Raw genomic sequence first — 65112 nt, forward strand, 5'->3', positions numbered from 1 at the left:
ATTGGATGTTCCTGCATGGGTGACTGTGGCTCAGGAGGTAGAGCAGGTCGTCCAATGATCCATGGGTCGGCGGTTCGAATCCCAGCTCCTCCTGTCTACATGTCGAAGTGTCCTTGGGCAAGACACTGAACCCCAAATTGCTCCCGATGTGCTGGTTGGTACCTTGCATGGCTTCCGCCGCAATCGGTGTATGAATGAATGTATGGGTGAATGTAATGCACTATGTGAAGCGCCTTGGATAAAGGCGCTATATAAATGCACCATTTACCATTTATGAATACTGTTATGGAACGCAAACCTGTACGCTGCCTGCTGTGTGTTGTTTTTTGTCCAGACAGATATCTTCTCTGGAGCGTTGTTCATCCAGATATCTTTAGGCTGGGACCTGTACTTGTCTACTGGCATACTGCTGCTGGTCACTGCTGCTTACACTGTGGCAGGTACAATGCCGTGCTCAAGACAATGTGTTGCAATGCACACATCCGGTTCTTTGCTGGTGCTGGTTGACACGAAATTACAGTTTAAAAGAGCTAAAGTCAAGTAAAAAGAGCATTGCTCACCAGTGTTTTGTTTTTAAAACACAGACATGACACTAGGGTACACAACGTTTCTGTCAGTTGGCCTTCATCGTTTAGGTACATACAATACCAACCATGCACATAGACACTGCCTCTGCATTAAGCAATGTCTCAATGTTTTATGTAATGACATTGCATTAGTACCAGGCTTATCTGTTGTTTTGCGATAATAGTGGTGGATAGTATACTTATTACCTTTACATTTTCGACCTCTAAACACAAATCACAACGTTTGATTATTGACGATATTGTGCATTGTGCAATAGCTTTTGTATTGCATTTTGGCACTTTAACAGCTATTTATTTAATTGTATTGCGTATCATTTTTATTGGTACAATGCAGAGGAGCCGAAACCCAATAATTGCTCTACCTTGTGTTTTTCTTGTGTCTGTCTGTGCATGTGTGTGTTTGTGTATGTGCATGTGTGCGTGCGTGCGTGCGTGCGTGCGTGCGTGCGTGCGTGTGTGCGTAGGTGGTCTGACAGCAGTGATCTACACTGACGCCCTGCAGACTGTTATAATGGTGGTAGGAGCCTTCACACTCATGTTCATAGGTAGGTAACTCAATGCCATTGATACATTTTGGGGTTTTAAGCATTATGTTATACTTTAGCTATTGAAAAATAGCAGATCTACAAGCTCATGATCGCGAAAATGTGCATGGCGCAAATCTTTGAATATATATTCTTTCACTCAAATCTTTGCTTCTTGGGTGTCCCTGGAACAACATATGTTGAGATGGGGGTCGGTGGCCAATTACATGGTTTCTGGGGTCCTTGACATGAAATAGTTTGAGAACCACTGATATAGAAACATGGGTTTTTCTGAAAACTGTCAGGATTTAGGAGCCTTTTTTTAATCAGCCTCAGGTCTAAATGGGTGACATTCTTCCTCGGGGAAAGAGCTGATCCAGTAGTATTAACATATGGTACTAAATTAAATATGTTCATGTACATTTTCTGTTATAAGACGACTAACTACTCTACTGTATACACACAAATGTAGGATAATGTGTGTGTGTGTGTGTGTGTGTGCGTGCGTGTGTGTGTGCGTGTACGTGTGTGCGTGCGTGTGTGTGTGTGAGTGTGTGTGTGTGTGTGTGTGTGTGTGTGTGTGTGTGTGTGTGTGTGTGTGTGTGTGTGTGTGTGTGTGTGTGTGTGTGTGTGTGTGTGTGTGTGTGTGTGTGTGTGTGTGTGTGTCTTCTTCCCAGCATTTGCCGAGGTGGGTTGGTACGAGGGTCTCCTGGACCGCTATCCCTCGGCCGTTCCCTCGGTAACGGTTCCAAACACAACCTGTCACGTGCCGCGTGCCGACGCCTTCCATCTGCTAAGACACCCCGTCACGGGAGACTTACCCTGGCCCGGTTTGATATTTGGTCTCACTGTGCTGTCCACATGGGTCTGGTGCATGGATCAGGTATTCACCATCACCATCATCATCATCATTATAATCACCATACTGATCATTATCATCATCATTATCATCATCATCATTATTCACGAGGACCACACACTTTATATAAAATGTTGAAGTGGAGATGACTTGAGTAGAGTGAAATGTCTGTGGATTTTTCTGAAACAAAAACTTTGCAGATAGAAAGAGGATAATTCAAGCTTTCCGTACAGCTACAATGTTGGTGAGTTTAACGTTGTTTAATACAATAAGATAGGACTTTTCTGTTTGGATTTTTTGTTTTTGCTACTTAGTAGGCGTTGCTGCATAACTTCCGGGTACGATGATGTCACTCCACAGCCGGCTGCAGATTTTTGAGGGGGCAAAGGTTTTATGTCATATTGCGTTGTTAAATCAAACAGACAGTGCCAGTTGTAGGACTCAGGTGGCCCTATGCAAGATTATTTTTGGTGGCCCCCCCACCAGGGTCGTAGCCAGGCTTCATAAATTACTGAGGGAATCGCTGCCCCGCCGGGGGGGGGGGGGGTGTCCGGGGGGGCTATACCCCCTGGGCTGCGATGAAAATGCTGGTGCACTTCTTTGAGATACAAATTAAGAGGCTAGATCTATAAAGAACTACACACATCATATTAGATTATTATCATCTTTACTGTACTATTATTGCCATTTGTCAACTTCAGCAGGGGAGAACACCAGTACAAAACAAAACATTGGATAGGGCAGGGGTTTGCAACTTTGATGATAGAGAGGGCCACTGTATTTCACACTCACTCCAGAGTATGGAGTGAATACATGGAGTACAATGCATCTAGTAAAAAATAGCTGATCTACAAGCTCAAAACACGATGCAGTGCGATGCATTTTGAGCTTGATGATCTGCTTTTTTGCTATTTTTTAATTGGAATCCTGAATTATTCTTAACTCTTTTCTAATTGGAATCCTGAAAAGTAACATTTTTATTTAATTTCAAATACATTTATATATTCTTATGTTAACTTTATGATTATGAACTTTATGAATACATAAAGTACTAGTCATTAAGCGGTCTGGAGTTTTCTCTGGGGTTTGGAAGCCGTTTGAGCTGCAATGAAAACAGGCAAAACAGTGAAAACAGTGACATCTGCTGGCAAATCCCATTGACATATATGGGATTTGCAGGCTGTGACATCACAAACAGCAGGAAAATCAGAGCACTTGTTTGAGCCAGAAAACCCCAGACCACAGAAAATCTACTACAAAAATTAAGAAAAATTACACAAAACGTATTTTTTATGTCCCAATCCCTTTAATATAATAATGTCTCTGACACTCCTCTTGTATATCTGCCGGCCTCTGTCTCCAGGTTATTGTCCAGAGGTCTCTGTCAGCCAGGTCTCTCTCTCATGCCAAAGGAGGAAGTGTTTTGGGTGCATATCTCAAACTGTTGCCAATGTTCTTCATCGTCATGCCAGGCATGATTAGCCGTGCACTGTTTCCAGGTGAGGAATAAGTACAGTATATTTTTTAGAAGTGTGACTGGAATGGTCTTTTAGGATGTATTCACACTGAGGGACTTGAATCCGGTCCAGTTCAGTTGGTTTGATTTAGTGTAAACACAGTGTAAGGTACCGGGGATCAACATCCGTACCTAGGTCCACTTGGAAAAGGTGGTATACTCTTTAATACTATTGGTGCAATACTATCTATTCTAATACTATCTAAAGGCTAATTATACACTTCATCATGCTGTTGAAATATAAACTTGGAATGGAAATATATAAATGTATCACGCTTTAAAACATTTGTGTGTGTGTGTGTGTGTGTGTGTGTGTGTGTGTGTGTGTGTGTGTGTGTGTGTGTGTGTGTGTGTGTGTGTGTGTGTGTGTGTGTGTGTGTGTGTGTGTGTGTGTGTGTGTGTGTGTGGTGCGTGCGTGCGTGCGTAGATGAGGTAGGTTGTGTGGACCCAGCAATCTGTCAGAGTGTTTGTGGGGCATCAGTAGGCTGCTCCAACATCGCCTACCCTAAACTAGTGGTGGAGTTAATGCCTGTGGGTAAGACACACTCTCTCTCTCACTCACACACACACACACACACACACGCAATTAATTGTCACATTTGAAAAACCATGCTTTAGATGCTGTAATCCTGCTTCGTTGCCGTTGCTAAGTAACAACCCTGTTACTTAGTAACATGATGGCATTTTAAAGTATTCTACATTATTTGAGTGTGAGCAAAGTGGAATGTGAACAGTGGTTCCGGGTGGGTTCCATAATTATCTGTACTCTGACATGGAAAAGTCAATTCTTCTTCACTTCACTCTGGATTTCTCTTTTTCTCCATTATGCTTATTTTATTGGCTCTTTTCCACTGCAAGAACTATCCAAACTGTGCCGTGCTGTCTAGTGTATTTCATAGGTTCTGGATTAGTTTGGCTCGGTTTCAGATAAGGTTCTCAGAATCAAATTTGGGTCAAGCTCAGGAGGTTTTACCACTAGTAACGCAGAACTCAGAATGTATATACTTTCAGATCTTTTCTAAAATAGAAAAAATAGAAGATCTACAAGCTCACATGCACCGTGAGGCGACATGTTGAGAGCAATATAGATCTTCTACTTTCACTTGTTCCTTTTGATGACGTACCTTCACCTTCAGGGCTGGTTCTGGTTATAATGTATATAATAATATAATAAACGTAAATAAATAAATACAATAAACTATCACAGAACGTCACGAGTTCCGAGGATCTTGGTTTTCCCTTCACTGTGGAAAAGAGCCATAGTGTTGTTGTTAGGCCTGTCACACTTATTACATGATCCTCTAAATCGCAATTGTTTGAGATAATCACAATTGTTTTTTTTGCATAATCGCCATAATCATTTCCATGTTGGATTTTCAAAAAAATAGTGGAAACAGCAGATCTACGAGCTCAAAACCCATCACAATGTCATGCATGTTGAGCTTGTAGATCTGCTGTATTCACCATTCATATAAAGTTATTAAATTATGTTATTGTGTGTCATATATCTGCCCCGTGCACCTTTTGTTTACAAAGCCTTAAAGCCAAACGGAAATGTAATGTTTGTATTCATATGTTTGGTTCCAAGTTCAACGCCAAAAACACAATTAAATCATCAATCGTAATTATTTGTGTGACAATCAGTCGTCAAGTGAAATGTGTAACGGTGACAGCGCTAGTTGTTGTTCTCTCCCCAGGGCTGCGAGGTCTGATGATAGTGAAATGTGTAACGGTGACAGCGCTAGTTGTTGTTCTCTCCCCAGGGCTGCGAGGTCTGATGATAGTGAAATGTGTAACGGTGACAGCGATAGTTGTTGTTCTCTCCCTAGGGCTGCGAGGTCTGATGATAGTGAAATGTGTAACGGTGACAGCGATAGTTGTTGTTCTCTCCGCAGGGCTGCGAGGTCTGATGATAGTGAAATGTGTAACGGTGACAGCGCTAGTTGTTGTTCTCTCCGCAGGGCTGCGAGGTCTGATGATAGCGGTGATGCTAGCTGCTCTGATGTCCTCTTTGACCTCTATCTTTAACAGCAGCTCTACTCTGTTTACACTGGACCTTTACAAAAGAGCAAGACCCAGAGCTACTGAGAGAGAGCTCATGGTGGTGGGAAGGTAAATGCACACACGCACATGCAGCGTTGATTTCGCCGACTAAAACCTCAAACCCTCACCCTAAACCTAACCTCCCACGGGGCAGCACAACTAAACCTAACCTTAACCCATGTCTAACCAATGACTAGTCTAAACTAAGTATGCACCACGTTTCGCTATATACTCATTTGGGGGACACCCAAATACATTTGGGGGTAAAAATCTCTGGAGCTTAAGTTCCAGATTAATAAGTACATATACAGTAGATCATCATGAGTACATCTTATCTCATGGTTAGAAAATTGGCAATAATAATAATAATCATGTGTGTTTTCAGGATATTCATCTTGGTGTTGGTGTGCATTAGTCTATTGTGGATTCCAATCATCCAATCATCCAACAGTGGGCAACTCTTTGATTACATCCAGTCAGTGACCAGCTTTCTAGCCCCACCCATCACGTCCGTATTTCTACTGGCAATCTTCTGGCCACGTGCCAACGAGCAGGTCTCACACACATGTATTGTACATATCTACGGTCATTTATCCTAAAATGTACAACTTGGTATGATCCACCATATCTGTGTGTGTGTGTGTGTGTGTGTGTGTGTGTGTGTGTGTGTGTGTGTGTGTGTGTGTGTGTGTGTGTGTGTGTGTGTGTGTGTGTGTGTGTGTGTGTGTGTGTGTGTTGTGTGCGTGTTTGTGTGCGTGTGCGTGTGTGTGAGCGTGCGTGCGGTGGTGGAAAGTACATTTACTTAAGTACTGTAGTACAATTTTGAGTTATTTCTACTTTACTTGAGTATGTAAGTAAGTAGCCTTGCCGAGCCATGAGGCCCAGGGGCAGGAGCCTATCTCCTGTTTCTGTAGCGTGAGGCAGCTTGATGTACAAGTACACCCCCTGGACATGACGCTAGTATGTCGCAGGGACTTACCCCCAATCCAACCCTTGATGCTGAGTGTCAAGCAGGGAGGCACTGGGTCCCATTTTTTAGAGTCTTTGGTATGACCCGGCCGGGGATTGAACCCCGACCTCCCAGTATCAGGACACTCTAACCACAAGGCCACTGAGCTGGTATGAGTATGTACAATATCCAAAACTTTTACTTTACCTCCACTACATCCCAGGGCAAAAACCTTTACTCCATGCACTACATTTCTTTGAAAACATATAGTTGCGACCGAAGGTCGCAGTTAACTATAGAATCTTGTGTTTTTTTATCACTCAACATCCCCATACATGTCTCGTGACATCACTATGACATCATCAGGGATGATAGTAAATCAGGGATCATATCATAGTAAATTAAGCCCATATATGGAGATCCCTGATGCCATCAATATTAGTATGGATATATGTCAGAAGTTACCTGTTCTGACATTCCATATGTTGATCCTTCTCCATCCATCCTTCCTCTTCGATGTCTCCCTTTTGACTGATACCTGTCCATTTAAACTCTAGACGGGCCTGCCCCAGAGTTATTTGTGCAGCCGCGCCCGGCAGCCGGCGAAAACTAGAGTTCTCAATAGGCTCGAAAATTAAGGCCTGGCCCTACCTGGGCCCTCATCAAGCCCTGTATATTCAATACACTGCCCCCGCTCCCACCCTTAGATCTCCATATATGGAGCTGACCTGTTCTGACATTCCATATCTTGATCTGACCTCATCACACCCTGTACACTCAAGATACGCTCCATATATGGTCAGTGCACGCGATCTTGCCCCCAGGCGTCTTACTGGTAGCACTACTTTTGTACGTTTTACTCAAGTACTTTTAGAATTTTGGACTTTTACTTGTAGCGGAGTATAGTTCTACATTGCAGTATTGATGCTTTTACTTACGTATAAGTCAAGCAGTATGTACTTATTCCACCATTGTGAGTGTGTGCATATATATAATGGTGTTTCTCATCCACTCTTAGGGTGCGTTTTGGGGACTAATGGTGGGGCTAGCGGTGGGAGGAGCCAGAATGGTTCTAGAATTCATCTACACAGTTCCTTCCTGTGGCCAGCCTGACCAGCGGCCAGCCATAATAGCCGATGTTCACTACCTGTACTTTGCTCTCATCCTATTGGCTGTCACTTGCCTCGTCATTGTTGCCGTCAGCTTGGCCACGCCCCCGATACCTAAAGATCATGTGAGCATTAAAGCACATTAATCACGCACGCACGCACGCACGCACGCACGCACTCAATGACATAAGTTAGGCAAGGCAAGGCAGTTTTATTTGTATATAGCACATTTCAACGACACGGCAATTCAATTTGATTTACACTACACAGAACATCAAGCAAAGGCAACACAATACAATGACATTAGGATGCATAAAACAAAAGAAGTAAAAATGTTACAGTGACAGTGCAGTGCAGAAGAGGAAAGAACAGAGAAGAAAATCAAATGCATCCGAAAAAAGAAAGGTCTTTAGTTAGTGTTTTAAACTAGACAACTAGATTTCCACTCAAATTCAGAATTTGAATCTTCTAAATTGCTCAATTTAAATATTTTCTCATCTGAACATTCTATCTATCTCCATCCATCTCTTCCACAGCTGTACAGGTTAACCTGGTGGTCAAGGCATAGCCGGGAGCCTCGCATTGACCTCCCCGATCCCTGGACGGACAGTGACCCCGCTGCGACCTCTTCTAAGAGCGGCTCTGTCTCGGACGCCGACACCGTAGCGGTGTCGTGGTGGCGCAGAGCGGCTCTGTGGCTCTGCGGTCTGAGCAGCTCCACCTCTGGTTCCGTCCCTGTCCTGAGCCCTGAGGAGCAGGCACTGCAGGCCATCAAACTGACCTCCCTCCACGAGAGGGCAGTGTGGAGGAACGTCTGTGACACTAATGCGATAATATTATTGGCTGTTAATGTGTTTCTATGGGGATACTTCTCCTGATATTTGGGCTTCGGGTATGGCAGAATGTCAATGAGTTTGCTTTGGCAGAAATTATAATAGCCACCTACAAAATTCTTGTCTTATAGATATATATAGATATATATATTCCATAAATACTGATCAATTATAACTCATTAGTCATTACCTAGCCTGCACATATACTTTTAGCCAAGTTCTAATTACATCTGATTACATAATAACATTAAAGTGTGCTTGACAATATGGTGGGATTCAACCAACAGCAATACAGTATGTGTATATGTGAATCAACCTATAATACTGTAATCAGTTTTGACCGCATGTATACTTCTTTGATTATTATAGCTACAGTATTTGGATGTACTAAATGTCACTAAAATAATTGAGAATTGGTAGTGTGAACTAAATATATTTAGTTGGTGTGCCACTCAATTATTTACTTAGCAATTATTCTATCTGTTAATTTAATTATTTTTTTACTTTATAAACGTAAGCTATATTTTATACTTCATTGCACAATATGGTATTGTGCCAAAATAGTGAAAATAGCACATCTACAAGCTTGCAATTTTTTACTTTTCCCAGGAGCTGAACAAAATAGGATCACTTACGATTCAATTATTTGGTTAAATGATCAATTATCACACATTATCTATTAACTGTTAATGCACAGGCTACTTACTTATAGGCAACAATGTATTAGTTAAGCACTATGGCAGCGGTGGCCGAACGGATAGCGGAGCGGGCTTGATACCGGAAGGTCGCCAGTTCGAATCAGCGGTCCGACACGTTAAAATTACCACCGCTGAAGTGCCCTTGAACAAGGCATTGAACCACTACGATGAAATGTGTTCTATGAGCAGGGCCTGGCTGGAAACAAGTTCTTGAGCTTAGCCCAGATACCCTGGGTAAATATAGTAATCATTTCATTTCATTTCTATGTTGATGTGGTTCTTTTTAAGCCAATGTGGGAGCATTCTCTCTACAATATTAAACTAAGCATTCACAGTCAGCTGTGTTTATAATTATGCATTGTATTCATTTTTTTGTAACTGAAATCTAATTCGATTATAGCCTATGATATGAATGTTGTTTTGGAGTAGGGAGTTATTTATTTATTGTCACCTTTAAAAAAAAAAAGAAAAAAAGAAAGAAAATAACCCGTGTGGGATCAGCATCTAGCATTAACTTGTACTTTTTATGCAAGCTGTTAGCATAATCACCAGAGATCATAAAAATATGATGAATCATCAGTTTACCACACACTGACTACACCTAGTTATAAACATCACCAGCAGTGACTCAGCAGAGCCACATAATGACGTTCATTTTCCACCGGCACAACAAAACTACGGGACAAAAAAAAAAGAAAATCACAGGGGGGTAAAGAAGGGAGGCCCCCGAGTCGCGTGTGCACGCGCACGCGCTCGCTCGCCGTTGCCCCTGGTGACGCGTCCCCGTGCAGTTTGATCCCGCCCCCCCGGCCCACCTTGACTGGCTGTTTACGACCCATGCAGCGTCTCTGCGTGGTAAACACAACCGCCAGTCAACGTAGCTGTCTGACGCTATTTAGCTTAGCTTGGTTTATTATCGGATCAGTTGAGCTGCCCGTCAGATTAAACCTGGATAGAATCCTAAGTGAACTACATATTGTGTGGGCTGCATAGTCCGCGGACTGCATGCTGTTTGCGGGGAGCGTATGTGTATGCACATTATTGTTATAGATCCCTCCTTGTCAGTTTGCGAGGCAACAACACCATCACCTTTTTGTGGCTCCCTGTTATCCGAAGAAACTGAATATCTCGGAAGAACTGAAGATCTCCGAAATGTCTTTAGACGAAGACAGCAGGGCCGTGGATATTTTGAAGGGCTTTAAACTGTATCCTTTTAATACTGTGGTGGCTGTTTGCTGTGGTTCTTTAATATCAGCTTGTTGTGTAGTAATAACTGTATTACTAGACCATCTGAAAGGCAGCTCGCTGTGTGGGTATGTATGTATGTATGTGTGCACACACACACACACACACACACACCGCTTTCTGGGCTAACGTCTGCTAGCCAGCATTGACCGTTATCTGACATAGGCTAATGATCCGTTCACGGTTCACGTGTCCTTTTGTTTAGCCGGGTCAGACAACTGACACCAGTCAGATATGGTCCACTATTGGATATGGTTCACTATTTTTGAAAGATTTCATTTGGCGCCACACTTGACGTGTCAGGCCTTGAATAGAGATGCTAACCTAACCGTTACCTGACTAAGTCTGACTATAATGTAATCTCGCGGAGACTACACAGACCCAACAATACAATTCGATCTTTATGGGACGCAGGCTACGCGAGATTACACTGTTTTCATAGCAGAGCATCCAAGTGGAAAGTTGCAGTATCAGGAAGGATACATTGTAGCATCCTTACTAAAATGATTATGCCTCATATTAAGTTGATGTCAAGCATGCTTAGTGAGGCAATGTGTCAACTTTGGAAATGTAATAATTGTCTGATATTAACCATATTGTTATACTGGGTATGTGTGTTATGCATTTGTTTTGCAGTATAAGAGCACGTTGTCTGTGCCTTGAAAATATACTATATATACATTTGTGTGAAGAAGAGCAAATAATGAGAGTTGAGATGAAGAACCATTTAAGTCCATACTAATTATCCATCATTTATAAGTTATGGATAAGGGGTCAGCAGGACAGATGGGGCTTTTGGGGGAGCTGTCAGAATAAATTATGGTTGTTCGTCTCAACTCTTCTGGGTAGGGTAGGCTGGAAACGGTCTGCGTAGCCTACCCGCGGGCCGTGCCATATATATCGTCTTTTTTTTTTTTGTAATTTTTTTTGTGGCTTTCGCCTTTATTTATTTATTTTTCATGGAGGGACAGATAGTAGGCTGACAGGAAATGGGAGAGAGCGATGGGGGGAAGACATGCAGTAAAGGGGGTCGGGAGTCGAACCCTGCCAGACTGGATTACCAGCCAAGGTGCCTGGACCACTGAACCATGGCCAAGGCCTTATCTATCGTCTTGATCCAAGGCTAGGATCCCATTATAGTTGGCCAGCACTGCATGGTTGATGTCTGTAATTGTTTAAAAAGGGACAGACTGTGCTCTGCTCAAGTCACTGATGCCAGATCAGCTAATGAGGATATGCCAGAAGCAGTGCAGTGGTGGAGAAGTAGGCCTACTCACATTTCCTACTTAAAAGTATCAATACTGCAATGTAGAAACAACAATTTTCTTGTGTAAAAGTACAAAAGTATTGGTATTTTTTTGGACTTATGGTATCAACAGTAGAGAGTGCTCCTTATGCAGAATATCCCATTTCATACGTTTTCAAATGTATGAAATATCTTTTGTAAATAGATCTATAAGCTCTATACTACTCATCATGATCTGCAAGCTCTACCACGCACCGTGAGCTTGTAGATCGGCTTAAGTGGGTAATGCATGTTTTGTAATAATAATCTAAATCTACTACAAAGTAACTAGTAACTAAAGTTTTATATTGCATCAGAGCTTTAAATTGTTTTGTTACAGGTTAAAGGCAAAGCTAGCCTAGCTGCAGCCCCTGAATCGCTAGCCACGGCCATTAAGAAATATGTTCAGCTGGGCTGAATAATGAAGTGAAACCAAATCAAAATTCAGGCTAGGTTAAAGCACTAAATTGAGTAAATTCTGATAGTAGGTGTAACGATTAAAAGGGCGACCATCTATAAGGCCTCTAGAAGTCTCCATATATTCCCTTTGGGAACACATGCCAACACAACAGTGATATGTTACCAATACCATGCATTCTGAAGTTTATTTCATACACATTCTGAAGTTTATTTCACACACGGAGCAACATAGATCTACTGTACAGTAGGACAGTAGATCTATGACGTCCCTAGTAGATTGGAAACCATGATAAGAACAGAATGAGCACGAACACTTGCATTTGCATCTTGCATATTGTACGTACAGTCAGTCAGTCCATCACTGTTGTGTTGGCATGTGTTCTCCGCGCCTGCGACTCACAATGGACCTTCACCCACCGCCCAAAGGGTGTAAGGCCTCTATAGACTTTATAGAGGCCTTATAGATGGTCGCCCTTACGTTTTAATCATTACAGTAGGCTACTCATTGCTAGAGTGTTTGTTCAGTATTCAGGGTTATTCCTCTCCATCCAGCCCTTTAATAAACAGAAAAGACAATTTTAGGTGTTTTTTGTTTTTTACCGCAGTGAAATTTGTTCTCCACATTTGAGCCATCTCTTGGAGTGGTGAGCAGCAGCCAACCCAAGCCACACTTGGGAATCATTTGATTAGTTGATTTGACCCCCCAATCCAACCCATTGATACTGAGTGCCAAGCAGGGAGGCATTGGTGATTTGGGTCCCATTTTTACAGTCTTGGGTATGACCCAGCCAGGGATCGAACCCCGACCTCCCAGTTTTAGGGCGGACACTCTAACCACAAGGCCACTGGAGAGTGTACCCATTTATCAGCTAAAATGTTATACTGTTCCAGTTCCAATTTTGTCTGCCCATTTCTTTCTGACATCACTTCCAAATTCTGTCCTGTATCCTCATCCTGTGTGAGTTCTCTTTCCTGATTGGGTAAAATTGGTGTCCCGACCTGAAAATGTGTTTTCGGTTTACCAATGAGCTGGAGAGACAAATGAGACTCTTGTTCCCGAACAAACACTCACTCTATATATCTACGAGTACTGTTACAGTACGTTTTAACAGTACTGTTACAGTACGTTACAGTATGTTACAGTATGTTACAGTATGTTACAGTATGTTACAGTATGTTACAGTACTGTTACAGTACGTTTTAACAGTACTGTTACAGTACGTTTTAACAGTACTGTTACAGTACGTTTTAACAGTACTGCTACAGTACGTTTTAACGGTACTGTTACAGTACGTTTTAACGGTACTGTTACAGTACGTTTTAACAGTACTGTTACAGTACGTTTTAACAGTACTGTTACAGTACTGTTACAGTACTATATGCTGTACTGTTACTGTACTGTTACAGTACTATATACTGTACTGTTACAGTACGTTTTAACAGTACTGTTACAGTACGTTTTAACAGTACTGTTACAGTACTGTTACAGTACGTTTTAACAGTACTGTTACAGTACTGTTAGAGGTACTATATACTGTACTGTTACTGTACTGTTACAGTACTATGTACTGTTACAGTACGTTTTAACAGTACTGTTACAGTACGTTTTGACAGTACTGTTACAGTACTATATACTGTACTGTTACAGTACGTTTTAACAGTACTGTTACAGTACGTTTTAACAGTACTGTTACAGTACGTTTTAACAGCGGGCGACAGCCAGAAGAATTTCCCGGAAGTGCATTATTTGTATATGGGACCCGGCGACTACCGGCGATAGCAGGCGAACAGTGTCGAAAAGTGGGCGGAGAAACGTCGCCCGAAAAGATTTAAAAAAAATCATCTTTTCGGGCGATTGGGCGATGTGTCGGCCGATGCTCGTCCGCTGTTAAAACACAGTGTGAGAATATAGAGCAGATATTTAACACTTATTTGAACAAAAACATATCACTTACTCTACCTTTTATTGTCATACAAATAATTGAGATTAACAGTTTAATTGTGTTTTCCCATTGAACATTGGAACATAAACAAATATTTCTGTTTGTTTTGCATTCGACAGATATTAATAACCTAAATATGCAAATAAATGACTGACAATGACAAATGCCAATAATCAAAATAAATAATGGACTGTGGCCCAAATAGGCCATATTTACTAATTTTATACTCAAAATGTGTGAAAGAATTGTGGAAATACCTGATCTACAAGCTCACATCGCATCGTGAGACGTACATGTTGTGAGCTTGCCTTGTAGATCTATTATTATCAGGGATAATGATGCTGCATCTTTTTAAAATATTGCTGGAAGGTTAATATTAACAGGACCGTACAAAGCATCATATTTGAAAACAAAATTAATCTAAGTAAGGAAACATCTGTTGATCTTAGCTGTGCAGAAGGTGACTTTCTCACACTCACAGTGATAGTCAAATCGGGCTCAGTGATATCCAAGGATGACCTAGAGAGCTGCATTTAGCACTATAACATTTTCTGTTGTACCTTTTTATTCTTTATCTACATGCTTTGTCTTTAAAGTGATCATTTATTAGATTAGATTTTCGGAGGACTGTATGGTTGCAGTGTTAACTTCTGTAGCCCATACATAAGATCTGTTGGGAGAAATCGGGAGCGGAGGGGGAGAGAGATTGCTCAAGTTTTGTCCATCAAAAACCAAGGACTGCAAGTTATGTTTATGTTCTCTTCCATTTCACCTCGTCCTCCTCCCTACTGTCTCCTTACGTAACCAGGCAGGAGACTGAAATAGCCTCGGTAATACCCTCTAGAATAAACAGCACACCTGCACTGCAGCCTATTGCTACCATCATGGCTACAGCTAAGGTTATATACTGTATATTAGTCCTGTACTGTGTCTGTGACATAGTATATTGCCCCTACTGCGCTAGAAACAAGAGAATGACTAGACAACTTAACAACTGTTTTAACACCTGTCTTTCAAAGCCTAAGATTCAAAATGTATATATTTGACAACATTTTGCTGCAACCAATCTGTAGGTTGCCAATCCCCTATTGCAACTTTACTCTCGATTATATCCTAAACACTAAACCTTACTGTCTATCTGTCAAAGCTGTAGTGTTACTTGAAAGAAGAGGAGCGATCCGAGCACTAAAAAAGTAAAAGGGGAGAGGGCAGGTGTAAAATCATGGTACTATATTAATTTACAAAAAAAAGTTAAAAAGCCAACATGTTTCGACCCACTGGTCTTCATCAGGGCATGTATGTAGTGTTACTTTTGTGTGTAGTGCTTTTTCTGCTTGTCTTCCTGCCAGCTTCTTGTTCCTTATCACTCAAATTGTAGGATAACATGTACAACCGACGTGTCTTACACACCCTAACATGTGAGGGTGTGTCTGTATGTGACCTTCCTGCATGAAGCCAGGCCTCATGTGAAGCCCAGTAATTCCTAAATCCATGATTTACTGTGGCAGGGATTTTCTGGCTAAGGCTAACGATGTTCATGATGTTGCTAGAACCTTCTACACATAATACTATGGATAATATGGATGCTGCTAACTATACAGTTGCTGTTGTTTATGTTGGTACTTATCATCTACCCACGTCGCTGGTTGTCACACTACATCCGGAACTGCTAGACCGTATATTCAAGCCAACCAGCCTCTTAAGAGCTCTACAATATTAATCCCTTTTAAAGTCGGCCAGCCATGACCATGAAGGATAGTCATAGTCAGTATTGAATGATGAAGACTGTAAAAGTATTTTTCAGCTTCTCAACATTGATGCTTGATGTGATGTTTTTATTCTAAATCCATATAGATGACGTATATTTATCTGTCAAAAGATTTCGATAAAGCTTGCAAGCGTATGCTTGCTTTATGGTCTGTTGAATATTAGTGTATAAACCGAGTGCCACCATAGAGTTATAAAAGGATAGAGTGAGGACCGGAGCTACAGCCCCGCCCCCGCTATTCATTTCAATGGAAGTTGCTCAGTGGCGTTTTGAAGCACCCGGAAGACTGACGAAAGTACCATTATAACTCAATGGCTCGAGCGAGCGGAAGAGCAACCAGGACCTCAAATTTGAGGCCCGGGATGACGCACATTATGTACATGACGTCACTGAACGTCCGTCGACCTCCATGAACGTGCTGCAGTTCCACTTTTAGCCAGTAGGTAGTGGCAGCTTCAACGTTGGCAGGCCTCACTTTCGGGCTTGAGTGCCACGTGTTGGGGGATGAGGTGCTTCCTTTGTTAGGTGCTGTGTAGCCTTATCTGTCCATCCAGCTGTCCTACACCCAGGATGCAGTTCATGTACAGCCATAGGCTAGCACAGGCCACCTAAATTCTGATAGAAAGGGCTGTGTTTAGGTATTGCATCACAGATGTTTTTTGGTTTCATTTAGGCACGGGTTTGTTGCGGTTAAGATCAGCATATAGTTCTGCAGTAGTGACCTCAAAATCCTGGATTGTTGAGTTTGTATTTATATTTGATTTGATTTCAACCATAGTTTGACTTTGAGTCCTCTGAAACACATTCCGTCTATAGTTTTTGTACCGTAGACAAAGAGTTCCCAAAGGTTTGCCCACTTTACTGAAAAGGCAGACTGTCCGAATGAGTTCTTACACTTGGGAACAGTGCCGTTACCATTGAGGCTTGTGTAGTTGCTCTACCAGAGCTTGGAAGTCTATCAACCAGTCCACAAAACAAAGGTGAAAAAGGTTGCAAACTTTGAACATGAATACTACTAACAGATCCATCTATCTAATCAATAATATAGATTTTACAAGTGTGTGCGTGTGTGCGCGTGTGCGTGCATAGCTCTGTGTTCGAATGTGACTGACACAGGCAACATGCCGTGTCAAAGCCAAAGTAACTGTTTTTGGACACACCGACTTATTTGTGTATCCCAAAGGTCAAATTTGCCTTCGGGATTTTGGGGGATAAATGATTACCTCAAGAACATGGACCATTTTGTCCCCCGTATAGTTACTGTACGTTGGCTTTGTAGGGCAGCATTGTTCACAAGCCTGGTTTCCTGAGTGAAAAAAGCTGTCCCAGTCGGAGCCTGCTGGTTCAAAACCATGCCATGGGTGCTGTAACAGTAGGTTGGTCTGGCTGCCGCTGGAGTGGGTCCTGCAGGCTTTACTGACACACAGTCGGTTGTATACTACAGTGCTTCCCAAACTTGTTCATGTCAAGGAATTAAGGAACCCCACATTGACACTAATTAGCCTGCAGACATTTGAAGAGATACTGCCAGCGACCCCCATGAGAGAAGATATTTACGGCTCTAGCAGTGATTCTCAACCCGTTTAATTTCAAGGACCCCCAGTTTGACATGCATTAGTCTACGGACCCCCATTTAATTGCATTTCTATCGCTGGGACCCCCAATTTATATTGTAACATCAATGTTAATTTAACTCTGAGAGTGTACAAATGGAACCAAATGGTCCATTTGGTTCCATTTGTACACTCTCAGAGTTACAGACCCATAAGGATCCATTCGGTTCAAAAACTATCATTTAGCTGGGGTCCCCCTGGAACTCCCTCAAAGACCCCTGGGGGTCCCCGGACCCAACTTTGGGAACCACTGCTGTAACAGTAGCAGTTGAAACAGTCCCTGGTTAGCCTGGGAAGCATTCAATTTCGTGTTCATGATCCGGTCGGGAGCGGATGGTAACTTTCGTCATGTTGTAGTCAATGATTTGTAGTCATCAGGCAGGAAACCACAAGGCGGAATCAGTATTATGAATGGGTACTTTCTTATTCCGCCTTGTGGTTTCCTGCCTGATGACTACAAATCTGACTACAACATGACATAAATTACCATCCGCTCCAGACCGGTTCACACAGCGATTTTGGAACACAGACCAGGCTTTCCTGGTGACGCGAGGTTAGTCCCTGGTTGGTCTGGCTGGAGTAGGTCCTGCAGGCTTTACTGGCACACAGTCGGTTGTATACTAGATGGGGGGGGGGGGGGGGGGGGGGGGGGAGCTCAGCTCCATTGATGCTCTTTCAAATGGAGAAGCTGGTGTGGTTCCACTGTTACTGTGTAGGGTTGTCACAATTACTACATAATAATCGTCTAATTGCAATTATTTTAGGTATAATCGCAATTATTTTGTCATAATCGTGTCCATGTTGAAAAAACGTCATACATAAGAAAGCAGAAATAGCTGATCTACCAGCTTACAACGTTGTATTTCCGCTATTTCTTTTAAGCAATAAAATTCATGAAAATGCAAGTTCTTGGTATATTTCAGTTATTTTTCAGTAATTTGTCATATCTGCCCTGTGCACCTTTTTATTACGAAGCCTAAAAGCCAAACTGAAATGTAATTTCTATTTTTAATGTTCCAATATCCAATGCCAAGAACACAATTCAATCGTCAATCGCAATTATGTGTGTGACAATTTATCGTCAACTTAAATGTGTAATCGTGACAGCCCTAATACTGTGTTTTTGGTTGACTGCTGTGTCTGAATGTTGGTGACGATGGTAATTGTATTATTGATGATGGTTATTTAAAGTTGGAGTAATGGTCATTGGTCAGGATGATGATGTGAGAAAGAGGGTGTTTTTGGATGGTGATGAAGAGGAATAGTGTTGCGTAGAATGTGATGTATTTTGCCCCCGGTGTGTCCATGGAACTGTATCTTCTTAACTGCCATGTAGCCTTTGGCGACTGAATTTCCCCATTGCATCATTAAGGTCTTATCTTGTCTGTCTGAAGGAAGCCAGGTTCGACTTTTTTTTGCATACAGCTATATTGCTCATCATGTTATGGCATGGGGCAGGCTGTCATAATATAATCCAACAAAAACTTGTCTCCAACACTTAGTGGTTTGGTAATTGCTGTCAGTATTTTGCAATCCTCAGCGTCTCTTTAAAAATGAATACAGACTGAAAGTTGACAAGCTACGTACTACTCACTAGACTAGGGACTCATTAACGTGTGTGTGTGTGTGTGTGTGTGTGTGTGTGTGTGTGTGTGTGTGTGTGTGTGTGTGTGTGTGTGTGTGTGTGTGTGTGTGTGTGTGTGTGTGTGTGTGTGTGTGTGTGTGTGTGTGTGTGTGTGTGTGTGTGTGTGTGTGTGTGTGTGTGTGTGTGTGTGTGTCCACCTGGGACTCCTAGTTGATGTACTGTGAGTCAGTACATGTTCTAAGCCAACCAACCAGATTCAGTTGGACTACGACGTTCTCTTCGTCAAACATTTGTCACTTGTCATACTGCAGTGGCATGTTAGATAGAATGGGATCTGAGGGAGATTATGAGATGCTCTTTCCTCATTGTCAGCAGTACTCGGCACAAATATGACTACATCCCTCTGCCTTATTTATAGATTTTCAGTTGCAGAGAAAAGCAAAGGGTTCATCTGCCAGACGTGTGCATTATTGGCACTGCCCTCACGACTCAATTCCATTACGAATCACCAGGTAACGATTCGATTCTGTGATGCATCATCATCACTCAATACAAGCAGTCCGATATACTAAACAACATATTTTATTTAGAATTATATTATGGTATTATTATCATTTACTATGAAATCGTGCATGTCCAGTCAGTCAGTCAGTTGGTTTGTTGGTTGGCAGGCATGACCATATATGGTCCTTGTGACGGTGACATCACGTGACATCATCAGGGATAGAGATCCCTGATGTCATCAATATTAAGCGCATATATGGTAATGCCCATATATGGAGAATTTGAGATATTGGCCATATATGGAGCTGACCTGTTTTGACATTCCATATGTTGATCCTTCCCCATCCATCCTTCATCTTCGATGTCTCCCTTTTGACTGATACCATTTAAACTCTAGATGGACCTGCCCCAAAGTTATTAGTGCAGCTGTGCCCGGCAGCTGGTGAAAACTAGAGTTCTCAACAGGCCCGAAAATTAAGGTCCGGCCCTACCTAGTCTCGCGTAGCCAGACAACTATTCCACAATCTCTGAATGCTATATAGAGTCTGGACCTATATAGCCCCCATGAGCTGAGTAACGGAAGCTGCCATTTCCGTTCACCAAAATATATTTTTCATTTCCTTTTCTGCTAAGCAACAAGCTATATATGCTTAGATGTTTTCTATTTATATTAGGATAAATGTGCGCGACTGTAAAGCCGAAACGGAAGTGGCGAGGAGGCTCCACTTCCGCTTTATCGCATACTCATGAGACCTCTTCCGTTGGCCCAGACTGTATGATGGAGAGTTTGGAAATCGCGGAGGCAACAGTCTGGTAACACGAGACTAGGCCCTACCTGGACCCTCATCAAACCCTGTACACTCAATACACTGCCCCTGTTGCCACCCTTAGAGCTCCATATATGGAGCTGACCTGTTCTGACATTCAATATGTTGATCTGACCACATCAAAACCTGTACACTCAAGACACGCTCCATATACTGTATGGCCAGTACAGAATTCATTCCATATGTTGATCTGACCCCCCATGCCAAAGCGCCAGTGCTTGCCCAACAGTCTGCTGTCACCTTCTCTCCCTCAGGCGTCTTACTGGTAATTATATTATAAATAATTATATTTAGGGTTCAGTTTCCTGTAGCTCTGTTTGATTCGCGCAGCAGAAGATTCAAACCGGAAACACACATGCCATTCATAACATGTATTTCTTTCTTTTCAAAATCTTTTTATTTCCGTTTTATAACAGTATGGGTGTCAAGTCACAGGTTCATAGAAAAAATAAAAACAAAATATCAGATTTTAGTATCAGTGACTGAGGTAAACAAACGTAGCCTACTGTATGAATCACAGAGATCGTGGGCAGACATAATGAAAAGACTGTTATTGTGCAAAACATGCCCCTTCAAGACAAAAGAAAAACATTTTCTCCCCTTCAAGTCCCATTTTAGTAAAGCCAATTCCCAATTCCCCAGCCTCTCTACAAGTACTCCATCTCTGCTAACCCCCACAATCAGTCATTGGGACATAACATGTATTTCTGATTTAAATCTGCTGCCGAATCCATGGGAAACTGAACTGAACTGTACCCGGTTCACCAGTAATAAATAGTTGGAGTAACATTGCAAACAATTCAAGCTTTCCTGGCTATACCTGAAGGATTTTGCATGAAGCTTCTAGGTTCTAAGTCAAAGTGTGCCTCCAAAATAAATGAATACAAATAAAGTTATAATAAAGAATGGTAACAAATCATAGCTGGGCTCTCTGAGATCGAGCCCACTACTTGGTGACGTTAAGGAGAGACACTGGTAGCTGCCCAGTACAATCAAACACTAGAAGTTCTACCGGTGATCAAGCTGGCGTGTTAAGAATAGGATTGCGTTCTACCGGGTGGCTTGGATTATTCTAGAAGGCAGGGAGTGGAAGAGAGGGGGAGGGGATGGATGTGGAAGTGACAGATGAGAGAGGGAGGATGAGTTTAAATGGAGATCGGACTCAGTTTGACTTGAGAGGATTAGCTGCGTGTGTTCAACCCAGCAGCACGTTTCTAGAAAGAGACAATAGAGAGATGGTGGGGAATGGTGAAGATGGCCCAAGCGCTAGCTGCCACAGGAGCATTTTGGCTTCGTTCTGCAGTCAATTCAATTTGAAGCTTAGTTGAAGTTATTTCTAACCAAGCTCAAGTTCAAGTTCATAGTGTTATAAATAAGTTGACTCAAGTGGTATATGTCTTATCCCTATGGGCGGCAGTGGCTCGGGGTAGAGTGGCCGCTAGAGCGGCCGGATGAGAACCTCACGGTCCCAGTTCCGGGCTCCCCCAAGGTTAGTGTCGAATTGTCCTTGAGCAAGACTCTGAACCCCTAATTGCTCCTGATGTGCAGGTTGGTGCCTTGCATGGTTTCCTCCGCCATCGGTGTATGAATGGGTGTGAATGGGTGAATTTAATGGACAATCTATGTAAAGCGCCTTGGATAAAAGCGCTATATAAATGCACCTTTATCCACTTGATGCATTTCCCCCAGAAATCTCTCTATGGTAAAATAAGGCAACATACTGTATAAAAATGATGGCAATGGCTCATCACAAGTTATCTGAACAAACATGTTTTATTCATTTTAGAAAATAGAGGAATGGAAGCGCTGCAGGGATCTGTTAGTGGCTCTTAGACGGGTGCTCTTAGATGGGTGCTCTTTGGTGATACAGGTAAGACAATATAGACAAAAGGTATCCTTCCTCCAAGTAGTACTGCTTGTCAGGGTGTAAATTGCAGACTTGAAAAGAAAAGAGTCCAAGGCACTCCGTCTTTGGTGAAGAATTAAATAATTTATTTTATGTTTTATTCATTATTTCACTTCTAGTTTGTAACAAGTAAAACAGTGATGGTTGAGGCTAAAATGTGTTTAGCCTTTTGTTTGTCAAAAAGCTTTAGGTGGTAATGGTATTCATTAATGCAGAGGGCCCAATGGGGCCCCTCTTCCTTTCTGCTGGTGGTCATCAAATAGTAATGCCTTTGACAAAATGTCAAGTCGGCATCCTAGGGCTTGGAGGGTGTTTGTTGTGCGGATAATAAGCCATGATGGGAAGTCTGGGCCCGGGGGGGCGAGAGCATCACATTTACCTCACTTGTAGATGTGGCTGTCTTTTTCAGGTGTGTGTGACACTAAGTAGTGTCTGAGTGTGACAGGGCTGCTTCTGTAAGTGGAGAACAATGTTGCTAGGTTTTGCAAGAGAAACAAGCAACCAACTGTCTATGAAAACAAGCCCAAAAGAAGCGAGCCCTTTGCCCTTTACCTTTGCATGTACATACATGTACATACATTGGCTATTTGAAAATAGCCAATAGATAATTTCAAGCTCACAACGCATCGTGATGCACTGAACACTGAACAGTCTGTAGTGTCTCTCAGCTCCTTTTTTATATTTTCAGTATTAGTTTGCTTGCTGTGAAGCAAACAAAGTCATGTTCTCTTCATTTTGTATTATGTATTTGGTCTTCTAACTTTCATACTTAGACTGGAGCCAGGTGTTATTTAAAACAAATTATATATTGTAAACTATTTACATTGTGACAATGAGCAGCTTTGTGATATTCCATACCTATTATTACGATACAATGCCAGATCAACTCCAGACTTGAAATGTGATTTTTATTGTGAGCAATGTGAGCTTGTAGATCTGGTATTTCTTTTCTTGAATCACAAGTCTCTAGAGAGAACCTCAAAAGTGTTTTCACTGTGTGCCACAAACGTGAAACATTTGAACTGATATAAACAGATATTTTGCTCGAAGGCCATGCATGCATGTTTTAATGCCATTTGTAATGTATGTACATTTACACATCTTAGATTTTTCTTTATAAAATTTAAAATATATCGGCTTAAACGGGAAAACTCCTTACAATGTATCTTCTGCAGCGCCCATTCACCCTCCACCTGTAGTCAAGTATGTGATTGAAGGTTCTATTGTTTATATTTGCGTTATGTGTTATGTCATGGCAGTCAGGACCAGATGGCTGACAGGACAGCTATAGCAACTAGCGTGCATCATCTAGGTTTATTAGTTTGTTGTTGGCTTAATTTGGGTAACCCTGCTTTTATCTTACTTTTTGAACATCAGACATACCTGGATAAAACATTGATTTGAAAACATTCAAGAATTATTATTATTACTTTATTTTTTTGCTTTTGTGAAATAGAAACTGACAAAAAAACAGAAGAGGGTCTTTATTAAAGTAATTAAACCAAAATGTTTCGACCCAAACGGTCTTCATCAGGGCTCTCTGCCTATAAACTGTTGGTTTGTAGTCCAGGTAATAAAATAGGCTACAATACAGGCGACGACTTTCAACATTGATGTTTTTATTTTGTGTAGGTCTAACCCTATAGTTATCCCATTTAGCATGTAATCTGAGGCTGGATAGAGATAATAATCTGACAGTTCTATCAATGAACATACAAGTGTAATAAGGATCCCACAGCATTAAAGGTATATTCAGTGATTTCACTTAATTCAAATATCACTTATTTTTTCTTATTTTTTTGATAATCCTCCCTACTATAAAGTGTGCTGACCATATAAGGAGTTCCTCCCTGTCCCCAGTTAACCCCATGGGGTAAAAAAAACCCTAGTTTCGGTTTGGGCTTTGGGTGGCAAAGCCTTCATCCAATCAGGATGAGAGGGGCCTTCCTCCAATCATGATCGAGTGGGGCGGGCCTTGGTGCACGTGCTGTTGGTCTGTTGTACTTCCCCCACTGTAGAGCGTGTGCATGTGCACATCTTGTTACCGGGTGGACCGGGTTTTTTTCCCAAATCACTGAATGCTCCTTTAAGTTGTGTTAGACTGCATACTAAGATGCTATACTGTATATAGGTTATAGTTAGCTGTCTTTACCTCTACAATGGAATTCCAATGGAGACAAAACATGCTGCTAGGTTGTCCTGTGCTAGGTCCTGTGTTTAGAAAGTCCTTATGTCTGCAGTGAAATAAGGTTTTGTCTTTGTGGTCTGCTGGTGGTTAGCTTTTTTTTGTATTGCTGTTCAGCTTTAGGCCTCATTTTTTTTCTTCATTTCCTTAACCTCAATTCTCTCTCAGTAACTGGATGAATCTTAGAGATGCGGAGAATGGCAAGGTGCTTTGGCAGGGAACCGAGGACCTTTCTCTACCAGGAGTAGAACACGAAGGTACACACACACACACACACACACACACACACACACACAAATACACTCCTACATTTGCGCACACAGTTTGACATATCTTGAAAATGCTACCAATTAAGGCCTCCAAACCCAGCGTACGCTCCATATATTATTATTATTGTTCATAAATCTTATTTCATATATTTATTTGTACTATAAGTAAAAGTGTGCGACATTTGATTTAAATTGAAGATACACAGGCCTTTTGGAGAGCGTGACATTGCTGTGTGATTAATCTTGCATTTGACATTGAAAACTAGAGCTCAGACACTGCTTCCTATTGTGGTTCTCATCCCCAATGCTGAATAATCTTCCATTTGACATTGAAAACTACAGCTCATTGCTCCCTCTAGTGGTCAACAGTAGCAAGTGTATGTAATTTGTGTTTTGGATGATGTCACACAGTAGATGTGGGTGACTGAGCCCCCTGTTCCGACCTCCATTCTACTGTTCACCTACCTTTTGACTACCGGCAAAACTGCTTTGGCAAATCAAAGACCAATAGTTAACAATGGGAGTGGCATCACTTTTAATGGGTCTGTTTTTACACTTGCAGTAAAGTTCATATGTTTGTTCTTTCCTATAACCTACCTACATACATGTTACTACTTCTATCTTCTTATTTCTTGCTCCCTTTTCTTTTCTTTTGGCTTCCTCTGAAGCTTATCGTTTCTTCTTCTTGTCGTTGCCCTTTGTGACCGCCTGTATCTTTATCCCAACTCCAGCCCGTGTTCCTAAGAAGATTCTGAAGTGTAAAGCAGTGTCCAGAGAGCTAAACTTCTCATCTTCAGAGAAGCTAGAAAAGTTCAGACTGGAGCAGAAGGTCTTCTTTAAAGGACAGTGTCTAGAAGGTACCGAAAGCTCACCCGAAGAACTGTACAGTACAGCACACAGTACAATCCTCAGTATTTATTTATAGATATTTAACTCGTATTACATTTGTAATACTCCCAGAGTTAAATTAACACTGAGGACTTTACAGGGTATAAATGCTATGCATCTAAAGTAGTACGGTAGTGTGTAGGAATTATACTGTGTTGTCTCCATTGGGTTTACTTTGTATCAAAGCTTCTCAGTGAGTTCTAAAACAGCAGTGCCTTGTGTTTGCTTCCAAATGTGATTAGTTCTTGTAGATGTTAATTCTGTCTAAAACTTGTCACACTTTGGATATTATAACCCGAGGCTAACCAGAATAATTCATGGCCACATATTCCATAACCTAAATTCTTTCTCCCTCTTTCTCTGTCTAGAATGGTTCTTTGAGTTTGGCTTTGTCATTCCTAACTCCACCAATACATGGCAGTCTCTGATAGAAGCAGCTCCAGAATCTCAAATGATGCCAGCCAACGTTCTAACGTAAGTCCACCATAATGCTACTGTTATTCATGCTAGGATTTCTATATATGAGGAAGTATGTTTTGATACATTTCATAGTGATATTGTGTTGGAAGTATGTTTTGATACATTTCATAGTGATATTGTGTTGGTCTCGCTGTGACAGCCCCTGAGGTTTCCTTTATACTTAATGCATTTATTCCTCTGTTTCAGTGGAAACGTTATCATAGAGACCAAGTTTTTCGACGACGACCTCCACGTGAGCACCTCCAGGGTACGACTGTTCTACGTCTGACCTTCGACCATCCCTCAAGCCACGGTCTATAAATTACCAAGTCAAGCCACAATTTGCAGAGGCAAACAATTCAAGTGCTGCTGACGTGGGACCTGCGTGTTTTATTAAACCGAATTCTGGTCCAATTGCAGAGTTCCCCCGCGGTCTCCGAATTCTGAATGTGTTGGCTTATTGTTGTTTTTTGACCTGCATAATTTATAGACCTTGCTCTCCCTACCCCCGTCCTCACAATCTCTCTGACCTCATGCCTGACAGCAGTGGGGGAGAGAGGAAGGGGGAAGAGGAGGGTAGAGAGAGGGAGAGAGAGAGATGAAGAGGTCATCTTTCTCCACTGTTGCTCCAGTATGCAGATTGACTCTCTCTTCCCTCTCCCTGTTGGACTGTTCCACTGTAAATATTCTGCCACTGATCTGAAGTCAGCCTTGGAGAGTGCTCTGTAAATTAACCGATTTGTACATTTTATTTGAACTCTTAAATGTTATGTTTTGTGTTAAGTTACAGTCCATACCTCACTTAATAATAGCTGCATTCAACAAGATGTCACTCACATTCCTGAAAGCCACGTTGATGTTAGCCCAATTAAACATTGTATCAAGCTGTCATTCAGGAAGATGTGGTACATGTACATGTTAGGACTTGTAAATGTGTGCCAACATTTGGCTTTAAAAGTTGACACAAATTAAACGACACAACAGTTAAATGTAATGTAACTGTTAGTATGAGGTCGAGTGCAGTGGCATTGAATGTTTGTCATTAAATGGAATTCCCCGAACAGCTTGTTGGATGCAGCTCTGTTTTATGTATCCCCGCTGGATTTTTAAACTTCAGTTTCCTATCATCTCGGCGTGTATGCCATCATTTTGTTTGTTTTTTTTAGCTGCTAATGAGTTCTGTAAAATAGGAGTGTTTAATACAACAGGATTAATGAATTAAAGTTGTCCACTGTTTAATAACTTCATGGTGTGTCTGATATTATTCTGTGACTCATGCTATTGTTGGGGCTGATTGGGCTTCCATAAGAAGGTGTCTTGTGTACAAGAAAATACATTTTCATGGGACCTGAATTTGGTCAATTGAAGTTATTCAATAAAGGTGACCCTGGTGCCTCAAAAAGGCTGCTAGATGCAACTTGCATTTTTTGTTTCACATTTCTAGTTTCGTGTTGCCTATCTCATCCCTTCTGCCGTCTGTCCCACTGTCTTGTCTTAAAACTCCCAAGTTTGGTGCCTTTAACCCCGGTGTCACTTTTTGACACCTATACACAGGTTTAATGTTTGTCTTTAGTTCAATGTTTGTTTTGTAAACGCATTGACAATGAAGGAACAATTTATGTCATAATGTGTCATCTACGTTATATTGTCTCTATTGTTGTTTGTTGTTTGTTTTACATCACCATTACATCACCTAATCAACATGAGTTAGACTTTAATATATTAGCGCACCTCACTTCAAACGGGTTGACTGGACAAATCTACTGTAGTGCTCTCTACACTTCATTTGGCTGATGCTTTCAAGTGCCAACCATCTCACCCATAGACATATTGATCATGTTATCATCTTTACTCATCTTTACTGCCCAGCACATCAGCACTCCAGTGGCAGTGGGGAGGCAACAGGCAACATAACACCCACCTTTCATTCTGACCATACCACATAATCGTCTTCTTTTATCGTTTTTTAAATGGTCATCATTTGTTCTGTGTTCATTGTGCTTTATCCATCTTATCTGCTGGTTCAGATCTTTCAAATGTGTCGGTATTGTAGCTGAGTTGAGTTGAGTTGAGTTGTAGCCTCATACCGACACATTTATCAGGAAAATGTATTTGCTGTAAATATCTCAGATTATGGCCTATTGTGTAGTCTTAAACTCAAATAGGCTGAAAGAAATCAAAGAATCAGAATGACATGCACCAACTGGCCTGGCGTATAGTCCATGCCTTATTCAAGGTATTCTGGTCTGGACAAGACCACAGTGACACTACTCATTTTAATTTGATATTCTTCTGATCAACTCGTAAGATTGATTTCTAACCTATGAGCTTTTGCATAAACCTCCACCCTCCACTCTCACATTTGACACTTATCAAGCGTCGTAGGCTATACGGTTTGATAACCGATGAAGTCAGAGCCGGATTTACCTTGCTGAGGGCCCCCGGGCTGGAGCAAATTTGAGGGCCCCCCTTGGGTCCTGCGAAATGTGGGCTATTTTGTTTTCATTTTGGGGTACCCAGGCCCCTAAAAAGAGAGGCAGGCAGGCAGGCAGGCAGAAGCTCTCAATGGTTTAACCATAATACAACTAAATACAATAACTATACACACATTTCACTTGAATTGGATTTCAATACTTTACAATTTTATCATTAAAAAAAAAAATATATATATTATTATTTTTGGGCTGGAGCCCACCCTAGGCCAACCATGGCCGCGGGAAGATGTTTACAGTAGGAGGTGCTGAACGCTTAGTAGGGGGTGCGCGCGCGCCAAAATGCGTGTGCACATTGCGTGTGCGCATTTTCACGCAGAAAAGTGGCTTTTAAAGTGGCCTCTCCCCACGCATGAGCAAACTGACACAGGCAATTAACCAGGATAAGGCGCCGATACTGTGATACAGCATATTTATTAGTCCATTAACAGAAATCTGTTTTGATTACAATTATTATTATTTCCCCCCTCCTGTCCGAGGGGGGGCTGTGCCTGGGCGGAGAGGGTGCTCCAGCCCCCCCAGGACCCCTCTGGATGAATTATATTATAAGCCTGTAATGATCTGCTGTTGGTCCGGACCATAATGATTAGACCATAGAGTTATATGGTCCGGGACGGATGAACATTTTGGTCTAACCTCAAGTTTATGCAGTGGCAGACAGTGCAAGTCTTTGGACTAATATAGCTAAGACACATGTAACAGGATGACCCCAAATTAGAATAATACTATACAATCGGGGCCAAATTAGCCATTGGGCCGGTGGGGCCGGTGGCCCAGGGGCCCTTGCCTCTCAGGGGCCCTTCGGGGAAACTGGCCCGCGCAGTACTGGGTTTGAGGCCGTTGATTGTGTTACATTTAGGTCAAAAAGATGATAAAAAAATCGATATATATAATACAATATACAATTAATAAACAACTCCAAGAACTTGTATTTTTTCTTCTCAGAGAAGCTAGAGCAGGTGCAGGTCAACGTTGAACAACTACAAATCCCGGCGGTCATTGCGGCACATGTGTCCTGACTGTGACTGACTGTAGTACTGTCGACCTTGGAGAAGCTTCAGCTGCTTCACTGAAACTCAAGCATGGCAGGCAAAGATCCGACCGTGAGTTTGTTGGATTATATCAAACTATTAGTAAAACAAGTAACGTTAGTTTATTACGTCGCAGGGTTAATTTGGGTGCTAGGAGGCTGTAGTTTACTGTACATAAACCTTGAGTTGACTTTATTATTTATTTGCGGTTTGAGAGAATGAGCTAACCGCGTAGCTTGCTGTCAAACATTAGCTAGCCTAAGGGGCAGTTTACGTTAGATTTATTGACGTAGCAACTTAATATGTTAACTACAAATAAGTCTCTCTCCATGTATATCCACGAAAGCACTTTCCAGTATCAAACACTAATAAATCATGGCATACAGTTAGGATTTATAGGCTGTCGCAAGGCTAGCTTAGCCTAGCTAGCAGGTTGCTTGAACACTACTTTATATCGCCTTTATGACAGTGACAAATGAAAGGTTATACATTCAATGTATGGCTATGCTGAGCCAGTCTGCATTGTTTCCAGTAAATGGTTGAAGAGAATTAGCAGTTTCTTCATGCTGCACTGTCATAGGCCTATGTCTAAAGTAAAACGTTTTAGCTATTCATCTTATACGTATCTGGAATAGATTAGTTATTAACCAAAAAAAGAAGAGAAAAAAAAAACAAGCTGCCCCCCCCCCCCCTCTTTGTTTTTTTCTTTTTAAAATAAATCTAAATAAGGTAGCAGGTTACGTTAACAGATGACCACCAAATGATTTGCTGAAACAAGAAATCACAAATGGGAAAAGTTCAATATGAATCTGCTGCTGTACACTGTCAGATTATGTCACATACAGAATTATGTGGCATACAATGATATATAGATAGTTGTCTTTAGGCTTTAGACCTCAGGCTATAATAAACATTGTAATGTAGATACCAACACTGATGAAGCTATGAAACGTTTGTCATTTCTCTAGCGGCTTCTCCAGCATCTGAGGGATCTGGCTGGGAGGATGTCATCCTCAGGGGGTGGCAAAGGTGCAGGGTTGGGGCTAAAGCTTCTCATTGGAGCAGGAGCTCTGGCCTATGGCGTTAAAGAAGCCACCTACACAGGTAGGTAAACCGTCCTGCACGCTACATACAAATTCCTACACGGGTTGTGCTTATAACCACGCAAGTTAAGTTTAAATTCAAATTAAATAGCCTTTATTGTCTCCGAGGAGAAATTTGTCTTGGGCACCAAGAGACAGCGTTATACATACACACACAGTTCATAGTACAAAAAAATATATTGCAGTATTGCACTCTCCCAGTAGTTGGTTATCTGTTATTGAGTGCTTTGATTGAAAGTGGAACAAAAGAGAATTTATATCCGTTTAGCTTGCAAAATGGTGATCTGTACCGTCTGCCAGACGGCATCAACTCATATTCCTTATGGAGACGTAGCAACGGGTATCGGGTGATTTTGTGGCCCTGCTTCCTCACTGTACTCTCAAATATCTCTTGAAGAGAACATGGGGGCTGCGTGCCTATGATTTTCCCAGCCCTCTTGACTAGGTTTTGAAGTTGGGATTTGAGTTTGACGGACAGGTTACCAAACCGGATAACAGATTCTATGTTTGCCCTGTAGAACAGTAGCATGATGTTTTTACTAAGGTTAGGGTTAGGTTTAGGTATAGTTTTACTGAGGTTACGGTTAGGTTTAGGCTGTCAATCACAGCGACTGGCCAATCACAGCGCGTCGACTGCACTGCACAACCCGTGTAGGCTTTGGTATCATGTCGCGTCCTGCACTCTCTAATTCACACTCCCCTTTACTTTTGTAGTGGTTGATAACAATCCCCAATAAATCCATCAGCCACTAACAATGTTAGTTTGGATAGTTTAACCCAGTCTCCACCTCTACTACCATCCTCCACTGTCCTCTCTCTCCCGTTCAGGCACTCATGTCAACAACAAACGGACGACAATTACATTATGTTGATCATTTATTAATTCTTGATTTAATTAATGGAAAACGTTTACACGTTCTTCAAGATTTGCATTAATTTATCCTCTATCTATGTGTGTTCATGTCACGGTGTCTCTAGTGGAGGGAGGTCAGAGAGCCATTATCTTTAACAGGATTGGAGGGATGCAGATGGACACTGTACTGTCTGAAGGGCTGCACTTCAGGTACTACTGCTATAGCCTGGGTAACATGTTGGGGTTTCTGATCCGGTCAGGAGCGGATGATAACTTAACTAATTCTTTGCTAAAAAAAAAAGACATTGGGCGACTTTTATTAACACCCTGAGCGGCAAGGACGGAGTTCTCCGCCCTATCAATTAGTAACGCCCAGCACTCAGGACGGAGATTGATCAAAAGGACGGAGATTATTAAACGCAACGCTCCACGGGCTGGGAGCGTCTGTTGCGCAACACTCAATGATATTTTCCGGTGGGACATCATCGTAAATGTCCCCCCCCCCCCCCCCATTTTAGCCGACGAGATCGAAAATCTTAAAACGTTAACTCTTGATCTAAATCATTCCGTCCAATTCTAAGAAAAGATTATGTGTTCAACAGCCCATCGCGGTCCCGTCGCTAGTCGCGTTAGAATTAATCATACCTCCCGTTGTTGTCGATTGCCTCGAGAGTGTTTTGGCTACATCAAGCTACTTCAGCCACATCCGGGATAGCATCCGGTCCGTCGCTAAATGTGCTCCACTGCTATAAATCGTTGGGCGCTATGATTTAATGGATTAAATAACCCCGGGCGTTCGGGGTGTTAAAAGTCCCAGATCGTCTAGGACGACATTGAACGAGTAATTTGTGTTATAATGCATCCAGCCTCGCTAGAATCATTTTCACCGGTTCTTAGCGTCTGTCGCCTGGCAACGCTTTGCTTGGGTCACTGGTTTGTACTCATCAGGTCGGAACCGGAACCAGAATTACTCAAAATAGTTCCCAGCGTTCAAGGGCAGCATAATGTTGGGGCCGCTGCCTTCTCAATAAAAGCCTTGATGCGGCATATGAATCCGACAAGGTTCTTGAAGTACTTCTTGGACTTCTTGGTTTGGTATAGCCTACTCGTAGCGACTGGCGAGACAAAAAAAAATATGGGGCACCAAAACTAGACCACACCTAGACTTGATTTTTGGAACCATCACCAGGCTTTCCTCTGAGGTGGAAAGTCTGGTGATGCAAGGTTACTACTGCTATGATTTATTTATCTCCTGGCTGTACTTCTAGTATTGGTATCAGTGCATCCTTCTGGCTGTATGATCTGAAGGTTTTGATAACCGACTCTTTATGTTGTAGGATTCCATGGTTCCAGTACCCTATCATCTATGACATCAGAGCCAAACCCAGGAAGATATCTTCTCTGACAGGCAGTAAAGGTAAAGGAGACACACCGCAAATTTCATCTGAAAGTAAAACAATTGCACCGCTGTTGAGCTGACAAATCAAGAGTGTCCTCAAAGTGTCACTTAGTAACAAATTGCTGTAAGTCACGCTGACCAAATCTTGCAGCACCCATTTTATGAGGTTTTATGAGGATGAGGCTTTTTTTTCTGAAGCAGCATTTTGATTTACATTTTCTATTGACATATTTGAGTAAATCAGTGGCATTTCTATATGGAGATGGAAGATGATGAGGAAAACATAATAACTCTTACTTTCCCCCCCTTTATGTAGACCTGCAGATGGTGAACATAGCGGTGCGTGTATTGTCCAGGCCCTTGGCCTCCAACCTGCCAATCATGTATCAGCAGCTGGGGAAGGATTACGACGAGAGAGTTCTGCCGTCCATTGTTAATGAAGTTCTCAAGTCTGTGGTTGCCAAATTCAATGCCTCTCAACTCATCACACAAAGAGCTCAGGTATTTATTTTTTTACTACTACATACATTTATACATTTTGATTTACAGTACGATAATACGGTTACAAGTTTTAACTGTAAGTTATGCTGATACACGAACAGTATCAGCGTTTTTACCGTACCCATATTTCACCTTCTTGATGTTGAATCTCTCGCGTTCCAACCTTTGTTTGTGTATTGTACAATAACCATAATCTTGCACGGTCACTTGATTTAGCAAAAAAACATTTTTGTACATGAATGCGTTCATGTATGTGAGGTGTACTTGGTCTGTGTTTATATTGTTTTTATATCCATCACATCCCGCAGGGACGTTAGGGTTAAGTCAGCACTGGTCCATAGCGTTAGGACTGCTCCTTAATGAAAAAATAATAATAATACACTTTCGCTACTCACTAAAACAAAGACGGTTTTAAGATGCCAGCATGCCAGGTCGCTAGGTGGCGGTGACGGACTGCCAGATAGACCAGTCACCCATGTACAAGAAGAACCACCGTTCCGTTCGATTTCCTACAAGGCTTTTTGTTTACATCATGGTTACAAATGGATGAGCGGGGCAAGGGAGCGCTTGCTCATTCTAGGAACTCCAAATATCGCCTACGGCTCTGCAGTGATGTAAATAGGTTTTCAAATTTGTAATGGGTCCCGGGACCCAGGCGTGGTCTTTTAGATGGGTCCCAGCCAGGGACATTTTACGAGTCCTACTTCAAGTTATCGACATCTGAGTAGTGAGTACAGCATTGCATCCCAGGACCCCCGTAGGGTGACATGATTGAGTCCTTTCTCAATTTTGTGAGTCTAAGGATGCAGGCTATTTGCGTCACTGGGCTCTGCATCAATGTAATTAACATGTGCGTTGTGTTGTGTGAACCCGCGTGAGCCATTGTTGTTCGTCCAGTCCACCCACCTGCCCGTCTGCCCCAACCTTGTTAATGTCTCTCAGGAACACCTTCAGGGAATTTCATGTAATTTGGCTCAAATGTAGACTTGAACTTGAGGATGAACTTAGAGGTCGGTGCTCAAAGGTACTCTGGTGAAAGCAATATCTCACAAACACCTAGAGGGAATTTCATGACATTAGCCAAAAACATCCAACTACTTTCAAGGATGAACTTAATAAAGGTGCATGGGCAACGTCACTGATGTCACGAAACGCATTCAGACAATTCCTTCTTCACTACATGTACGGTACTACGTCCGTCTGGACCAATCTGGGTACCCATCGGCAAAACAAAGGAAAAACAGTGCCCTCTTTTCCTTTTGAATTTGATGCGAGTCAACGGCGACTGTTGCCTTTTATAAGCTTACATTTCAATCACAAACCATATGCACTCATAATAACTTTCATCAGCAAAAAAAAATTAAAAGAATCTGTATAGACACAAAATCAAATCATTGACCTTTTAGTTTTTATAATCTATTAACCCATTTAGACCTGAGGACGATTCTACAAATGTCTTATAAATCCTGACAGTTTTCTGAAAAACCCATGTTTCTACTGTATCTCAGTGGTTCTCAAACTATTTCATGTCAAGGACCCCTAGAATTATATGTATTTGGCCGCCGACCAAATATGTTGTTCCAGGGACCCCCCCCCACCAGAAGCAAAGATTTGAGTTTAAAAAGTTTGCTCCGAAAGAATGTATATTAAAAAATTTGAGGCATATTTTCACAAAAATAGCAGACCTACAAGCTCGTAGCACGGCACTCGGTGCCATGCTATGAGCTTGTACTTTTTGTATTTTTCAATAGCTAAAGCATAACATAATGCTTGAAACAAGGGTTCCCGCCCAAAATGAGTTAAATCAATGAATGTGATTTACTCTTGCAGCCTTTTTCTCTACCAACTCTTTCAATGTCTTCTTCCACTGTATTGTCCAACAATAAATAGAAATATCTATGAATTTAAAAAAAAAGTATTTCCTGCAGAATAGCTTATTCGTCTCTGTGTGCTAGGTGTCACTGTTGGTGCGCCGGGAGCTGTTTGAGAGAGCAAAAGACTTCAACATCATCCTGGATGATGTGTCCATCACTGAGCTCAGCTTCAGTGCTCAATACACTGCAGCTGTGGAGTCCAAACAAGTCGGTAAGGAGTCGGACTTAACACTGCAAATATCACTTGTCGCTGTCGGGTGGACCGTATGTCCCAAAAAATTGCAAAAGTAGCAGATCTACATTTGATGCTTTTGTGTGACGTTGTAGTATGAAGTACAGCGTTAACACAATCGGTGCCGGAAAGACATGGCTGCTTTTACTCTGAAGACCCCCCCCCCCCCCCCCCCCCCGGAAACAATCCGGAAGAAAACCAGAGAAATAGCTTTACTTGGTCTCGAGTCTATTATATCGCTAGAAGCTCCAAAGCATTCATATTTTGAACGAGAGGCATGTTGAAGTCAGAAATGAAGCGCGTAGTATATCCGTCAGATCAAAACCACGGAGAGCGCCCTGGATTAGGAGAGAAGAGGCATTATTTCTGCCGCGCTAACAGCTAACCGAACGGTAAGCTAATATGAAGGCAGAGCGAAGCGACGGGTGCCTGAGAGTCTCAGTCAAAAAATAAAAAAGGAAACATTTCAGAGTATTTTTCTCTCGCCTGATATCATTGAGGACACGCTAGGACGTGTACACACGTCCTTTGTACGCGTCCATTGGGTTCCCTAGGACGCGTGGAGCCGTCCTACGGACGGAAACGGTTAAAGGGCCGGTAATGGCTCAGGGGTCCAGTGGCCGGATGGGAACCTCAAGGTTCCCAGTTCGATCCCGGGCTCCCCCAGAGTTGGTGTCCTTAAGCAAGACGCTGAACCCCTAATTGCTCCCGATGTGCACGTTGGTGCCTCGCATGGTTTCCTCCACCGTCGGTGTATAACAGTGTGTGTGAATGTAATGCACAATCTATGTAAAGTGCTTTGGATAAAAAGCACTATATAAATGCATCATTTACCATTTAATGTACGATAAAACGCAAAAAGTTAGAATATGCATATAGAGATAAAAGATTTCTGCCTGATTTCTCTTTGTCCTCTGTCCCACCTAAGACGGCTGTTCAGTGTACACTTATTGGTCTCGTATACACCGTCCGGAACAATGAGATTGTGCTTTGTGTGTGTGTGTAGCCCAACAGGAGGCCCAGAGAGCCTTCTTCTATGTAGAAAAGGCCAAACAGGAGCAGAGACAGAAGATCATCCAGGCAGAGGGAGAGGCGGAGGCTGCAAAAATGGTAATAACCACCAAACTAAACTGGCTTTATAGTCTAGCACAGTGCGTCTCTGATGATTAGACAATGGGCATACACAAATGCTGGTGTTGGGATTGGAAAATATACAAAATAAATGCTGTCAATGTCTACTCACCTTCATGCTAGTGGACAGATATATATTATGCGCTTTATGTACACACATAAAGGATAGAATGTGAGCGTACAACTAGTCCATAGAGCTGGTGCAGAGTAATGTGAACTTAAAGGATAACTTTAGTTTTTTTCAACCAAGGTTCATGTTTTAGGTTGTTATTAGAGAAAGTAAAAGATGAGTGTTAATTCTTTTTCATTTGCTGCTTTCTTTCATTTTAGGGATTTTAGAGGTTTTTGACAGGGGGGCGGGGGCATTCGAGCATGGGGCTAAATATGTATTTTTGTACAAAATGTTATAGCGATTCATTTTTTTATTATTTACTCTAGTCCTACTAAACCCCAAGAAATTACATCTGGCCACAAAAGATCATGAGATCTACTGAATGTGTCAAACTGACATATTGAGCCTATGACACACAGTGTGGCTTCCCCCCAGTAGGCTACCTTCACATTCAGTAGATCCTGTGATCTTCCGTGGCCAGATGTAATTTCCTGGGGTATATTAGGACTATAGTAAATAATAAAAAAATAAATCGCCATAATATTTTGTAAAGAAATACATATTTAGCCCCATGCTCGAATGCCCCCGCCCCCCTGTCAAAAAACGCTAAAATCCCTAAATTGAAAGAAAGCAGCAAACAATTAACGCTCATCTTTTACTTTTTTTACTTTTACTACCTAAAACATGAACCTTGGTTGAAAAAAACTAAAGTTGTCCTTTAAGCGAAATCCACCCATTATGCATGATGGGAAATGTGTTGTATAACTGGATCTACTTGTGGGTCTTTTTGTAGTTGGGCCAAGCAGTGACGAAGAACCCAGGTTATCTGAAGCTGAGGCGGATCCGCGCTGCACAGAACATTGCTAAGACGGTCAGTAGTATCTCATCTCATATTGTGTACAGCTACCAGCTACTAGAATGTTTTGTTTAGTCTTTCCCAGGTCGGACGACTGATTTGCACGTCAGGACCGATGCGGGTTGGTGTTGGGAGGAAACTTGTTTGTACAAAACCGTAACCTTTCAGCTACCTGGCAGAGCTACACGCTCTGTCTGTACATAGGCTATTTTCACTAGCTTTGCAACACTGTCATAAGAAATAGGGCATGGATTTATGAAAAAATGGAAAAGCTCCTGGGAGCCTCCAGGTCTCCGCCAGGCTGGGTTGCCTGCCCAGGCCTACCCTTGTGTCAGTCACCATGAGGCTGACTACTGGATAATAGGGGGGTTCTTCGTGTGTGTTGTTAACCCATGTGCTGCCTCCTGGTGGACGCAGAGTCAACCGCAGACTGCTCCCAATTATATTTTGAGCTTGCACAGATTACATGTTGGGAGTGTATGCGACTAAGGCCCCATTTACACTGGCAGACAAATCTAGCCTGAATCAGATCTGTGCCACATCAAGATTGAAATCTGATTGGTTTAAATGGTCACATGACTCATTTAAACAAATCAGATTCCAATCTGGATGTGGCACAGATCTGATTCAGGCTGGATTTGGCTGCCAGTGTAAATAGGGCCTAAGATTGTCGAGTTTGAGCCCTGATTTCAAGTATGCATAAAGATGCGGTTGTCTGTCAAAGATTGATTGCCTTTAACTGCTGTTAATTTTTAACTGCTGTTAATTTTGCACTTAAAAGCATTTTGTTCCCTTGTTGTTGTCTATGTAGCTTTATTTACATTCTTTATGGTTTTATGTGTGTTTTGTGTGTCTTGTTGTTTCCAGGTAGCACAATCGCAGAACAAGGTTTATCTTAGTGCCGACAGTTTGGTTCTCAATCTGCAAGATGAATCATTTAACAGGTAGGTTTATATTCACTCACAGACAGACAGACAGACACTGCAGTATGTCACTGCTGACCTAAGAGAAACATGTTTATTACTGGTTACTACTAATAGTCAAATAAGTATGGTACGATATCATGATATTATGTAGCAAGAGATCAGAGATCTCCACCTACCTACCTTGAATGGTGGAGGAAACCATTTTCTTTTTTCCCATCATTTTAAAATACAGAACATACATAGACACAAAAACAATACAAAACTAGATAAAGTGCCCCACCGGGGGACAGGTCTCCACCAGGGCAGGTCAGGTTATGGCCTCCTGGTGGCGCTATAATAGGCCAATGTGAAAAGGGTGCCATTTCTTCTTACGCCTTGGATGGCAATTGGATGATTTGAAGCATTTTGTTCCAAAAATGTGTTTTAGAAAAATCCACCTGTTGGAGGCCAATGTTAAAAGGGTGGAATATATTCCTCAGCCTAGTAGGAAAGTCTGAAAGATTTCATGTAAATTGCATGCTGCGTTCATGAGTTGAGGCTTTTTGTTCACAATGGGCCAATCCTGCAAACTTTGACAGCCAATGTTAGCCAAATAGGATGGAATATGAAATATCGGACAGATCCGTCTTGAACACATGACTATTGATGTGTGTACTGTGTAACGATATGCGAGATTTTTGGACAGAATATATCAAAAAAATGTGTTTTTCAAAAGTCGGCCTCCTCGTGGCGCTATAACAGGCCGGATAATTTGGGGTAGAGGTTCATCGTTGCCGTGTGTGCAAAATTTGGCCGGGTTAATGGTGCCAGAGATTAGCTGGTAACGGACGGACGGACACACACATGGATGGAGTGCAAAACCTACTCTCTCCCCATGCCTTCGGCCTGGTGGAGACAATAATGGGGGGGGGGGGGGGGGGGGGGGGGGAATATATTTATGAACATGATTAAATGTGCTGTATATTAATCAATCGCTGTTGGAGAGTTTAAACAAACAGATAGATAGAGAGATAGATATGCTATTTTTTTTACCCAGTTGTATCCCATTCGTGATTAATTGAAATTAGATGTCAGACTCACCAGCAGTGGTGTAATGGTGATACATAATGTCGTGATTACCGTAATATAAATTTTACTACCATAATGGTACCCCATGCAACGAGCATGACGCCACTGCTGACCAGATGTATCAGTAGGCGGAGCTCTCTGATTGTCTGTCTCTGTGAGACTTTAAATATGGCAACTGGTTTAAAGTGTTTGCTTCCATTTCTTCCCTTTCTGCAGTAGTCTGTCACTGGGCCTGAAAAAGTGATGAGAGGAGACGTAGGGAGAAGAGGAGGAAGGGATCGGTAAAGCTGCAGGAGAAAGAGGCACTAGTGTCGTTCTCGTCATTTGAATTTGACATTTATGCAAAACTATGTCAGACTTTGTACATGGAATGTGACCTTGGAGAATTGTGAGTGTACGTGCGTATCATTAACGGAACTGAATAAGTAAATCAAATAAAATGTACATAAACATTCTAGAATAAAGCTGCAGATTTGACAGTGTGTGAACTAACATATTACAATGTATGAACATATTGTAAATTCTACAAGTTTATTTTTCACCAGTATACTGGTATACTATAATTTGGCTTGATGCCATACCCACCTAAACAGTACTGCAGCCTTCTGGAATCATCTCGAGGTCATGGACCTGCTAGCCACCATAACTACAACTGGTGCTACAGCTTTGAAATGTACGTTACTCGATCCAAACTAAATCTAGGCACTCTCCCTTTATTTTGGCCATTTTTAGTCTGTGAGCTTTCATAAAGCGAAAAGGGTCACAACAAACCCCCAATAAAACAAATTGAAAGCCAAGCGCTCTCACCATAGAGCGCCGAAGTCCTGACGTCACTCGCTCATCCCCTGATTCTGCCTGGTTCATGGAAGTCATTTCTCTATGGAGAATAACATGGGCTCATCTTAAAATCGTTTCATATAAGCATTGTGGTCCAAAAATAAACAAGCTGTCTCGGCGTTATTGTCGGGGAGGTGTCTGTATCGCTTGAGACAGTCAGTCACTCATACTGTAGTCTGTTTCTAACGTAAATTTGACTAATTCAGCAGTAACAATAGCGTGTTCTCTCAGTCAGACTGACTGAATAACACACTTATTATATGAGGCGATCTAAAATCCCCCTATGGGGATTACAATGCAAATAAAAAGTACATGAACCTGTGGATTTGCGGCCTCTACCGATATTGACTTCAGTGCTCTTCTGGGGTTGGCTATGCCATTGGAAGGGCTCGTTTTATTTATGTGATTGGAGTTCTACAGTTCTTAGAAATTCTACACAGGAACACATAGTAGTAGAATAAGAATTTCGGAAATGGAAACGTACAATTTGGTAGGGCTGCACGATTATAAAACTATGACCGATATCCGATCATTTGCAGGATCATATCTGCTGATACCGATGCTAAGTGCCTGAATTGTAAATTTACATTTCCGACATTTACCAGATGCCCTCATCCAGATCAACTTACAATTGTCCATGTTCAGAGTAAGTGCCATGATGGATGCCTGAGAAAATGAAGTAAGGCTGCAGACTCTGTTTGTTACCACTGCAGTTATCGTAAATTATTTGATTGACTGAATGGTTGCTGATTGAAGGTTCTGTGTCCTAGATTGGCTCTAAGGCTGTGCTGTCTGAGCTCCTATTGGCTCTAAGGTTGTGTTGTCTGAGTTACTATTGGTCAGAGCCGTTCTGGTTCGAGTTGATCTAATAACATCTGCTTGACAGAAACAAAGACTTTTTTTTAAAATTCCAACATCTGTTACTTTGTCTTTCTTTAAGTGTGTGTTCCGCCTTTTTTTGGGGGGTGGGTGTTGGTGTAGTGTTTTCAAGTACTTACCACTACAGCATTAATTAGTTTGTTTATTAATACTAAACTTAAATGCAAATTATTGCTTTTTCCAAAATCGCATACTGTATGTAATTGCATATTTGTCATTTGTCAAACAATTATTACTACAGCTATTGAATTGGAAGTTTTGGGTAATGGTAATAGATAAATCATGATCATGAGCTATAAAGCCGCTCTTAAATTTGGTATAAACCAAGCTGGCATTATGTTTGGCTTGTTTATAACATCAAAGTACTATGACACTGCCAGAACTGCCTGAGCAGTAGATTCCTGTTGTCTCCAGCAGGTGGAGCTGAAGTACAGCGTGGTGTTCAGCTGCTATAATGGTAAATGGTGCATTTATATAGCGCCTTTATCCAAGGTGCTTTACATAGATTGTGCATTACATTCACACACATTCTCACACCTTTCCATACTGTGCATTACATTCACCAATTCACACACACATTCACACATTGATGGTGGAGGAAACCATGCAAGGCACCAACCTGCACATCGGGAGCAATTAGGGGTTCAGGGTCTTGCTCAAGGACACTTCGACACTAACTCTGGGGGAGCCCACAGGGTTCGAACTGGCAACCTTGCGGTTACCATCTGGCCACTCTACCGCTGAGCCACCGTCGCCCCTATCACTGACTGTTATTACAGCTGTGCATGTAGTGCCAGTTTATTTCATCCCAAATCATCTGCAGCGACTCGATGCGTGTGTGTGTGTGTGTGTGTGTGTGTGTGAGTGTACACGCCGACTGTTCTTGTAAAGGAAAATGGTTCACTGTTTGCCTGTGTGCTGACTGTAAAGGACAACGGTTACCTCTGCATGGTTATCGCTCTGCGTGCCTCTGTCTCTCTCCGTTTCTCTCAACCCCCCACCCCCCCCAGCCCCCCCCCCCCCCCCCCACCACACACCCCTCTCCTCCCCAGTGGATTGTGTTTGCTGTCTCAGCTGCTGCGCTGCTATGGTAACGGTGACCTCATGCTGTGAACGGTTGCTATGGTTATTATGGGTTGTGTGACTTCAGAGCAGGTATGGTCAGTTGCTATGGTAACACGGCTACCGGCCTAGCAGGCATCTATTTCAGTTACAACACCACCACCAGAACACTTCTACCGAGTACAGAGAGAGAGAGAGAGAGCGAGAGAGAGAGCGCGCAGGGGGAGCCAGATAGAGGAACAAAAATGACTTGCTATAAGGTCATTTCCTGTTTCAGAGGAGGAAGTGCGCCTCTAGACTACAGCCGTACTCCAGAGCAGCCTCTGGCAGTGCAGGGGGTGTGTGGGGGGAGAGAGAGAGCTGAGCCGGCTGTTTACAACTGTAGCTTAAACAAAAGGCCTAATGACATTAGAATGATGCTGATAGTTGACCATAATGGTACCATTGTTGGCATGTTGGGCTGAACAAGAGGAGAGGAGAGGATGGTGACGAAGAGGAGGAGGAGGAGGGGATGGTAGGAGAAGGGTTGCATTGCACTGGTGAGAAGCACAAAAGAGGAGGAACCACCGGACAGAGAACCAGGCTCAGTTTGACCTTAATGTGTTGTCCTTGGTGCATTGTATCCTGAGATATGGTACGGTGCATCCAAAAACACCAGAACAGGGACATTGATATTGTGATCACTTCTAACATGCCCTTCTTTCAACAATGGATTGCACCCGTCAGTCATGCACAGCCTTGAGCCTCTTGTACCGAAACCATATTCTGTGAGATGTCATCATCATAGCAGTAATATCCATATCATTATATCGTCGTGCAGCACCAGCAGCAGTGGTGCAGCACCAGCAGCAGTGGTGCAGCACCAGCAGCACCAGCAGCAGTGGTGCATGGCAGCCATATGATCCATATTGGTCTTAAGCCTGGTTTATATTTCGTCGTATGACGATCTATTTTTGGCGAGTGACACCGTCGCACGGAGGATTATAAATTAAGCACTAGGAGGAGTACACTGAAATAAAGGAAGACAAGGGTGGGGGAGTTACAGGCTGAGGGAAGGTCAGCAGTAGTAGTGCTACGGCGTGTGTGTGTGTGTGTGTGTGTGTGTGTGTGTGAGTGACAGTAAGGGGAGTGGTCAGGTAATCTGATACGTGTGTTTGTGGGTGTGTGCGTGTACATGTGAGTGTATAATATGTGGCAGTAGGGAGAGGGAGGGGGGAAAGAAGAAGGAACACCTCCAAGGATAATCCTCTTTCTGACTGATGGAAATGAGTGTGGTGGGGGGGAGAAGGGGGGTAATCCGAGAATGGATTCTCCTGAGATGGGTAGAGACTGAGAGCCGGAACCGTGTGTGTGTGTGTGTGTGTGTGTGTAAGAGATTGTTTTTAATTAATTCATGTTTTATTATCTCTCAATCATTCCATTGTTGTTCCTTTCCACTCCTTTCTATTCACAAATACAAATAATCTTTTACAATCTTTTTACTGAATGAAAAGTTGCTGTATGATCACTTTTTAGGGATTGTCTTGTACTCTCATGTATCAGGCTCAGATTGACAGGCTTTGACTGGGTTTCGTTGGCATTCATTCACTCATAGCTAAACATCTGTTCATGTAAAAACGTAAATCAGCCAGTCAGTGAAAATCAATTTAACAGAAGTTCTAAGGACATAAAGGGAAGACATCATGTATATGTATATCAATTCTGTAATGCTATCCAACACCTACTGACAATAGATAGACAGATGTCAGTATGCCTTGTAGATGTGTTGTTCGGCTCTGTGTATAGGCTGGAACATGTCTCAAGGTGAGTGACTGCGAGAGAGGGAGAAAGCACTCTAGCAGGAATTCAAGAAGGCATGTTGAAACACATACTGACAGCACTGTCATCACCTTTCTCTCTCTCTACCCCCGTGCGCTCTCTCTCTTGCTCCCTCACTCCCTCCCTCCCTGGCTCTTTTTGCCCTCTTTACCTAAAATTGTAGTAAGTAATTGTGTTTAGTGTGTGTAGCCCCAAGTGCCTTAGATCCATTATAGGCTGAAAGGCCTTTTTAGCCAAACTGACAAAACATTTACTCCTTGGCTTGCTTGCTGGCTGATTTGTTGACGGACTGGTTATTGGTCTGGTTGGCTCACTCGCTCACTGCTTGCTTGGCTGACTTACTTAAACGGAGAGACAGGCCTCGACAGAGAAGGAATGCCCCTTCAGATTAGATTAGACTGAATATTGTGCTACTACATCATTCCATATCGCAGAATGTACAGTGGCTATTGGCATATTTTCATGTAACTCTGACATGACCCAGGCTTATGGCCTCAAGGCAATTGAAATATCTAATGGTTTTAGCTTCTTTGTAAAACAAGCTAATGAATTACAGAGTAATGGATTTTACTTTAAAGCACGGCCTCTCCTCTCCATTGTGCTACCAGAATATAAATGAACGCCCCACAGTTCTGTGGTGGAATCGGAGACCTATTGCAGACGTGACTTATGCACTAGCAGCCCATGCTCGATGTAAAGGAGTTGCTTGTCTCTAAGCAAAAACTAATGACACTGTGGTTCACAGCATACTCCATCCCTCCCCACTCCTCATCTGGCTTCTCTCCTCTCCTCCCCTTCTTGTCTTGTCCTCATCTCTCAACTCCTTTCCATATTTCTCCCCTCCTGTCCTCTCCTCTCTATTCTCCTTTTTATTCCCCTGCCCTCCTTTTCGCCTCATCTATCCTGCTCATTTGTTCCTTCTCTACTCCCCTTATTCTCTAGTCATATATGCTCTCTTTTCCTTTCTCCTCTCCCCTCCCGTCCTGTCCTCCTTCCTCTCCTCCGATCCATCTCCCTTGCACAGTGTCAGTCTCCGGGTTGTCATAACAACCGACAGTCTTTTCGCCAAGATCAGTCGGTCCAGATCCAGTCTGGGTTGTAGCTCCACTCCAGGCTTTCCCTGCCGCCACACAGCTAGCACTCTGCAGTGTCAAATATCTCTCCCTTCCCCTCTTCATCTCTCTCGCTCTCTCTCTCAGCCGCCATTTCACACCAACCTGCTGTGTTCTGCTCTGTGATGGAGGAAGAAAGATAGGGCTTTGTTTCCGCAGAGGAAAAAGAGCGGGGAGTCAAGAAGGAGACGACCGTAAGAGAGAGAGAACAGGGAGAGGAGAGACGAGGAAAGGTGGGATAGAGGGGAGGCATAGTGAGTGAAGAAAGGAAATGAAGTCTTTGCAAAGACATGTATTCATTGGTAGGAAACCCACCACTGTGATAATATTACCACCAGTACTACCTGGTGATCAAACAAAACACCAAAAAGAAAAAAAAACATCCCCCGAAACTTTGACAGAGCACACATATTTGTTTTAGCAAATAACAGTACTATTGGTTACTGATCTGCTCATTATATGATGTGCCTTGCTCAAGGGCTCACTTTGTCCAGAGTTCCCTTGATAGTCTGGTGTTTCAAACCAGCAGTTCTCTTGAACTCAAGGCTGAGCTCCTACCGCAAGGGCATGACGATGAGAATCAACACAGTCACACATAGTGAATAGTGGTTTAGTCTACGAGTAGGACTTTGTTTCTTTGTGGGTGTTCAGCAATCACTGTTTTTATTTAGTTTTTTGGGGGGGATTTTATACATTCATTTGATAGTTGTAGTGGAGAGAGAGGACAGACAGACAGACTGAGAGAGGGAATGACAGATTCAAACCCGGGCCAGCGGTGGGAAAGACTATAGCCTTATTTATGTGAGCTCTAACCAGGTGAGCCACCGCCCCCAGGTTCTACAGTTAAGTCACATTTTCCTTTCCACTGGGATTTTGTGGTCTATTTTCTTTCTTAAATGTGTTGAAGGAATATTTGGTCCTTTATTTTCTCTCCTCTAGAGAGAGTGAAGAAATGAGATGAAAGCCACGACAAACAACAAAATGGACATGACTACATTAGCAGTCGACATTTATAACGGACTCTCTCGGAGAGCTGAGGCCTTTCAACCTTTTCTCCCCCCTTTTCTTTGTATTTGCAACGGGACAAATTACTTCTCAAAAGCCTCAACGCCCAAACACGGAAACAACATATCTGGGTCACATCATCAAAGTTCAGACAGTATGTTAGAAGTATTTAGACCTTGTTCTGAGAGGTCTGCCCCTGCCGTGTGGGTGGCTGGGGGAGGGGGGAGGGAGTGGGCCTTCTGTTGCCATGGATACTTGAGCTGTAGGTTTGACTTTGCATCACTGGAGGGCAGCAGAGAGAGGCAGCATGTGGCACACAGCAGCAGCCCATATGAATCAAACAGACACACTTTTGTACTTTGATCCGATTTCCTACCAGTCTTGAATATATAATTGTGTAGTAAGAGACAGACGCCTCCCCCGCCAGCCAGGTGAATATTTAAACCCACTGCTGCTGTAATGTAGATATCTGCTTTGTTGATGTTTTATTGATGTAGATGTAGCAAGAGACTAGGGCGCTTAGGGGGAACTGTTAATAATAGATAAGTTCCACGTAGTTTAGACCAGATTTAATGTCTGCTGCATTTTAAAACAACTTTTACATGTATTAGTTATGACTACAGACCATGATAGGCTATGCAACACTTAAAAGACACCAAACTATAGCTGAGTTTAACTTTATCCCTGCAGCAATGGGCTCTATGCACACAATAACTCTTCCTACTTCCGGGTTCATTTGGTTCAATTTGTACACTTTCAGAGTTAAGTGCTCGTACGCAAATATTGTGTGTACGTACGTAGGATCGAGATTATTTCCTAGGGAGTGCCCGTTTTACACCGCCGGCTAGTACTAGCACCTCGCCCTACTAGTAGTAGCAAGTAGTGGGAAGTGGGCAGGGCTTTCTCACATTCTAACACAGCCAGAGGTTCTGGCAGCCACCTTACTAGCGTGCTGGACTAGTCAATAGACTTCCAGGCCACACCTCCCGAGTTTGAATCCCGCTACTAACACTATTTTTCCAACAACCCAACAACTACTTTTTTGGACAAAGTAGTTTTTGTGAGGTAAGGGATAAGGTTAGGTTTAGGCCAAGTTTTTGTGAGGTTAGGTTTAGGCATTTAACCACTTGTGTGCGGTCCAAATGAACACGGCACAGCAACAACCAATTAAGCGTTTTTTTTAAATGGTCTCCTCCGGACACAATATTCGCCGCCCGTACGGGACCATTTGGAACCCGCTCATGGACACTTTAAGAGACCCACTGGTGTAGCAGAGTGTTTCCAGTGGGCCATCATGCACAATAGCAGACTCTGTTTGAGCAGAATGGAACAGAGCCTTCATTAATATCATCAGTAGGCGCCGCTATATAACACCTGTGAGGCTGTGAAGGAAGTAGGGAAGGGGCCCCCAAGTTCTTTCCAAAATGGCGTGTGTGCATAGAGCATGGGTTCCCAAAGTGGGGTCCGGGGACCCCTGGGGGTACTTGAAGCTCAATTAGATATAGTTACAAATGGACCCTTATGTGTCTGTAACTCAGAGAGTGTACAAATGGAACCAAATGGACCCTTTGGTTCCATTTGTACACTCTCAGAGTTAAATTAACAGTGGTTTTAAATGGTAAATGGTAAATGGTGCATTTATATAGCACCTTTATCCAAGGCGCTTTACAGAGATTGTGCATTACATTCACCCATTCACACACACATTCATACACTGATGGCAGCGGAAACCATGCAAGGCACATCGGGAGCAATTAGGGGTTCAGTGTCTTGCTCAAGGACACTTCGACACTAACTCTGGGGGAGCCCGGGTTCGAACTGGCAACCTTACGGTTACCATCCAGCCACTCTACCCCTGAGCCACCGCCTAGAAATGCCATAAATCGGGGGTCCGTAGCATAATGCGTGTGAAACTGGGGGTCCATGAAATTAATATGTTTCGGAATCACTGCCAGAGTCGTAAAAACCCTCCCTTATCGGCGTCACTGGCATATGTTTTCAAATGGGGGGTCGGTGGCCTAATAAATGTTGATTTGGGGGTCCTTGACCTTGACACGAAACAGTTTGGAACCACTGGTGTAGGAGCCTAGAAGGTGCATTGCATGAGGGACAGGCGTAGGACACGGTCCCTCGTGCGCGTCAAAAACACATATCTTCACTCGTATCAAAAATCATCGTAATATCAACAGGCCAGTGGTGTAAAGTAACTAAGTACATTTACTTAAGTACTATACTTAAGTACAATTTTGAGGTATCTGTACTTTACTTGAATATGTTACATTTTTGTACTTTTACTTCTACAATATTTGCCTCTTTTAGAGGCAAATATTGTACTTTTGCTCCACTACAATTATGTGACAACTTCAGTTGCTAGTTACTTTGTAGATTTGTATTATCATTACACATCATACACATTTCGGCCATTGTGAGCTTGTAGATCTGCTATTTTCTAAAGATTATTATACATTTGAAAACTTGAGTACTTTTACTTTGGTACTTCTTTTCTGGTAATAGAGTATTTTTATATTGCAATATTTATACTTAAGCACTTTTCAACCTATCTTCATATAACTGCTCCTCACTAATAATCATGATAAAATGCCACCATTTTTTTCTACTCAGTCTGTCTCATAGGAGGGCTGTGGGCAATTCAGAAACCCGTCCACCAGTGACATCATCGTTAGGCAAATATTTTTTAAAACAAGATTTCTTTACAAAAATGTTTAGATTTTTATTATCGTGAGAATGATGGCTTCCATTCTCGTATTGCAACTTTTCAGGACTAGAAAGCCTGCAGTTTCTATTAGCTTGGATTCCCCATCGATGATGTCACTGGTGGACGGGTTTCTGAATTGCCCACAGCCCTCCTATGAGACACAGACCGAGTAGAAAATAATTTTGCCATTTTATCATGATTATTAGTGAGGACCTATTATATGAAGATGGGTTGAAAAGTGGTGAAGTGGTCCTTTAAGTAAACCATTGGAGTACTTTTTCCACCACTGTAACAGTCCAATAATAAAGTGAGCGGCACAAAGCACACGTCACCATCGTCTCCATGACCAGCTGTTGCATACCGCGGTACATGATGAAGGCACAGATTACGTTTCTTGACAAGGTCATTTGCCACTGGGATAAATGAGCTGTATACACTTAGATTTGGGGCGGCTGTGGCTCAGGGGGCAAAGCAGGTCGTCCAATGGGGTGCATACTTAGTTTAGTCATTGGTTAGACATGGGTTAAGGTTAGGTTTAGGTCCAATGATCCGTGGGTTGGCGGCTCGAATCCCGGCTCCGACCTGTCCACATGTCGAAGTGTCCTTGGGTAAAGACACTGAACCACACAATGAGTCAGTCGGTGTGAGCCACCATTGATGTGTGAATGTGGGAAGTGAGGACGCTGGAGTCGACTGTTCACCGCTTCACCTCTTAATCAATGAATAAATTAATGAATGGACCATTGTAAAGTGCTTTGAGCACTTGGAAAAGCGCTATAAATATGCAATCTATTATATTCCATTATTGAAGCTTGTTGTTTGATCTTGTCCCTGATGGTTCATTAGATTTAGAAGATGAGTGTGAGTTGAAAGTGATACTGAGAAGTTTACCCGAGTAAGTCTTGGGTCTGATTTATACTTCATCGACAATGTGTCATGTGACAAATTAGTCAACTTTTATTTTTCTTTAATTTTGTCAAGCAATTAAAGCTCGACAAAAGCATAACTCAGGCATAATTTTTTAGTTTTCTCCTCAATAAAAGATGAATACCACTGTGGTGCATCCGGCTTTGTCGTGCGTCGACTCTACACGAACACAGTTGGCTCGTGTTCGGGGGAGGGATAGCCAGGTGGGGAGGGTGATATTGGTCTTTGCATGTACTCCTATGGGCTGGGGCGGCACCTGTCAGCAGGCAGTGATGGGCGGGAGGAGCAGAACAAAGGCCCTACATCCTCCCGCTGGGGGCTCCTCACTGGCAGGTGAGTCGGTAGGATACAACAGCAGTGACAACACAGAAATGTGTGTGGGGAGGAATTAATTGGCATAACGTCTAAATTGGGGAGAAAAAGAGGCTAAGAATAATTGGCATTTCTACTTGCCATTTATCACCATGCAATGGCTGATGAGGGTATAGTACAGGGGTGCCCAAAAGGTAGATCGCGATCTACCAGTAGATCACAAGGGCTGTGCAGGTAGATCACATTACATGCCCCTAAAAAAATATATGTAATTTAAATGTTGCCACTTGAATTGGTGTAAGTATGTAGGACTAGTAACATGCCAAAGTTTGTGCTATTGCCATTGAGAATGCATTGGACGTTTAAGTTAAATACGGGGGGGGGGGGGACATATTTTGACAGCAGAAACTGCCTGTCATAATTACAGTTATGGTACATTATATATTTAAACTATTTTCAGCAATGGTACACTTATTTTTTCAGTGGGTAGATCTTGTTGAGCTGGTCATTTTGAAAGTAGATCTCACGTCATAAATGTGTGGGCACCCCTGGTATAGTATCACCAGGAACCAGCAGAGGGCAGCAAAGATTCATGATTTCTTTCTTGCTTTCATTCTCTGTCTGACTTGCCCTTTCCCTCGTCCTCTGTCTCCTTGAGTTGTGGCTCCAAGTCAAACTCCCAAGAGGAGAAGTGAAGTACAAGCTACTGACAGATCCCAATATCTGGGTTGCACTATTCATCATCTGCTGTACACACACACACACACACACACACACACACACACACACACACACACACACACACACACAGTGCCCTCAGTGACAATAAGCATTGTGTGGGTTAGTGTTTGTGATAACACATAAAGCCACTACAATATGCCCAGCAGGGCAAGCTTAAGACGGAACTATTGATTATCCTGTAGTTATGTAGCAATGGGGTATTTTATATTCATAGACTGTCGGTTGTGCAGTGTTTGAATTCACACATTTGGATTTAGAATCTGTGCATTGCTGCTCTCTGAGTCTCTGGTGACAGACTGTCAGCTCTGAAGCTGCATGGTTGTGCATTGTCTTGCACTGAAAATAGCAGATCTACAAGCTCACAGTGCACCACAGCGTGACAAGTTGTGAGCTTGCCCTTGTAGATCTATCTAGCTATTGTCAGTGCGAGACAAGAAACTATTAAAGGAGCATTCAGTGATTTGGAAAACCCCCCTTCAATGGGGGGACACGCGACAGGCCAACAGCACGCACACCAAGGCCCACCCCCGCTCGATCATGATTGGCGGAAGGCCCCTCTCTATCCTGATTGGATGAACGCTGGGCCACCTAGCCAAAAACGAAACCTATGGTTTTTTGACCCGAGGGATTAACTGGGGACAGGGAGGAACTCCTTATATGGTCATCACACTCTATAGTAGTGTAGGGAGGATTATCACAACCAAACAAAAAAATAAGTGATATTTGAATTAAGTGAAATCACTGAATATACCTTTAAGTATAAATCAGGCGTAATGACTATAGTAAGGTCTATATTCCAATCAACGAGAAAGAAAAAATCACACCCGGGTGAAGTGAGTGGTGCAACTCCGTGTGGGGGTCCCCGGGGGGTCCACGGAAGTTCCAGACCCACAGGAACGTGGCCAGGGTGCCGGCCCGGTTCCGGCGAGCCGCCCCGCATCCGAAAAGGACAAAAGTGAGTAATGATTTCTGTGACACTGAATTCAGAAATTAGCAGTCTACATGGTTGTACTTGGGACACTCTGTGCTCCTTCTTCTATGCCCCCCTCTCTCTCTTTCTCTCTCTCTTCTTCCCTTTCTTTGTTTTCTTGGACAAATAACAAAAACTACGTTCATATTATAAATTATACATAGTCTCTAGAAGCTTGACGAAGCTGGATGCACCACTGTGGATTTGAACCCGTAACCTATGCGGTGGTGGGCAGGCACTTTAGACTTTACTACTGCGCCACCCCAGGGAACGCAAGATTTGTGTTAAAATGTTTGTTTGTTTCACAAGTCTAAAGGCCTATACTACTCATTATAGGTGATAAGGTGACCACCGAAAACTACAACATGTCATGCCGTGGTGATAAGCGACTCACCCAAACACATCTTTCTGTTTTTACTAACCACCGAAAAGGTGAGTAGTTTATCACCTAAAACTGGAGTATGAATAGGCCTTAAGTGGTTAAACAGATTTTTATGCTATATTAACGCATTTTGCTGGGGAACCTCCTCAAGGACCTCTGGGGGCCCCCGGATTATATATTTTTAAATAATATTAAAAGATTATTATTTAAAGATCAGCTAGCGTAGAATCAGAAGTTACTTAGCAACATCAATGGAGTAGTGTTTTGGAGCCAACATGGCTGCCGCTGAAGTGCAGCACCAATGCACTGATCCATTCCATACACAATTTAAAAGTTTAATGCTCTGTGTTCATGTGTCTATAGTCTATGGGGTATTTTCAACACGTGCTTAATAGCACTCCATTATGTATTACTATATGAAAAAGAGATATTGTATGGTATAGAAGGAAAATACCGGTACTGTAGGCCCTAGTATAATATATGTGAATATTCCTGAAAGGAGCTAGGAGAGATTAGGAGTTGGCGAGAGCGAGGGAATGAAAGGTAGGAGTGCTCGCATTGGTACAACATTTCGTAACCTTTTTGATTCTCTTTATCTCTCTGTCTGACTTAACTGTCTGTCTGTCTCGTCTCTCTCTCTCTCTCTCTCTCTCTCTCTGCTCCTCTCTGGAGAAGTGAATTCAGTGCAGAGGGAAAAACAGTTATTAAGGAAAAGCTATATTTATAACAGGATGGGAAAAGGAGGGAGGAGTGAAACCAAGGAGGGAGGGAGGGGGGGGAGAGAGAGAGAGAGAGAGAGAGAGAGAGAGAGAGAGAGAGAGAGTTTAGTAATGTGGTGTGGCTGGGAGCCATTTCCATTACAGCATCATTAAACTGGGCATGGGTTGGTGTTGTTGGGGGGGGGGGGGGGGGGGGGGGTGTAAATGTCTCTAAAGATTCAAATGTCTCCAGTGTTTCTAATACTCTACTTTTAGTGATTCTACTGTGTTTTTTGAATTATTATATTCAAGTCAATCCTAGTCTAGTCTATATGTTATACCCTGGTCAGATCAGCATCCAATCCCAAAACAACCTTGTAATATTATTTGTGCACAACAAGCACGTAGTAGAAGACCTGTACCCGTCTACGAAGATGGACAGGTACAAAGATAGACCTGTCTACAAAGATAGACAGGTACAAAGATAGACCTGTCCACAAAGATAGACAGGGTGCATTGGGGTCCATTGTATACACTCTCAAAGTTAAATTAACCCAGGATTTTGCAGGTTGGTCATATCGAACGGTATACCAGCTTGTAGCTGGCCCTCCATACATGGTTCCATTTGGTTCCATTTGTACACTCTCTGCAGAGAGTTAAATTAACACTCAGGATTTTACTGTGTAGTGTGTGTCTTTATATCAAATGCACGAATGGGTTAATAATCATCACACATCACCATAGTCAATAATCATTATAATCTGATTACTAAAACAACCCCAAAAACACAATAGCAGCCCTGTTTTGATACCACAGTTGCGCACACGGTGTCGCTGCAACAAGGGTGGCATAGTGTGTCAGTCTACAACTCTACATGTGTTTTAAAGTGTGACAATGTTTGTCATGTTCCACAGACCTCTGCAATGAGAGCTGTCTGGCTGAAGTAGGGGGTTTCCACAGCTCAGAAGGAAACTGACTGTGGGAAATGGTCTCTCTCTCTCTCTCTCTCTCTCTCTCTGTGTGTGTGTGTGTGTGTGTGTGTGTGTGTGTGTGTGTGTGTGTGTGTGTGTGTGTGTGTGTGTGTGTGTGTGTGTGTGTGTGTGTGTGTGTGTGTGTGTGTGTGTGTGTGTGTGTGTGTGTGTGTGTGTGTGTGTGTGTGTGTGTGTGTGCGCGCGTGCGACTGACTGTGGGAAATGGTCTCTCTCTCTCTGTGCGTGCGTGCCTGCGTGCGTGCGACCGTGTACTTGTGTCTGTGTTTCTGTTTTCTCTCCACCAGAGGTCACTAGCAGCCTAATGTTCATCTCAAAAGAGAGCGAGGAGGTGGGGGGAGAGAGAGAGAGAGAGAGAGAGAGAGAGAGAATGGGGAAGGAGAGAGGGCAAGACAAAAGAGAGGAGGGAAAAAGTATGCTACTTTTGCATTATAAGTTAGGTAGGCAGAAGAAAGAAAGAAAGAAAGAAAGAAAGAAAGAAAGAGAGGGGAAAATGAGAGACAAAAGAGACACTGTTAGTTGTGTGAATCCATACCTTCCCTATAAGATAATTGAACTGTCATTTGTATCTACTGAACAATGACAGCACTGTTACTAAATAACCAATCAGCTTCCACTGTTACTAACCAACCAATCACCATTTATTGTGAACAATAGCTTACTATTCTGTCACTAACTAACTAATGAATGAGAAGGGGAGAGAGAGAGAGAGAGAGAGAGAGAGAGAGAGAGAGAGAGAAAGAAAGAGAGAGAAAGAGACAGAGATGGGATAAAAGAAGGAGAGGCAAGGATTACAAGAAAAAGGTGGTACAGTAGCTACTCTAGTCTACACAGTGACAGAACACAATATGTTCTCTAATTCTGGCATATTTGTGTTGACAGATGTCATGATATGAGATGTAGTCTACTTAACTGTAGTTAGTAGCTATTCGTGTTGCCAGGCACTGTGATCATCTTCTTCAAATCATTGAGCTAATGACTGAGAACTCTTTGTATGATAAAGAAAACACAGACTCCCTAATGTAAAGTTGATAATAATAACTCATTGTTATTACAGTATAATGTCACCCTAACACTGTATGGCGTAGGCCTATGGCCGTACCTAGGCTGCTGAGGGCAGTGCTCAGGTGATTTGAGTCTGCGCCACAGATTTGCATTGGTCGGAGATTTGAAGCATAAGCAGAGAGAGACTTTGGCATAAGGTCCTTTATAAAGCCTCTAGTCTAGGGCAAGGGTTCCCAAACTGGTGCGAGCACTCCTTGTGGTGCGCGGACGCCCTCTAGGAGGTGCGTGACATGAAACGGGTTAAACACTGTTGTAAGGAGATGTCTAGACTAGAGCAGCTGTGGGAGTATACAGCAGCTGCATGTCTCTCAGTGCAGTGACATTATGTGATTATTTTCCCACAATCATATTTAAAAATGTATCATTTTCGCCCAAATACAACGAGACTGAGCGTCAGCTATAGGTCAGGAGGTAACTAGGGGGTGCATGGTCCATAAAGTTTAGGGCCCGCTGCTCTAGGGTGAACCACAGGTGAACCAATTACACATCACTACTACTTGTGTGTGGTTGTCTCTGAAATTATTCTGTAACTTGGAAGCAGCTACATTAATTATATATATTTTTTTCTTTTCAGTTATTCTATTAAAAAAAGACAACACAATAATAGAGGTTAACGTTACACATCATTACTGATGGTCGTCAATTGAAGCAATAACAGCCTCACTATATTCTCCTGGTCACTGAGCTTCTGCTTGAACTACTTGAGCCTACATTTACCAGCATGCATTGCACATAAGGTTCCAATTGGCAGAATGACAAGTCAGTCTCTAAAGGCTTCACTCAACTAGAGACTGAGGACAATCTCCCAACTTTCATTGCAATAATTGGGTGAAAACAAATGCATTTCAGAATAATCCAGAGTATTTAGGGTGGCTCATATTATAGGTGTAGGTTTGTTAGCAGCCATTGCTCTATCACAGAGGTTCTTAAAGTGTAGTTCTTGAGAGGATTCCCCAGCTTAATCAGTTAATGTAGCATCACAATCATCACCCTTTATACTGGCTATTTGAAAACACTTTTTTTTTAAACTAATTTTAACTAATTTCAAAAAATGAAACATGAACAATGAAACATAAATCAAACATAAATGTGAATGCAAGAAAACAAAAATAAAAATACATAACAAAAACAGAGACAGAGAATAAAAGAAATCAAAGAAAAACAGAAAAACAGCTTGACAAACTTCAAGAATACAGCATTTTTCAGACAGTACAAGGCAAGGCAGGGAACAGCAGGAGACATGACTCATAATATAATATAATATACAGCAGATCTGATAACACTTTTTATTAAGTGGTGCAACCACTTCCTTAAGTGATGTGTGTGGGTGGCTGGGTGCGTCTGAGCACGAAAACAGCATGGTTGTTTTTCACCACCTGTGTGCAACCTAAAACACACGCACATATTAACTGTATATATGGTGATTTTGGGTGTGCCAGTACAGTACCGCGACAGTACAGTACAGTACAGTGGAGGGTACAGTAGAGGGACCCCCACACGGTAACTGTCATTTCTCAACCGTTTCGGACGCGGGGCGGCTCGCCGGAATCGAGCCGGCACCCTGGGTGCGTTCCTGTGGGTCTGGAACTCCCCCCTCCCCCCAGGGACCCCCACACGGAGTTGCACCACTTACTTCACACGGGTGAGATTTTTTTTTTATATTTCTGAAATATTCTAACAACACAAATCTTGTGTGTGGGTCTCTAGCACAAAATATTTTCAGATGGGGGTGTCCAAATACATACAATTAAATTGGGGTCCCTGTAAAGAAAAAGTTTGAGAACCATTGTTCTAGCTAGCAGCTCCCCAGACATATCGGTATACGCGTATAAGTATGGTTTGAGTTGTAGGCTCACTCAACTTTTCGTCCCATTTTCTGCAGCCACATTCAAATGTAGCTTACAAATTACACTCTTCTTTAAGAATACACTGTGGTACACTGGTGGCGGTGGAACATTGGCAAGTATGGTGAATGTTATAAACATGCCATACGCAGGATCCGCATTGGACAGTAAGTACATTCACTTAATTGAGTGCTGTACATTTTTTTGTATCTGTACTTTCATTATTTGTATTTTTGGATACTTTCGATCCACTACATTTCAAAGACAAATATTGTATTTTTGACTGATTTCTAGGAAAAGGTTTCAGCTTGTATAGATCTGCTATTTTCACTATTCACTATTTCACTAGGCCTATTATTATTATTATTATTATTATTATTATTATTATTATTATTATTATTATTATTATTATTATTATTATTATTATTATTATTATTATTATTTATGTTATATTATTTATGTTATTTACTAATGCATTGAAATAACATTGAGCATCAGTGAACTTACTTCGCTTCCATGGTTCCATGGTTCTCTTTTTCCTTTCAGAAACTATAGTAAAATCACTTTGTGGAGGTGCTGGGTTCAAAAAGTGACATATGAAAAGAGAAGGGAACCCGCACACTCATATGCTCCAAAAGATACATTTATTGACAACGTTTCGAGCCAAGGCTCTTCATCTGGTCAAAACTTTTCATATGTCTCTTTTTCCTTTCCCCTTGTGGGTTCCATGCAGGTTAAACCTTGTCGTGTGAGGTTTTCAGAAGTTATGGTCGATCCATCTTCTGATCTCCTCTGAATCTTCTCCTCTACACGGGCATGTGTGTTCCTGATGGTCCATGTCTCTGACTGTCTGTCCACCTTGTCTGGAGGATCAGTCTCAGTCTCTTGTTTAAGAAGGTTTGTTTTGCTGTTACTATTTATTTGGTTTTCCTGTGTTTCTGAGCCATAGAGCACTGGGTTTCACATTCAAACTGAATAGCCTTTGATTTTCCTTGAGCACCAAATGCTCCTGAAAGAGACAAAGGCTATATGTTTGCCACTTTGCCTTCTGAATTCTAGCCTATTCAATGATGAGGCCCAGTAGTTGAAGAAGCTGACATCCTTCCGTGGTTGATTTCTGAGGGTGATTGGGTTGTTTGACTTCACTTGATGTTTTGCTGCATGACTTGGCTTTTGTTTCTGTGTTTAATCATAGCTGTGAAGCCTGTGATGATATGCCTTGGCTCTCATCTGTTGGTGGTTGTTGACACGGGCCAGGTCACTTGCAAAGCCTAGGTTCTTGCGTCTATTATAATACTTACTGAATGGCATTATTTGTTTTTTTTGGTGGTCTAATAATAATAATAATAATAACAATACAACTTTATTTGTATAGTACCTTTCATGACATGAAATGCAGCTCAAAGTGCTGGAGAAAAAAAACAGTGAGGACATGAATAACAAGGAATTTAAAAGATCAATTAAAAGCAAGTGTCTACTCTAGGAAAAGGAATGGTGACAGAAAAGCTTGCCAGCATGCAGCACCCATGTTAGTTTGCCATGCCCATGATTGGTTTGGATCTCTGTTCTCTGCTCTAGTATACAGTAATGCCATAGGAGCATCCACAGGGTCTCTCTGTTCAGGCTATCGAATTACTTCTCAAAGTCCTCAAAGCTAATAGAATGGTATGGTATAGGGATAAGTTCAATTCAACCGATTGTTGAACTATTATGTGGCGGGTAGCAATTTGGTCTGCACCACATTGGTCCTGGCAGAAGCCTGCTTGTTATTGATTCCTCAACTTGGCATCCACTGCTGTTTTGGGTCTATCCAGGATGACCCTGTTGATGACCTTTCTGGCACAGTTATCCCTATTTAGTTGCTGAAGTCTCCGAAGTCTTCGTTTTATTATGTGTCCTGTTTTGTATTCCTCTGGGAGTTTTTCCTCCTGACATATTTTGTTGCATAAGCCAAACAGCATGTCAGTGGAGGCGTTCAGGTCCACTTTGATGAATGGCTTTGTGGATCTCCTCTTTGCTATAGGCGGCCTGTTGCAGTTGACTTGAAGGTCTGTTTCTGCTGGATGCTGAGTGTGGTCTGAGGTCCTGGGGTAACATGTCATTGGTTTGGCCTCCCGTTAGATCGACCATTACCAACCCTAAACATAACCTAAACTAACCTAAACATAACCGCAAGAACGGGAGCAACACATCCCTCGCCAACCTTAATCCGGTCAAACTAACAGGAGGTCGAACCTTATGGCAGCCCCCGGTCCGGGTCCGTTCAGTAGCTCTTTAAAGTGCTCTGCCCATCTTTCCATTAGGTTGTCTTGTGTGGTGAGTGTTTTTTGTTTTGTTTTTGTCTTCTTATGTTGCTCCTTCCAGTTTCTTTGGGATGCTGTAAAGCTGTTTCATGATTATTTTTGCCACAGCTGCCTCTGCTTCCATGGAAAGGTACAGTAAAGGTCGTCTACAAATCTCCTCTAGTCAGCTTGAATACTGTTTCTATAACTGTACTTCTGCATACGTGTTCTGTGCTGATGCTTTCTCTGGCTGGGTTCAGGTGGTGTTTATGTAAGATGCCTTTTAGCTCTTATATTAGCTCGTCGTCTGAGTCTGGCCCAGAGAGAGAGCTTACCTGGCAGGGATGTACATATACAGTACTGTATGTTCAATCATGCTGGACAGGGCAAAGGAGACCAAAATTAAAAAGGAACCGCCAGTCCTCCAGGTCAGAGGTTAGGTTTTAGGTAAACTGCCTCCACCTGTAACACAAAGATAGAGAACCAAAACAAATCTGAGAAGCGAGCTCCTTTAATTTAAGTACTTGGCAAAATAAATGAATACACATAATGCTTCACAGTCACAAAGATTTTGAAAAGTACAACAATGTGAAAAGGTAACACAATTATTGGAATTTCAACAGTGGGACATGAAAGTCTCAAATGATGCTATACAAAGAGAAGATGCATGCATTGTTGCTCATACATGTGTGTATGCTGTGTCTACATGACTGTGTGTGTGTGTGTGTGTGTGTGTGTGTGTGTGTGTGTGTGTGTGTGTGTGTGTGTGTGTGTGTGTGTGTGTGTGTGTGTGTGTGTGTGTGTGTGTGTGTGTGTGTGTGTGTGTGTGTGCGCACGCGCGGCCGCACGTGTCAGAGAGAACAGGAGGTGGTGTGTAAGGCTAAACATGGTATGTCTCTGCTCTTATAACATGCTTCAACATGTAGAACCAAAAGGGGCCTCCTGAAATTGCAGCATTTTTTAAAACTACAATCACTGGCAGGCTCTGTGTAGCCAGAGGGCCACTATTCTGTAGCCAGCACTACATTTGATCTTAGCAAATAGGCTGTCTGTCAGCCTATATGATTAATTATTGTACTGACAACAAATGTAGTATAATGCAAATACGGGGTAACAGGTACGGTCGCCCCTTTTCCATCTCGCCCCACTACTCGCCCCACTACTAGTTGTAAATATTAACAAACATAATTCATGTTGGTGATTATATAAAAGGTATTATCATATTAATTTATCATTGTTAAGTTCACTCTTTATATCCACGGGCATAATAGCATTATGATGCCATTACAAAACATGGGCTACATGGAAGAAATGTGTTTAATAAAACGAAATTAACTGCTAGAAGGTCCTAAATTAACTTAATTAAGCAGTCACCGTCTCTGTGTCATGTTATTCTTTCTTAATTTTAGTATAGAGATCGACTACTATACAATCAAATAAATCTGTATACAAGATAATTTCAGATTTCAGAGAGGGAGGGAAATACTAAATGTACTGTTAACTACATTAAAAAGATTGCGGGGGCGAGTTGGTAAAGGGGCGAGTCGTTTGGTATTCAAATACGGTAGGCTATAGGACACAACATTAATCATGTGAAATCATGGTATGATGGTAACATTTCAAATAGTTTATTACTTGTATTTATATTACATTTGTTTTTAGATGAAAGCCGATGCACACCTCAAAGGTTGGTGACAGGTGCGTAGGACAAAAAGTGCATATGTTCAGAATTATTATTACAATTAAAAAGTAGTTGCAAAAAATACAAACAGAAAATACACTGCAGAAAACAGCACAGGGCTCAGTCTGTAAGTCTTGGGTTGCAGCCGCCAGGACGCAAGGGGAGAGCATTTCTACGACATATGGTGCTGTGTTTCGCATTTGTGGCACACCCTATGGGCAGAAGTGAATGATTTGGAGGTGCACTCAATAGAGGCAACTTTACATGCGTTTTGAATCGGGGGTTGATTGGATGTTGCGATTGGATGTTGCGTTCATGATGGAGTTTTTTTGTTTTGTTTTTTGTAAGAAATAACCTGCTCCCTCTAATTTCTGAAGCCACATATAGGCCCTGTCATCACAGCCCTGTGACATGAATGATACTGACCATGATCCTGACATAATACTGACCCTGAAATCATCATCAGTATCATGTCAGTATCATGGTTAGTATCATGACAGTATCATGGTCAGTGTAAGAGCCATTTGAGCCATGTTTCATTTGATATCATTGCATTGCCAATCAAGGTTGCCATGGTTACAGGGAGGGTATTTAACCCTGACCCTAATCAGGCGCAGGTGTTGCCAGTGGCAGGTGAAACTAGTTACGTAAAGTAAGTAAAGTTGTTTGTCTGGTGCTCCGATGCGTGAAGAGTTTTGTAGAAGTTGCCCAGAATGCCAACTCACGGCCCCGCGCCCGGCCCAGCACAACCCATTGATTCCGCTCCCTATAATTGAATTGCCATTTTCACGTGAATGTGATTGTCGATTATTTTTTAATTATGTTTTTATGTGGGTAATATGTGTTTTTAGATATTTTAGTATTTCAAAGTGTCCATGATGTCATGGACACTGGTCTCACTTCCTTCCTGGACTACAAGTTGTCTCAGTAAGACAGCCCTTTCCCTCTGCACAAGAGAGTGCACCAAGCATTATGGTAATTGTAGTCATTAAAATAAGATCTGGTTGCAAAGGGGGTGAAGTGTCCCTGTAATAACGTTTTCAATCAATGAATCAATCTCTGTGCCAAGCCTTTATAGTGCACAGGCTTTGATTTTGAGAAAATCGGTATAATATAAGTATGCATTTCAATGTGTACGGGTCCCTGGCATGAAAGCATCTTTGTGAGTAGTTGAGGCAGGCTGACATGCATGGTGACGTGTTTCCATGTTTGTATGAATGAAAGGTTTCTGTGTTTTTGTTTATATTTGAGTACCTGGCTGATAAAGGGTACAGGCTCTTATGACGTGTTTCATGAACCATTAGTTGATAGTTAGTTAGGACATTCAGCCTGGGACACTATTGAGTGATTGGATGAATTACATAACCTTGTAAAAGAGAGATGAGACGGAGAATTCTTTCTTTGGTGTGATGGACAAAATCCACTTGAAACCCAGAAATAGATGGTAACAGGTCAGGTCGCCCCAATTCCATCTCGCCCCAGCTTTTTTCCACCGACCTCACGCCGACAGCTCGGTGCGGCGGTTCTTGTATTCTTTATTTTGTTTTACTGAGAATAAGGTTAAATTAAGCACAAGAGTTCTTAAAAAGTTCTATACCTTGAGTCAATGTCACTGTGGAAGTATAAGGTGGCGAACTTAAAAGAGGGTCCAAGGCAGCTCTGTCCAGTAGAAGTAGAAAAATCCTTTATTTCATTGATTAGTTTAAATATTAAAAACAAGGGTTTAAAAACACGACCAACGCGTTTCGGCCTGCATGGGCCTTCATCAGGGTCAACGGTCAACAAGGTTAAGTTAAGTTTAGGAATAGGTTTATAGGCATTGTTTTACTGAGATTGAGGTTAGGAATAAGGTTAGGTTTAACCGTTTAAGCATAATTTACTTAGATTACTTTAGGAATACCAGGCCGCGCTGTTCCGCCGGCTGTACGCCCGGGGCGAGTTGGTAAAGGGGCGAGCAGTCTCGTATTCAAATAGATAGCTACAAAACTAAAGGGCATGTAATGGACGAACTGCACTCAAAACTCATCTTGTGCTCTTAACTTCTTTTATGTTGATTTGCGACTGAAAATGTAGCAATGCAGTTTTGGTTCAGGTAAAACGGTAAATCTATATATATTTTTACTTGCGCAAGCAGAGCGTGCAAGTATTGTGGTCGTGCTGTCTTTTTTATGCGTATGCTCGGAGGTATGTATATATACTAGATGTTAATGGTGACGTAATTAAGATATGTTTCAATGTCGGGTTATAACTGGCTGTCAATGGTGATGTAATTACGATATGTTTCAATATTGGTTGGGTAACAGGCAATCTGAGAATCCCATCGTCAAATATTCGGGAAAACAGCGGCCTCTGTTGTTCCAACAGTCTGTCTTGAGAGACTAGGTAACAATTAACATACATACTTTAGTATTTAATTTAAATGTTTTACAGAGAGGCTGAGATTTGAAAGTTTGTAGCGGTCGACAGTACTTGGTCTGCCCCATAGAGTTATAAAAGGATAGTGGGAGGACCGGAGCGACAGCCCCGCCCTCCCGCTATTCATTTCAGTGGAAGTTGCTCAGTGGCGTTTTGAAGCACCTGGAAGAACGCTCTACTTCCACTTTTGCCAACCAAATTTTGGTTGGCAAATGCAGAAGTGTAAATGAGCTTTGATTGATTGATTGAAAATGTTATTAACAGTTTGCAGAATTACAGTACATTTCAAGCACAAACTCAATACAAAGGCTGTTAACTGTGAGTGGACGACCCAATTAAGCATTACACTTGTTTACAACAGGGTCCACCATGTTCAATTCATCAAAACATTTAGAGACGTACAAATAGACACTTCTATATAGACAAAGAACAGAACAGGAATTCATCATAATGGAGGTAAAAGGGGAAAAGAAACATATACAGTGAGGGGAAAAGGGGGGGGAGCACTCAATGTTAAACCCCAGCTGCACAGGGTTTCCTTGTCAGAAATCCACGGGTCCGCCTGCAGTTCACGCTCTAACCAGTAGGGCCGAGTGCTTCAACATTGGAGAGCCTAGGGAGACGCCCGAGAGGCATCCTAAACAGATGCCCGAACCTTCAACCACCTAAGCTGGCTATATCTAATATCAACTCAGCGGACACTTTTGGACATCAGTTATTGTTGAGCACACGTCTGAACTTCCTCTGCAACCAGTAGGACTTGGGCACTACAGTCAATATCATGACAGTATCATGGTCAGTATCATGACAGTATCATGGTCATTAATGTATCATGGTCAGCATGATTTCAGTATCATGCTCAGTATCATGCTGTCCACTGTATGTGATTATTCTTGTGACCACAGGTCACATTTACTATGAAAACGTGCATTTCCCGCCAGTCCGTCCGTCCGTTAGTCACCCCACGCCTCCATATATGGTCATCATGCCTTGTGACATCACGTGACATCAGGGATCTCCATGGGCATATACGTATGTAGTTGCGACGTAGGCGACATCGCCAGGGGCCCTTCCCCATATATGGGAATGTCAATATGGCCATATCACACCTCCATATACGCCTCGTAACATCATGCCTCCATATATGGTCATGCCTCATGACATCACGTGACATCATCTAACCCTGGATAACCATACATGGAGAAGATTGGATCATCACCTAGATCTGCATATGGAGCCGGCCAGCAACTCATATCTGACCTCAAACCTCAAACCCTTATATCTCCATATATGGAGCTGACCTGTTCTGACATTCCATATGTTGATCCTCCCCACCTGTCCTTCCGGTTCTGACATTCCATATGTTTATCTGACCTCATCAAACCCTGTACACTCAAGACACGCTCCATATATGGCCAGTACAGAATTCATTCCATATGTTGATCTGACCCCCCATGCCAAAGCGCCAGCGCTCGCCCAGCAGTCTGCCGTCACCCAGACAGCTACGTGCACGCGACCTCACCCTTTAAGGTGAGGTCGCTTCTCAGGGCGTCTTACTGGTGTAATCCTGTTATAATATAAGTATAATTATGGATGTCAGGCCCTGTCACATCAGGCCCCTCTCACAACACTGGTCAGTGGCAGGACTGTCATGGCCGTGTCACAGACCCTGTCATGTTACCATGGTAACATGTTACCAGGGATGAGCTGAAGGGGGTGCTACGGGGGGTCGTCGACCCCTTAGTTCCCAGGCTGGGGGCTGGCGCGAGCACTCACCGTCACCC

At 42.4% G+C, this 65112-nt stretch overlaps 3 protein-coding genes across 3 annotated transcripts in view; all 3 read left to right on the forward strand.

The window, feature by feature from the left end:
• The window catches only part of slc5a9 (solute carrier family 5 member 9), a gene marked incomplete at both ends in the record, with an annotated part of 12559 nt that extends 4094 nt beyond the window's left edge, over positions 1–8465 (forward strand). The window contains 9 exons of the mRNA XM_079505379.1: positions 335–440; positions 1052–1132; positions 1789–1994; positions 3334–3469; positions 3914–4021; positions 5448–5598; positions 5915–6083; positions 7497–7712; positions 8124–8465. Coding sequence (XP_079361505.1) covers positions 335–440; positions 1052–1132; positions 1789–1994; positions 3334–3469; positions 3914–4021; positions 5448–5598; positions 5915–6083; positions 7497–7712; positions 8124–8465 — 1515 coding nt within the window. The remainder of the gene's footprint in view (positions 1–334; positions 441–1051; positions 1133–1788; positions 1995–3333; positions 3470–3913; positions 4022–5447; positions 5599–5914; positions 6084–7496; positions 7713–8123) is intronic.
• Positions 8466–9979: 1514 nt separating this feature from the next.
• pde6d (phosphodiesterase 6D, cGMP-specific, rod, delta) lies at positions 9980–27262 on the forward strand. Its single transcript, XM_079506255.1, has 5 exons — positions 9980–10323; positions 24568–24656; positions 25400–25525; positions 25925–26030; positions 26223–27262. Exons 1-5 carry the CDS (start codon positions 10271–10273, stop codon positions 26302–26304), a joined length of 456 nt encoding a protein of 151 aa, XP_079362381.1. The 5' UTR covers positions 9980–10270; the 3' UTR covers positions 26305–27262.
• Positions 27263–29474: 2212 nt separating this feature from the next.
• Positions 29475–41344, forward strand: phb2b (prohibitin 2b). Its single transcript, XM_079506267.1, has 10 exons — positions 29475–29610; positions 30507–30642; positions 31620–31704; positions 32832–32911; positions 33210–33394; positions 35350–35479; positions 36507–36610; positions 37537–37614; positions 38467–38543; positions 39810–41344. The coding sequence occupies exons 1-10, from the start codon at positions 29590–29592 to the stop codon at positions 39835–39837; spliced, it is 924 nt and encodes a 307-aa protein (XP_079362393.1). The 5' UTR covers positions 29475–29589; the 3' UTR covers positions 39838–41344.
• The last annotated feature ends 23768 nt before the right edge of the window (positions 41345–65112 follow it).

Source organism: Electrona antarctica (genome assembly GCF_951216825.1).
Source record: "Electrona antarctica genome assembly, chromosome: 7".
In the NCBI taxonomy this organism is placed as follows: domain Eukaryota; kingdom Metazoa; phylum Chordata; class Actinopteri; order Myctophiformes; family Myctophidae; genus Electrona; species Electrona antarctica.

What these genes read in the sequence shown, in the direction of transcription:
- pde6d (XM_079506255.1), top strand. Translation starts at nt 10,271, where the DNA reads ATGTCTTTAGACGAAGACAGCAGGGCCGTGGATATTTTGAAGGGCTTT. An exon ending in ATTTTGAAGGGCTTTAAACT is followed by an intron (nt 10,324 to 24,567) that starts GTATCCTTTTAA and finishes ATTCTCTCTCAG; the next exon opens with TAACTGGATGAATCTTAGAG. An exon ending in ACCAGGAGTAGAACACGAAG is followed by an intron (nt 24,657 to 25,399) that starts GTACACACACAC and finishes TCCCAACTCCAG; the next exon opens with CCCGTGTTCCTAAGAAGATT.
- phb2b (XM_079506267.1), top strand. Translation starts at nt 29,590, where the DNA reads ATGGCAGGCAAAGATCCGACC. An exon ending in TGGCAGGCAAAGATCCGACC is followed by an intron (nt 29,611 to 30,506) that starts GTGAGTTTGTTG and finishes TCATTTCTCTAG; the next exon opens with CGGCTTCTCCAGCATCTGAG. An exon ending in CACAGAACATTGCTAAGACG is followed by an intron (nt 37,615 to 38,466) that starts GTCAGTAGTATC and finishes TGTTGTTTCCAG; the next exon opens with GTAGCACAATCGCAGAACAA.